Here is a 70809-nt window from a genome sequence, read left to right as displayed (position 1 = left end):
GTAACCAGGAGGTTCCTACCAGTATAAATTCCCCCCCCCCCTCCCCCGTCCCATCGGCCACACTGATTTCTGCGATTGCATAACTTCAAGGGGCATTACTTAACGGAGTGTCGATATCGCGGGTAATCGTCATATCGTGAAGTTCTATATCGTATCGTGGGCAATTATATCGTGAAGTTGCATATCGTATCGTGGCCAATTATATCGTGTAGCTGTATATTGTATCGTGGCCAATTAATACGTGTAGCTGTATATCGTATCGTGGGCAATAATATCGTGGTAGCCTCACCCTCGTCGATTTGTTTTTACCCCGAAGAGAGAACTCGAAAGGGAGCAGGCTGACAGCGAGCCGTGTAAGCACAACAATTGGAGGTGTACGCTACGGGCGACGATCTGTGGGCGACATCAGGACGCAGCCCACGCTGTGTGCGGATCGCAGTCGCGGTGCTAAGGCATCGAACGAACCGACCGGAGGCCGAACAGCAGCAGCAGCAGATGAACTTCATCCCAGCGCTGGCGAATTGCTGGCGAGATGCCTCCCTTCCCCAACCCCACTCCACACCCTCCACTCCTCTCAAAACAATAATACCAATACACCTCGAAACACTTTCAGGTTCACCTCCCCGCCCACCACTCCACCACCCCACGGTTTCTTGGCTCCGAGGAGCCGTGCGCTGGCAAACTGCGCGCTTTGACGAGCATCTGCACGGACGCCGAGTCGCGCTCGCTTCCACGTGGCCTCCGCTTGGCTCCACGCTCCCGTCTCCTACAATTACCGCGGACGTCGCTCGCAGGGAAATGAGAACCACATTGGAGGCACGTGGTGGGGCAGTGGGGGGGGGGGTGCTGGCACGGCGGCCACTGCGGCCCCAACGCGGCCAAGTAAAACATGGCCATTGACATCAGCGCCCCCCCCCCCCCGGCCTTCGCTGCACCTGATGGAAATCAGTCGGCGTGATTGATGAGCCGAAACTCACGGATTCACTCCATTCACTCGCTCACCGCGGGGTCCGTTTGCTCTTCTCTGGCTACTGGCGGGGACGCCGTTAACCGTGAACTTCTTGAATTCCTCCATCGATGTTGACGCTGGCTGTCTCATCCACACACAGCGTAACTACCACCACCACACTGCAGTTCACGACAACACAGCCACTCGCTCACCCGCTCACTCACTCACCCGCTCACTCACCCACCCGCTCACTCACTCACCCGCTCACTCACTCACCCGCTCACTTACTCACCCGCTCACTCACCCACTCACTCACCCACTCACTGGCCCATTTACCACACTGCAGGTCACAAAAACACACCCACTCACTCGATCAGTCACTCGCTCAGTCACCCACTCACTCACCCACTCACTCGCTCAGTCACCCACTCACTCGCTCAGTCACTCACCCACTCACTCGCTCAGTCACCCACTCACTCACCCACTCACTCGCTCAGTCACCCACTCACTAACCCACTTACCACACTGCAGGTCATAATAACACACCCACTCACTTGATCAGTCACTCGTTTAGTCACCCACTCACTCACCCACTCACTCACCCACTCACTCGCTCAGTCACCCACTTACTCGCTCAGTCACTCACTCACTCACTCGCTCAGTCACCCACTCACTAACCCACTTACCACACTGCAGGTCATAATAACACACCCACTCACTTGATCAGTCACTCGTTCAGTCACCCACTCACTCACCCACTCACTCACTCATCCACTTACCACAATGCAGGTCATAACAACACACCCACACACTCACCCAATCATACACTAAAGTCACCCACTCACACAGTAACCCACTCACTCACTCACCCTCACACTGCTCCACCTTCGAATTCCCTCCTCCAATTGTCGTCATCAAGATCTTTCCTCAAGCCCTTACAAAAATAATAACCTCGATCATGCAGGGCTGCGCCTTGAACTTTTATCCTCACCCCCCCCCCCCCCGCCTTTAGAAGCTGTACCTTTGCAAGGTGGCTGGCTGCGTCAAGCGCTACACCGACCCCAGCTCGCTGCGCAAGTATGTGAAGACGGCGCACGTGGGCACGGCGCACAGCACGAGGGGGCAGCGAGGGGTGGCGGGGGTCACGGGGGTCATGGGGGCCGCTCGCCCTCGGCTAAGCCAGCACGCTGCCCCCCCCGCCGCCGCTGCCCCCCCCCCCCCCACCGCTGCCCCTTGCCCACCACCCAGGGAGTCAGCAGGAGGAGGAGGCGCGTCGCCGGGACGCAAGGCGACGAAGGCTGAGGAGGAGAAGTTCGCGGTGAGGCGACTCTGAGTGGCCCATTGCGCAAGGACCACGGGCGAAGTTTGCGGGGGTGGTGGGGGGGGGGGCACAGGGGAACAAAGCCCCCCCACCACACCCCACCCCCCAAACTGAACACCTTTATTAAGTTCTTTTTAGGAGTTTACAATTAAAATCCAAAAATAAATTAATTATGTGCACCCCCTTGTTCCGATATGTTAAGTGATCCACCAACCTTGCCTCCAAAGCACAAGCGATGATTTAAAAAAAAATGATAATAATTATGTATTTATTCAGTTATGTTTAACGCAGTGGCCCAGCGCAGGCCCAAAGCCACACACCGTCACGTGATCAGCAACGGACAGCTCCTTCAAAGGTGTCGTAGATAGAAGTCGGTGCGTTTCTTCGATGTGATCTAACTAAATTGTTCTTTGAGTTGACGTCAGCGCCCCCTGCTGCAGTCTGTGGCAAGCCACGGGGGGGGGGGCGGGCGGGGGGGGCGGGGGGAGTGCCCCCCCCCCCCGACCTTTTATCGACGCAATTCGTCGAGGTGCCAAGTCGCTGATCGTCGCGTGTGGAGCGCTCGCAGACTCGAAGGGAGCTCGAATCTCTCGGAGCGCGCGGCTTCAACCGTCTCTCTGCGAGATGCCAACAGCGCAAAGCAGAGGTCGCAACCGGGTACCCGATACCCGTACCCTACCCGATACCCGGCTACCCGTACCCGGGGGTACCCGTTTGCGACCCTGGTGCGGCCGGGTACGGGTACGGGTAGGCCGTGAGTCACCGGTGAGTAACCGTTTGTCACTCATTTCGGGTAGGCTACGGGTACGGGTAGCGTACGGGTACCCATACCCTGCCGGGTACGGGTACGGGTACCCGTTTGCGACCCTGGTGCGGCCGGGTACGGGTAAGGAATCAAAACCCGTTTGCGACCTCTGGCGGAAAGTGATTGCTGCTCACACCTCCTTTCAATGTCTGTCTCTTCCCCCCCCCCTCCCACCAAAGGGGCCGTCCATAAATGACGTCACTCGATTTTGGACGATTTTTTTTACCCCCCCCCCCCTCGTCACACGGCGTCACAAAAAGTCAGACCCCCCCCTAAAATATGACCTCATAAAGCTCTGCCCCGTCCCCCCACCAAAAAAAATGCTTGAAATCGCTTTAAACTATTGTCATTGTAGTGCGTATTTAATGTGGCGCTGCACTCTGATGTTGTAGGAGAAAACATTTATTAAAAAGTCTATTTAATGAAGTAGAACGTGTTGTCTATATTTATTTAAAGTTGCGCATTTTGATGTGACGTCACATTTCTCACCACCCCCCCCCCCCTCATCACACATCGTCACAAATGTCTGACCTCCCCCATCCCCCAGGTGCGTGACGTCATTTATGGACGGCCCCAAACTATTTCCGTGCCTCCGATGAGCGCGGTTGGCAACGTTGCGGCGTGAAAGACGTTCAACACGCGTGTACACACGCACTTTTTATTTGTTTACCACGTGGCATCAGGAACACGGCCTTCTGGGAGTGATGTATGTCGGAAGATGATGCTCGGTCATTCAAGCAGCCTCTACACCGGCGTCGACAATCATCCTCGCTGCTCAAGCGAGTGGTTTGAGGCAGTGGTGGAAATTCCGCGTGCCCATGGTGGGGGCAAGTCCATCCACCCATAGTAGAATTGACCGCTGTTTGACTCCCCCCACACCCCCCACCGAAGGCACAATGAGCTGGATGTGAACTCAGCATCTCGATTGCGAGCCGCTCGCTCCTAGCGCTCAACCTCCCGGCCAGGTTGATAGATGCAGTCGTGACGATGTCCGAGTTCTTTGTCACGCGGTTTTTTCACTCCTCCTTCTCCTTCACTCACCATAGCTTCACCATAGCTTCACCATAACTTCACCATAACTTCACCATAGCTTCACCATAGCTTCACCATAACTTCACCATAGCTTCACCACAACTTCACCATAGCTTCATCATAACTTCGCCATAGCTTCACCATAGCTTCACCATAATTTCACCATAGCTTCACCATAGCGTCACCATAACTTCACCATAACTTCACCATAACTTCACCATAACTTCACCATAGCTTCACCATAACTTCACCATCGCTTCACCATAACTTTACCATAACTTCACCATAACTTCACCATAACCTCACCATAACTTCACCATAACTTTACCATAACTTCACCATAACTTCACCATAACTTCAGCACGCGGGTCGCCACGGATAGGCAACGGTGGATGGGTGTTCAGGAGCGACCGGGCTTACGCACAACTCACCGCTGACGGCCACGGCCTGGAATCAAACTCAGGTGGCTGGGGGCCACAACGCAACGCGGTAAACCAATGCGCCAGAAACTCAGGTCTTCGTGAATGATACCAACACGCAATTAACTAATTAATGGCCCTGCTAGGTGCATCCCCTCCCCCCCTTGGGGTGGTGGGGGGTGGTGGGGGGTGGGGGGGTGGTGGGGGGTGGTGGAGGGGGGTGGAGGGTGGTGGTGGAGGGTGGTGGGGGGGGGGGCTGACGGAGGAGGTTGTGCAGCTCGCGTTCAAGCCTCGGAGGTAAATCTGAGCAGAAAGACAACAACGACAACAGCAACGACAACAGCAACGACAACAACAACGACAACAACAACGACAACAACAACGACAACAGCAACGAAAAGTCGAGAGCGACCCCCAGGTGGTGGCAACAACGACTCGGGGCGCGTTCTTGTCGCAAGGGTACAGAGCCCGGGGGGAGACACACCGGGGGGGTGTGGGGGGGGTCGCTGGGGTGGAGGGGGCCCGGGGGAGGGGGGAAGCGGGACCGGCTAGACGGAGGCTCTAGACCAGCGGTGGATCGAGCGCGGTTGACGACGACGATGTTCAACATCGCGGCCAGGACGATGCGGTGAAAAATTCGATCCGCGAACGAGTGCCGTAGATTTGTGGAAAATCGGGGGGAGGGGGGGGTGGAGGGGGGAGGGCGTGGGGGGGTGGAGGGGGGGTGTGGAGGGGGGGGGGGTGTGTAGGGGGGGTGTGGAGGGGGAGGGGTGTGGAGGGGGAGGGGTGTGGAGGGGGCGGGGTTTGGAGGGGGGGTGTGGAGGGGGGGTGTGGAGGGGTGTGGAGTGGGGGGTGTGGAGGGGGAGGGGTGTGGAGGGGGGGGTGTGGAGGGGGGGTGTGGAGGGGGAGGGGTGTGGAGGGGGGGTGTGGAGGGGGAGGGGTGTGGAGTGGGGGGTGTGGAGGGGGAGGGGTGTGGAGGGGGAGGGGTGTGGAGGGGGAGGGGTGTGGAGGGGGAGGGGTGTGGAGGGGGGGGGGTGTGGAGGGGGGGGTGGAGGGGTGGGGTGTGCAGTGGGGGGGAGGGTATGGAGGGGGAGGGGTGTGGAGGGGGAGGGGTGTGGAGGGGGGGGTGGAGGGGTGGGGTGTGCAGTGGGGGGGGGGGTGTGGAGGGGGAGGGGTGTGGAGGGTGTGGGTGTTGCGAGCGAGTGTCGGGCGCCCTCCCGTGGCCACTTCAGCAACTGAAGCTCCTCGGTACGGCAGCGTCCACCGTGAGGCAACTCGTCAGGGGAGTTGGGGGATGGGGGGTTCTGGGGGTGGGGGGGGACCTTCGAGACGCGCCCCCCCTCCGTCTGGCTGCCACTCCGCCCTTAAGTCTCCATTAACCGCCCCCCCTTCCCCTCCTGGCCAGGGGAGGGGGGGGGGGTCCCCTGGCTCCTACGCCACCTCTCGGGAGACGACGACGACTGTGGGAGCCATCGCGGTGGTGGGGGGGGGTAGGGGGGCGTCCATAAATGACGTCACGCACCTATGGGGGGGGGGGTCAGACATTTGTAACGATGTGTGACGAGGTGGGGGGAGAGTTGAGAAATGTGACGTTACATAAAAATGCGCAACTTTAAATAAATATATAATTGTTATAACAACACTAATTGTTATAACAACACTCCTACAACATCAGAGTGCAGCGCCACATTAAATACGCACTACAATGACAAATAGTTTAAAGCGATTTGAAGCAAATAAAATTTAATTTAAATAAATCACGACGTTTCGAACGCAACACAAGCGCTCATCGTCAGGTGGAAATGGGGTATAACACACAGCGAGAACACACTGGGGAGGGACACCAGGTCCAGAGCACACAGAGAACGGCAAACTGCACGGAGGCAAATACAGCAGGAAGATGTGAGACGAGAGAACTCAACAAACATTAGAAACATAATGTGATGCAAACCAGTCGGCCAACAACACAGTCTTAGAAGTCTTTTGAAATACGTGGTCAACCAGGTTAGTGTCTAACTGTGTTGTTGGCCGACTGGCATATGTAGTAGCTACAACGACATTAGTAGTAGCAATATGTAGTCGGAGCTACTACTACATATGTATTAGCTACTACATATGTACATATGTAGCTACGACTAGTAGCTACTACTACTACATATGTAGTAGCTACTACTACATATGTAGTAGCTATATATGTTATGTAGTAGTAGCTCCTACGAACAACAACTGTGTTGTTGGCCGACTGGTTTGCAAGGTTTGTTGAGTACTCGTCTCCCATCTTCTTGCTGTATGTAGTAGTAGCTACTACTATTTTTGCAAACATGACTCCTTGTAAACATGACTCCTTGTAAAAAAAAGGTGTCAGTTGTGTTGCCAAATAAAAGGGTAAAAAAACAATTATCATATATTTTTTCTTCTGGCAAATGAGGTTCCAATGGTGTAAATGCTTACCCCGAGCTCTCATACTCTGATGGTGCATTGTCTTTGAGTTGTGCGCCTTTTGGCGTCATCTGGTCCAACACCATGTGAGACTAGGCTCTAAGGAAAGCTGTCTCGGGTGTGGACCAATCAACTTCAAGGACAGTGCATACATTATCAGAGCTATGCTTTTTGTTTGCATTATAACCGCAGGTATTGTGGTCTATGCAAACATGACTCCTTGTAAACAAAAGGTGCCAGTTTTTGTTGCCAGATGAAAGGGTAAAAAAACAATTATCAACAACAACCGTGATTCGCCACTAAGTGGCGGTGACGTCACCACGACGCTTGTGCCAGGCTATGTGCACCTTGAGGCCACGTGAAGTGTCGAACGCTCGCTTGGCAGGAGGTCACGGGGCAGACCCAGTAGGTGCCACGGGTCGACTGACTGAGATGACCGAGATGACTGGCTGATGCACCACCTGTGCCCCCTACTGTGCCAACTTGCTGTGTTTTATCCGCCCGGCACTCCGCTCGTTGTTGTGAGCGTCGCTCCTCCGCCCTCCGTTGTTGCTGGAGGGCGACTGCCTCCAACTGCTCAGTAGCGTCCTTCACGAGCCTCCTCCACAGAGGCCGATCTTGACACCGCTGGTACCAGTCATCGGCAAGTCAACTCAGCTCCACGTCCTCCTGTACCACATCACTCCATCTCTTCTCTAACCCGTGCTGCGCCTGTTTTAGCCCCCTCGATCCGGCCGAACAAAAGCTGTTTTAGGCATGCGGTGGCTGGGCATGCGGGTTACATGACCCAGCCAACGTAGCCTTGCCTGCCGGAGGAGCTCGCCGATGGGACTTTGTCCATATCTTTCAGGGACTTGTGAGCTCCTCACACATTCCAGCCTTGTTAAACCCAGGATGGATCGTAGACAGACAGCCTGAATGTTTCGAACCCGCGCAGATGTTCCAGAAGAGGGCTCCACGTTTCGCAAGCGAAGAGAAGGGAGGGCGTGACTGTGGCCGAGAATTCCCGAAGCTTCGTGCTGAGCGGCAGACCAGGTAGTTTCCACACAGCATTACGCAGCCGATGAAAAGATAATGCCGCTCGACTGATTGGGAGTGAGACCTCTGCTGTCAAACCGGAGCTGGTCATGAGCACAGTGCCCAGGTATGGGAAACTATCCACTCTCTCCACAACTGCCCCATCACCAATGGGGAGCTGAGGGGGTCGAGTGTTTGATGGCACAAAATACCCAGGCAGGTGCTTAGTTATGGTGGGGCTGATGGTAAGACCCCACACTAGCACACACTCACACAGTGACACACACTCACAACGGCACAACAACAACCGCTATTCGCCACTAAGTGGCGGTGACGTCACCAAGACGCTTGTGCCAGGCTATGTGGACCTTGAGGCCACGTGAAGTGTCGAACAGCCGCTGGCAGGAGGTCACGGGCATACCCAGCTGCCACCGGTCAACTGACTGAAATGACTGAGACGACTGGCTGATGCACCACCTGTGTCCCCTACTGTGCCAACTTACTGTGCTTTAGTCACCCGACGATCCGCTCGTTGTTGTGAGCGTCGCTCCTCCACCCTCCGTTGTTGTTGGAGGGCGACTGCCTCCAACTGCCCAGCAGCGTCTTTCACGAGCATCTTCCACAGAAGCCGATCTTGACACTGCTGGTACCAGTCATCGGCAAGTCCACTCAGCTCCACATCCTCCCGTACCACATCACTCCATCTCTTCTCTAGCCCGTGCCGCGCCCGTTTAGCCCCCTCGATCCGGCCGAACACAAAAGCTGTTTAGGCATGCGGTGGCTGGGCATGCGGGCTACATGACCCAGCCAACGCAGCCTTGCCTGCCGGAGGAGCTCACCGATGGGACTTTGCCCAGATCTTTCAAGGATTTGTGAGCTCCTCACACAATCCAGCCTGGTTAAATCCAGGATGGATCGTAGGCAGGCCAGCCTAAATGTTTCCAACCGGCGAAGATGCTCAATTAGGGGGATCCACGTTTCGCAAGCGTAGAGAAGGGAGGGAGTGACCGTGGCCGAGAAGACCTGAAGCTTCGTGCGGAGCGACAGACCAGGTAGCTTCCACACAGCGTTACGCAACCGATAAAAATATATTGCCGCTCGACTAATTCGGAGTGAGACCTCTGCTGTTAAACTGGAGCCGATCATAAGCACACTGCCCAGGTATGGGAAACTCTCCACTCTCTCCACTACTGCCCCATCACCGATTGGGAGTTGTGGGGTGGAGTGTCCGATGGTACAAAATACCCAGGCAGGTGCTTAGTTTTGGTGGGGCTGATGGTAAGGCAGACACACACACAGGCACACACACAGGCACACAGCCACACACACTGCCACACACTGCCACACACAGGCACACACAGGCAGACACAGCCACACACAGGCACACACAGACACACAGGCACACACAGACACACACTGCCACACACACAGGCACACACACGCATACACAGGCACACACAGACACTCTGCCACACACACACAGGCACACACAGGCACACACAGCCACACACACAGCCACACACAGGCACACACACACACAGCCACACACAGACACACACACACAGGCACACACAGCCACACACTGCCACACACTGCCACACACTGCCACACACAGCCACACACACACAGCCACACACTGCCACACACAGCCACACACAGTCACACACAGGCACACACAGTCACACACAGGCACACACACAGCCACACACAGCCACACACAGCCACACACAGGCACACACCGCCACACACTGCCACACACACACCCACACACAGCCACACACACACAGGCACACACAGACACACACACACACCCACACACAGCCACACACACACGCACAGGCACACGGACGCGAGGAGGCACGCTTTGCGTAAACACGAGGTTTATTGAATGAGTTCCGGCGCCGCGTCGGAGCGCGTTGGACACCAACCGCTCCCCCACGTTGCTCCCCTCTCCTGCGTGGTGGAAGTTGGGAGATGTGGGGGGTGGGGGGGGCTGGGCGGGGGGTTCACGTTCCTCGCCGCCACTGACGGCCGCCCGCGCAGACTTCATCGAGGTGACATCGCGCGTGGGAGCGTCCGGATTGTCCGGATCGTGCGTCGTGGGTGGTGGTGGGGGGTGGGGATGCAGAGGTCTCTGCTCGTTTCTCTCTCTCGAGGGCAGTTGTTGTCGTTGTTGTTGTTTGCTGCTCTGTGTTGTTGTTGTTGTTATCGTGGTGGTTTCTCGCCAGGGCCCGTGATGGTCATCTCAGCCCGGCTCTCGCTGTTGTAGACTTTTTTTTTTGCCCAGCGGTGTCCGGGGGAGTTGTATAGAAAAATAATTTAATAATTTGCCGGTGGTGTGTGTGTGCCGAGTGGAGGGGTGGGGGCCAGGGGGAGTCGGGGTGCGGGAGGGGGCGGGGCCCGAGGTCTGAGACGGAGTCGGATTTTCCGCTCGCCGATCCAGCTCTGCGGGGAGAGGGAGGGAGATGGGGCTAGAGAGGGGGGGTTGGGGTAGAGAGGGAGGGAGATGGGGGAGAGAGGGGGGGTGGGGGAGGGGGGGGGGAGAGGGGGGAGAGGGAGATTGGGGAGAGAGGGGGGGGAGGGGGGAGAGGGGGGGGGGTTGGGGTAGAGAGGGAGGGAGATGGGGGGAGAGAGGGGGGGGTTGGGGTAGAGAGGGAGGGAGATGGGGGAGAGAGGGGGGGTGGGGGAGGGGGGGGAGAGGGATATTGGGGAGAGAGGGGGGGGAGGGGGGGGAGAGGGAGATTGGGGAGAGAGGGGGGGGAGGGGGGGGAGAGGGGGGGGGTTGAGGGAGAGAGGGAGGGAGATGGGGGGAGAGAGGGGGGGAGGAGAGGGGGGGGGGAGATGGGGGAGAGAGGGGGGGGGGAGATGGGGGAGGCAGAGAGATGGGGGAGAGAGGGAGGGAGGGTTGGGGGAGGGAGATGGGGGGAGAGAGGGGGGGAGGAGAGGGGGGGGGGAGATGGGGGAGAGAGGGGGGGGGGGGAGATGGGGGAGGCAGAAAGATGGGGGAGAGAGGGAGGGAGGGTTGGGGGAGGGAGACACCGGGCCCATCACAATTATGACGTCACGCCAGCCGATGATGGATAAGTTCACGTCACAGTAAGCAAGCCAGGTGGGTGAGGGATGTGAGGGTGAGCAGCTCCCCGCGCTGTAGCCTCACCTCCTTGAGTCGCTTAACCGGTCAGGATGTGCTTGACGAAGGCTGCGGGGAAAATGAAGACAATTGAGACCATACGCATCGTCATAACCATCAGCATAATTACCACGATCATCATCATCAGCAGCACCACGATCATCATCATCATCAGCACTATGAGCACCAATATCATCATCAGCATCACCATCGTCAGCAGCAGAATCCTTACAAATACGGCCATCATCATCAGCAGCACCACAGTCATCATCATCATCAGCATCACCATCGTCAGTAGCAGAATCCTTACAAATACGACCATCATCAGCAGCACCACAATCATCATAATCATCATCAGCACTATGAGCACCAATATCATCATCATCACCATCGTCAGCAGCAGAATCCTTACAAATACGACCATCATCAGCAGCACCACAATCATCATCATCAGCACTATGAGCACCAATATCATCATCAGCATCGTCATCAGCAGAGCGTGACGCACCCTCGTAGTTGATGTATCCGTCGGCGTTCTCGTGTCCCGCGAGAAGCGTCTCTACCTCCTCCTCGACCATCTTCTCACCTGCACACGAAACATCATCATCGTTAGAATCACCATCATCATTATCATTACATCGCCACCACCACGATCACGCTTTCAGCGTAGCGAGCACGTGGCGCAGCTCAGCACCGTTGGAATCACCATCATCATCATCACCACAACGCAATCACCACCACCATGTTGGAATCACCATCATCATCATCACCACAACGCAATCACCACCACCATGTTGGAATCACCATCATCATCATTATCATCATCATCACCACAACGCAATCACCACCACCATGTTGGAATCACCATCATTATTATCATCATCATCATCACCACATCGCCATCACCACCACCATGTTGGAATCACCACCATCATCATCATCACCACAACGCAATCACCACCACCATTTTGGAATCACCATCATCATTATCATCATCATCACCACAACGCAATCACCACCACCATGTTGGAATCACCATCATTATTATCATCATCATCACCACATCGCCATCACCACCACCATGTTGGAATCACCATCATCATCATTATCACCACATCACCACCACCATGTTGGAATCACCATTATCATCATCATCACCACATCGCCATCACGACCACCATGTTGGAATCACCATCATCATTATTATCATCATCATCACCACCACATCGCAATCACCACCACCACGTTGGAATCACTACCATCATCATCACCACATCGCCATCACCATCACCACCACCATGTTGGAATCACCATCATCATTATCATCATCATCACCACATCGCCATCACCACCACCATGTTGGAATCACCATCATCATCATTATCATCATCACCACATCACCACCACCATGTTGGAATCACCATTATCATCATCATCATCACCACATCGCCATCACCACCACCACCACCATGTTGGAATCACCATCATCATTATTATTATCATCATCACCACCACATCGCAATCACCACCACCACCACGTTGGAATCACTACCATCATCATCACCACATCGCCATCACCATCACCATGTTGGAATCACCATCATCATTATCATCATCATCACCACATCACCACCACCACGATCACGCACCGATCGTAGCGAGCACGTGTCGCAGCTCAGCGACGTTGGAATCACCACCACCACCACCACCATCATCATCATCATCACATCGCCATCGCCACCACCACGATCACGCACCGAGCGTAGCCAGCACGTGGCGCAGCTCAGCGCCGAGCAGCAAGCCGTTGCCCTCCTTGTCGAAGACGCGCAGGCCCTCCACGAAGTCCTCGAAGGTCCCCTTGTCCTTGGCGCTGGCGAGGGTCTGCAGGATGGGCAGGAACTGCTCGAAGTCGAGCGTGTTGTTGGCCAAGTCTGGGGACCGGGGGTGGGGTGAGTGACGGAGACCATCACGTGGTCAATCGGTGACTCAGCGAGAGAGTTCGGCCACTCATAACGCGAGTTCACTCAGTGTGGGTTGGGGTAGGTGTGGGCTGGGGTAGGAGCGGGCTAGGTGTGGGCTGGGGTAGGAGCGGGGTAGGTGTGGGCTGGGGTAGGTGTGGGCTGGGGTAGGTGTGGGTTGGGGTAGGTGTGCGTTGGGGTAGGTGTGGGCTGGGGTAGGTGTGGGTTGGGGGTAGGTGTGGGCTGGGGTAGGTGTGGGTTGGGGTAGGTGTGGGCTGGGGTAGGTGTGGGTTGGGGTAGGTGTGGGCTGGGGTCGGTGTGTGCTGGGGTAGGTGTGGGCTGGGGTAGGTGTGGGTTGGGGTAGGTGTGGGCTGGGGTAGGTGTGGGTTGGGGTAGGTGTGGGTTGGGGTAGGTGTGGGCTGGGGTAGGTGTGGGTTGGGGTAGGGGGCGGTAGGTGTGGGCTGGGGTAGGGGGGGTAGGTGTGGGTTGGGGTAGGTGTGGGCTGGGGTAGGTGTGGGCTGGGGTAGGGGGGGTAGGTGTGGGTTGGGGTAGGTGTGGGCTGGGGTAGGTGTGGGCTGGGGTAGGGGGGGTAGGTGTGGGTTGGGGTAGGTGTGGGTTGGGGTAGGTGTGGGTTGGGGTAGGTGGGGGTTAGGGTAGGTGTGGGCTGGGGTAGGTGTGGGTTGGGGTAGGTGTGGGTTGGGGTAGGTGTGGGTTGGGGTAGGTGGGGGTTGGGGTAGGTGTGGGTTGGGGTAGGTGTGGGCTGGGGTAGGTGTGGGCTGGGATAGGTGTGGGCTGGGGTAGGTGTGGGTTGGGGTAGGTGGGGGTTGGGGTAGGTGTGGGTTGGGGTAGGTGGGGGTTGGGGTAGGTGTGGGTTGGGGTAGGTGTGGGCTGGGGTAGGTGTGGGCTGGGGTAGGGGGGGGGGTAGGTGTGGGTTGGGGTGGGGGGAGGGATAGGTGTGGGTTGGGGTAGGTGTGGGTTGGGGGTAGGTGTGGGTTGGGGTAGGGGGGTAGGTGTGGGTTGGGGTAGGGGGGTAGGTGTGGGTTGAGCTAGGTGTGGGCTGGGGTAGGGGGGGTAGGTGTGGGTTGGGGGTAGGTGTGGGTTGGGGTAGGGGGAGGGGGAGGGGTAGGTGTGGGTTGAGGTAGGTGTGGGTTGGGGTAGATGTGGGTTGGGGTAGGGGGGGGGTAGGTGGGGTTGGGGTAGGGGGGGTAGGTGTGGGTTGGGGCAGGGGGGGGGTAGGTGTGGGTTGGGGTAGGGGAGGGTAGGTGTAGGAGGTAGATGTAAGGGGTAGGTGTGGGTAGGGGGTAGGTGTGGGTTGGGGTAGGGGGTAGGAGGTAGGTGTGGGTTGGGGTAGGTGTAGGGGGGGGGTAGGTGTATGTAGGTGTAGGGGGTACGCTCCGTACCATCAGGCTTGGGGTTCCCGAGGAGTTTGGCGACCTCGGCGTTGGTGGGGTTCTGGCCCAGGGCGCGCATCACGTCGCCGGCCTGGCTCAGCGTGATCTTGTTGTCTCCACGCCTGTCGAAGAGAGTCCACGCCTCCTTGTACTCTACACGCGGGGGGGGGGGGGGGTGAAGGGGGAGGAGACATCGTGAGAAGAGGGGAGAGATAGGCAGAGAGGAGATGGAGGAAGGGATGAGAGAGAGGAAAGACGGGACTGCGAGAAGGGCTGCGTGCAGAACGAGAGAGAGCGAGAGAGTGAGCGAGAGGTGGGGGTTTTACATAAAGCAAAGTAAAAAAAAAAATTACGAAATGATGAACGAAGCAAAGTGCCGACTACACCGAGCATCTTCTTGTTTCCACTGATCGTAAAAAAAAAGAGACGGGAGCGAGAGAGGGGATAGGAGATGGCGGATGGGGAGGAGATGGGGGGAGGGATGAGAGAGAGAGGAGAGACGGGAGCGAGGGAGGGATTGGAGATGGAGGATGGAGAGGAGATGGGGGGTGGGATGACAGAGAGAGAGGAGAGACGGGAGCGAGGGAGGGATAGGAGATGGAGGATGGAGAGGAGATGGGGCGAAGGAGGGAGGGAAGAGAGTGAAATGTGACGGACGAGACGGGGGAGAGAGACACGGAGAGAGAGAGACGGAATGGGGGACAGAGGGCAGAGGAGTCAAAGTGGGAGATGTAGTAGAGAGGAGAGACACGGTGAGAGATGGGGGAGAGTGTGGAGATGTGGAGGGAGTCAAGGACGGGTGGGGGGGGGGTGATGGAGCGATGGAGAGGAGAGCGGCAAAGGAGTTGGCGTGTAGAGGCAGAAGTGAGACGCAACCGAGGTGCCACAGTCGCGGTGTAGACAAAGCCAGTGGGGAGAGAGAGAGAAAATCAAGACGCGAATACGAAAAGGGAAAGAGCGCCCAGCCTAGTCGACAGACAACACTAACAACTGCCCCTAACGCAGCCCCTAACAATCGCGAAGATAGCATACTCTTAGTTCTTTCGGTAAAGTCACGTAGGTAAAAACTGAAATTAAAATGAATAAAAATAAAATATTATAATTATTTTTATTAATTATAATTTCATTTTTTACCTACGCGACTTCACCGAAAGAACTAAGAGTATGAATCCTTGCAGTCACGAAAGCTTCAAAATCTAGAACGCAAAGATATCCCCCGCGTAGCCCACGCGGGCAGTTCAAGTGAAGTGCTGTTCGCGAGACCCATGGGGCCGCTGATGAGTTCACACGTGGCACCGGCTGCTCACTAAAGTCCGAGTCGCATCTGCGCCACTGATGTCGGCCGCGAGCGAGACGGGAACTCTGGTGGCTGGGTCCGGATTGCAGAGCGCTCACAGACGCGCAGCGCAAACTTGAGATCACCGGCCACGATCTAATTCCACTGCTGGATGGAGGCCTCTCTCAATCGTCGCAATGCCCCCCCCCGCCCCAGACAACCTCCTAGGACGCGATCACAACCTTGGCTGTCGCTACGTCCTGAGTCTCGCCCAGCCGCACCGCTTCGTTCGTTCTCCTAAGCCTCCAAGCAGAGGCGTGACGATGTCTAAGCAACTTCGCTCTCTCTCTCTGTCTCTGTCGACTCGATGTTGCTAGCGACTCGCTCAGACCTCCCGCTCTATGCCCCGTGCGGGGGGGGGGGGCTCGTGTTTCACGAAGGCTTCTGATTGCGCGGAGTGAACCGCTCATGTACAGAGGGGGGTTTGGGGTCGGGGGGGGAGGTGGGGGCGAGTGGGGGGAGATAGTGGGGGGGTGGGGGTGGTAGGGGGAGGGGGGTAGTAGGGGGTGGGGACCGGACCCACTTACCTTCCAATTGATCTTTGGAGAACTCGATCTGCAAGAGACCATGGTGCACAGGGATGGATGAACGCGCGCCGGAGTGGACTACTCAGCCCCCCCCGCCGCCGCGTGCCTCTCGCCGACCAAGTGGGGGGCCAGATGAATTTGGGGGGGGGGCGCTGGGCCCCCTCGTAGCAATGTGGAATTTCCGCCAATGTCTCAGGGACTCGGGCCCATTGAAATTCGGTTTGGAATTGTAATTGGTTTCTCCCAATACCCCGCCCCCCTGCCCCCCCCCCCACTCCCAGGGATGGGGGGGGGGGGTGACCCCAGGGCTTGGCGAGAGGCAGGCGGAGGCCACGGGGAACACGACACGACGAGGGGCGGGGCGGGGGGGGGGGAAGGTCGCCACTCACCCTCAAGCTGGTCCGCGGTGAACGACTGTGGGAGCGAGCGGAGAAGTGGTACAGAGAGCACAGACAGAGCCGCACAGACACATCGCCACCGTTACTGTCAACGCATCGTTCCTGAGCGGCGCTCACGAGGAGCCAAAGCCGCTGAAATCGAAATTTTTAAAAAATAAAGTTTTCAAAGTAAAAAAAAATTCTAAAAAAATAACGCAATTTTTTTTTTTCCTAAAGAAATTCAAATTGTGAAAAAACAAAAAAGTGGGGATAAAATCACTCCCCGACGAAAAAAAATCGAGATGAAAAGTGTCCGCTGCGGCGTCGCAGGCACCCACCATGGTCTCGGTTCTTTTTGATTGCCCCTGGGTCTCGGCTCCGATCTGATCCCTCTCTCCTGCTCAGAGTGCCACGGTCGACTGGTGCCACCAGCGCGACGCGCCCGCCTCTTAAAGGGGCGACGCGGGGGGGCTCCGGGGAACAGGTGGGGGCCCTCGGGTGAGAGGCGGAGACAGGGGGGGGGGGGGCGCAAGGGACCCTCCCCCTTCTACTGCGCCCAAGGGCGGTGGCGGGGGGGCGTGCGAGGAAGCCGAGAGAGGTGGGGAGGGGGGTCGAGGAGGGTGGCATCTCCGTGGAAGAAACTTGATCCCTTGAGGCTTTACTTGGGCCTCTGCGTCCGCGCGGGACATTTTTAGTCTCTCGAGGGTCAGCAGAATCGGATAAGGCGCTTGAGGGCAGAGGGCCACGGGAACGGGGTGCATCTCCAAACGCGGCGCTGCCTCGAGCCAACGGTGGAAATTCCACGTGCTCATGGCAGAGCATGGTTATCACCCGCAGAACAACTCCGCAAATGGTGCTGGTTCATTGCGTTGGGTCCGCTCCACTTCGGGCGCGCAGCGGTTTCGAGCGATGCTCACGATGATCGCGTCTGGGCGATGATTGCCTTGGTGTCGATAATGAGGACACGGCCACCCCCTCCCCCCCCCCCCAGGGCCGTGGCGTTCAGGAGCCCTTCGGCCGTGAACTGAGCGCTGCGACGCGAGCTGCAAAGTTCAAAGTAACGGCCACGCCAGAGGCGGCGGCGCAGACTCACGACTCGGAGTCTCACACCACGAGGCTCGCACGCGGTGCCTCGCACGCGGAAATTCTCGCACGTGGAGACTTACACCACAAGTCTCACACGTGGAGACTTACACGTGGAGACTTACACACCACGAGTCTCGCACACGGAGACTCACACGTGGAGACTCACACGTGGAGACTTACACCACGAGTCTCACACGTGGAGACTCACACCACGAGTCTCACACGTGGAGACTCACACCACGAGTCTCACACGTGGAGACTTACACGTTAAGACTTACACCACGAGTCTCACACGTGGAGTCTCACACGTGGAGACTTACACGTGGAGACTTACACCACTAGTCTCACACGTGGAGACTCACACCACGAGGCTCGCACGCTGTGTCCAGGAAGCTGTGTCCGCGATATCGGAACAGGTGGCTCCTGACCTATCCAGGCAGCTGCAAGCCTCGTGTGTGCGTTGCAATCCGCGTATCCGCATTACAGCAACGAGGACATTGGACAAATATCCCAATGTAGCAGGACCCTCCTGCAAAAGAGTCTTGAGACTCGCCGTGGCTTAAATGCATTATCTGTGCTGTCATTTCAGTGTGCATGGACCACAGGAAAGCCACGTGACATGGCGTGCGCTCCATGAGCATTGCGCTCCGTTATTCGTCAGTCCTTTGTGGATGAATGCCTCCACGCGGTGTCGGTGGAGGGCGATCGTTTGACCATACTTCCCCGCGCCGGTCCGGGGCGGGTTGACGAAGCATCGTTGCGAGGATCTAACGACGAGTTCGAACACAATCTCGTTTCCATGGCGTGTCGTGCCAGCGTGGGCTCTGCGCAGAGACGGGCCGGTCTACAGAATCGGCTGACTGCGACGTTTGTCAAATGGTGTCTCGTGCGTTATCCTTGGAAACTTTCTCCCACGGAGTGACCGGTGTGCGTGTAGAGGAGAGTTGGGGGGTGGGGGTGGGGGGAAGTCAATGGGGGGGGATGGGGGGGGGGCGAGAGGTCGCGCTCGAGTCGGGTTTCTGGCGCGACGCGTCGCGTACCCATCTAAGGAAGCGTCGCCTCGAGTCTCAGAGCAAGGGACTTCAGCTGTGAGCCCGAATTAGTGGGGGGTGGGGGGCACCTATTGTGACACTGGGTGCCTGGGAAAGTGACAGAGTCAATTCCCCCCCTCCCCCCCGAACATCCCCCCCCCCCACTTCTATCAGCCCAATCTCGCAGCCTCCCCACGATGCCCTCTCCTGGGGTAGCAACGTCGCGTCGAGTTCACAGCCACACCCCGCAAGACACTCACCCCCCTGCACGCGCTGGTGCATGTAAGTGGCAGGACAGCAAGTAGGTTCCCTCTCCCGTCTAAGCGAGGGGATTGGGGGAGCACGGTGCGATCGCCCGCGTCGTCGGGGGTTTTTTTTTTCTCTGGGCTGCCGCGGTGTTCGTTACACGTGGAGCAAAATAATCAGCTCAACACAACCTCACCACAGCTCACCAACGCCAATAGTGCCACAAACTCACCACCGCAACCGCGAGGCTGGTGACAGGGCCCCGGGCTCCCAGGCGAGACGCTGGCTTTCTCAGCTTGCTCGTAAGCAGCGTTGGCGCTCGTGAAATCCCGAGGAACCCCGAGGACATCCACGGCACGCGTACAAGAACGAGCGCTCAGGAAGCCGCACAAAGCGGGCACGATCCTGCTTGCTGCACTGCCATCTGCCGGACACCGCGGGGCCTACAGCGGGAGTCTCGTAGCAGGTGTCCGATCTCTGCGTGATCCACCTACCCCCCCCCCCCTCCCAGAAAACGCTCGACTACACGAACCGCAGAACCCGCGTGCACCCACCAGGTAAAGGCGCAGCTCTGCAATGTCTCTACAAACGCCACTGCTTGCGGAAGGGCCTACCACTTGAGAGAGCTCTGGAGAGCCCCCCGTGGGAGGGTATTTGGCCTACTCTTCCCTGTTGTCCAGAGGGGAGGGGTGGGGGGGGGGGTCACGGAATTTTAGAACCTTGCACCACCGTGGTTCAATTGCCGCGCTGGGAGATCGAACGGGCGACCAGCGCTTCGTCCCTCTCGCAAACGGGACTGTGACCGCCACTCGTGACTTGCCCCGGCGTTGCTGAGCCATTGCACCGCGGTGCCTCGCAAGCGGAACGGCGCCGAGTCGCGTGCAGTTGCACAGGGGGACGGCGTTTTTTTTTAAGATGAAATGTTTTGCTTTTGCGCGAAATCCTCGGGTGACCTCGCGTCTACCTCTGGTCCATCACCACCACCGCCACCACCACGCGTGCGGCCACTAATCCCAAAAAAAAACGTCAACCACGTTGTCCACAAAACAAACAACGACGTTGTATCAAATTGTTTGGCCAGGTTTGGGCCCTCCGATGCGTGTAGCTCGTTTTTCAGAAGCCACCTGGCCACCACAAATGATAGCTCAACGGCGTGGCGGCTTAACTTGTGGGCGTTTATAGCAACTAAGTACTCGCATCTTCTCGGAAAGACAGCGTTCATTCAGACGCTGTCTTTCCGACAGACCTGTTCTTCACCTGAGGACGGCTGCTTGCGTTGTGGCCGAAACGTCGTGAGAATTATTTTATTATGTTTTATTTTTATTATTTTATTATTTCCCTTCTACGTGACTTTACCGAAATAACCAAGAAGATGAATCCCTGCAGTCACGAAAGCTTTAAATAGAAATCGCTGTCTTTCCGACAGACCTGTTCTTCACCTGAGGACGGCTGTTTACGTTGTGGCCGAAACGTCGTGAGAATTATTTTATTATGTTTTATTTTTTATTATTTTATTATTTCCCTTCTACGTGACTTTACCGAAAGAACCAAGAAGATGAATCCCTGCAGTCACGAAAGCTTTAAATCGAAAAGTACTCGCATCTTTATAAATATGTGGGGAGGGGGGGGGGTGGAAACCGGAGGACTGGGAGAAAATTCCACGCGACCACGGGGAGACAGACGCGCAAGCTCCAAATATACAGCAGCAGCAGGCGTCAGGGTCGGTTTCGAACTCCACGACCTCCTGCATACCAGGCGAGGTCGTTAACATCTCTGCCCCCCTGCGTTCTCTCTCCATTCCTTTAAAGGATGAATTGGACGGAGATCTACTCCGCGTCTGAACAGTCAATTGAATGGACTTGCAAATCTAAAGTTGGCGTCTTTAATCTGCCGGATATTAATCCGCAGGAAATAATAATAAGAAGAAGAACACCGCGCAACTGATACAGCGCTTGGTGGTGATGGGTGGGGTGGGTGGGGGCTGACCTTGCGCTCCCCTCCCGAGGTCAAAGGCCACTCGCTGACGCCAGGAGACCGCGGGCTTTGGGTGGAGTAGGGGGGGTTGGATTTTTTGCACGGGTGCTTTTTTTTGGTTTGTTGTTGAATGATTCTTCTCTATTTTTCGATTTAAAGCTTTCGTGACTGCAGGGATTCATCTTCTTGGTTCTTTCGGTAAAGTCACGTAGAAGGGAAATAATAAGATAATAAAAATAAAACATAATACAATAATATTTTATATTATTTTATTTTATATGATATTACTTTATTATGTTTGATTTTTATTATTTTATTATTTCCCTTCTACGTGACTTTACCGAAAGAACCAAGAAGATGATTCTTCTTTAATTCATATGCCACCCCCCCCCCCTTCAAAAAAGCGTCGCATTTGTAAAATCACACCCGCCAAGATTGCTGTCTCGGAAACTTGGCAGGACCCTCCTGAAAAAAGCCGCTTGAGACTAACGGTGATGCTTCCCTGGGTCCACAAACTCAATAAGTAACACCGCCACTACTAATTATTACTATTGCGTTTGTGTTTCTCAAAGAAACTAAATTCGAAAAGCGCGTTACCTGTGACTACAGTGCCGCGCGTTGCTGCCCGTCCGACGTTGCGGGCCACGGGGCAACTGCTGCTGCAGAACGCTTCAAGTGCCCGAAGCAGCACCGATTGCACAGACGGCAACGTGAATAATCCTCGCCGTGCAACAAAAAAAAACCCTCCAAAAACATACAAAAAAGGCGCACGATCTTGTTGAATCAGCACCGCCACGTGCAAAACATTCCCTCGGAACATCCGAATCCAACGCGTTTCGGAATCGCCCCACCGAAGCGCCACCGCTCCTCGCGTGGCCGCGGGGTTAGAGAAGCTTTCCGCTGACAGTGGCCTGGTGGGCAAAGTCGTCCCTGCAAAGGGGAAGAGGTCCGAACCTCTGGCTCCTCGGTCTCGCCACTGACGGCTCGCACGCGCACCCCGCGCCGTGCGGTGGACCGAGTAGCTCGCCCCGTTCCCCCCCCCCCCCGCGCCCGCCAGCGGAGGGTGACGCTCTCCGCGAGAGAAAGCTGGCTGGCGAGCGATGGCTCTCGCTGTCGCAACAACTAAAAAACGGGGGCGCTGCTCTGTTCGCCCGACACGTGAGGCGGCCAGTAACAAACGGCGCCGTTAGAGTTGGTGGGTGATATGTTTAAGAGTGCAACGCGTTTCTTGAATGGGAGCGAGATTATTATTATTATTTTGAGAGCTTGGCTAATGGAAACGGTGATGGGGAGGGGGGGAGTTCCAATGTGGAGCAGTGTGAGGGAAGAGGCTGACAATGGGTGAGTGAGTGAGTGAGTGGGTGAGTGACAGGATGGTTGAGTGAGTGAGTGATAGGGTGAGTGAGTGAGTGAGTGACAAAGTGAGTGAGTGAGTCGGTGAGTGAGTGAGTGAGTGACAGGGTGGTTGAGTGAGTGCGTGACAGGGTGAGTGAGTGGGTGAGTGGGTGAGTGACAGGGTGGGTGAGTGACAGAGTGAATGAGTGAGTGACAGAGTAAGTGAGTGGGTGACAGGGTGAGTGAGTAGGTGAGTGACAGGATGGGTGAGTGAGTGGGTGGGTGAGTGAGAGGGTGGGCGAGTTTGTTGGCGGTGACCCACGAGCGGTGTGGATGGTACGAGACGATGTCCGATTCCCGCGGCAGGAGCATCCCAACTTGGAAGAAGACTAAGACAACGAAGACGACGATGCTGTGACCCAGAGCAAGGGGATGGCAAAGATGGACCTCAGCGATAAATCGCAGGACTCTCCGAACATTCGCTGACGTTGGCGACCGGGAGGTCAGTGGCAGCGGCGCCGTGCGCGGCCTCAGTAGAGGTCGCAAACGGGTTTTGATTCCTTACCCGTACCCGGCCGCACCAGTGTCGCAAACGGGTACCCGTACCCGGCCGTACCCTACCCGTACCCGGCCGGGTACGGGCTGGGTACGGGTATTGGGTACCCGATTGCGACCTCTGGGATGAAGCCATGTTGCAGGCGCGGGTGGGTTGATTCTAGGCACTTGAATCGTGAGAAGAGACAAGACGTTGGGAAATGAGTGACAAACAGTTACTCACCAGTGACTCACGGCCTACCCGTACCCGGCCGCACCAGGGTCGCAAACGGCTACCCGTACCCGGCCGGGTACGGGTAGCCGGGTATCGGGTAGGGTACGGGTATCGGGTACCCGGTTGCGACCTCTGGGCCTCAGCCACGGCCGACGAGAAACTCGACTCTGACGCCAGGCGGCGCGCGTCACTCGGAGAGAGAAAACCGCGTCGTGGCGACCCCCGGCAGCCTGGACAAAGCGGCGCTTACGAAGGGGATAACTGCAAGGAGTGCGCGGTGGAGATGATGGAGCACGAGTGAGCAGGGGGGGGGGGTCAAGGGGGTGGCAGGGCCCGCGGTTCGTGTCGTCGCTGAGGCCCTGGGATGTCCAGCAGACGTCTGAGACATCCCATCTCAAGGCGACTTTCCAGGTGATTTTGATACGCCTACTGATGCTCCTACTGTTATGGAGGGACTCGTGCTGCCAGCTATGGCTGCAAAGTTTGGTCGTACGTGTTGTGTGTATATCGTTTATTGTTAAATTTGAATCACAGTTCCTACGATCACTGTTAGATTGTTTTTTATAGCTTTATTTTGGTGATTTCGAAAACGTTTTGGTTTAGCCATATTTGTTTGTTGTAGTACAGAGTTGGACTGATAACTTTAATCTAAATTGTCTTAAGGTTGTTATTGTTTGACTTGCATCCCACTGGGATTTCTGCACACAGCGTTGATATACGGTGCTTTTTCTGGAAGACTTTGCTGTATTTTCCCTTAATATGTTCCTTGTTCATGTTTTTGTTTGTTGCGGTTGCACCCGAGTCAAGAGTCGCATGGCTCACAGGGCTACACCAAATAAATGAAACTGAAAACTCAGAGGTGAGATATTTCAACCTAACAGAAACAAAAAATAAATAACCAAAAATTCTCAGCTCGTGAGAAGACGACTCGCGTTTAATTAGGTCGGAGTCGAGACGCTTCTGCGAAATGGTCGCTAAGCGATACAGCCAGGCGGGGTGACGCGGCCAGCCACACGCTAAGCTCGCAGCTTCATTGTTGAGAGAGAGAGAGAGACAGAGAACAAATCAAATGGGGCGAAGCATCAGCGGGAATGATGAAGGACTTCAAGGAATGCAGAGCCACCAGGAATGAAGGAGCACTAGGAAGAGAGCCTGACCACCAGGATTGATGGACCTCCAGTTCTGAAGGACCACCAGTTCTGAAGGACCTCCAATTCTGAAGGACCTCCAGTTCTGAAGGACAACCAGGAATTAAGGACCTCCAGTTCTGAAGAACCTCCAGTTTTGAAGGACATCCAGTTCTGAAGGACCACCAGAAATGAAGGACCTCCAATTCTGAAGGACCTCCAGTTCTGAAAGACAACCAGGAATTAAGGACCTCCAGTTCTGAAGGACCTCCAATTCTGAAGGACCTCCAGTTCTGAAGGACCTCCAATTCTGAAGGACCTCCAGTTCTGAAGGACTACCAGAAATGAAGGACCTCCAATTCTGAAGAACCTCCAGGAATTAAGGACCTCCAGTTCTGAAGGACCTCCAGTTCTGAAGGACAACCAGGAATTAAGGACCTCCAGTTCTGAAGGACCTCCAGTTCTGAAGGACCTCCAGTTCTGAAGGAGCACCAGGAACGAAAGAGGCACCGGGAATTAGGGACATCTGGGAAACAAGTACCACCAGGAAGAGTTCTTGGAAAACGAAGAACCTTCTCAAGGTTGAAGGATCCACCGACAAGGGCGAAGGACCAAGCAAGGAAGGCGATGGATCTTCTGGACGATCGAGGGGCCATCCAATCGGAATGTTGACGGACTCTCCCAGACCGACGCTGGGCCCTCTAGGCAAAGTGAAGGATCACCGTGTGGGTTGAGCGAAGGCCCGGCAGGTGAACGCGAGGCCTGCCACGGGCACTCGTGACTTAAGCGGAGACCCCCTCCTATCGTACGGGGTTGGAGTTGGGGAGGGGGTCACCGCGTGGGCTGGGTTGAGGGGGTCACGGTCAAGGTCACGTGGTTGTACGGAGGGCGAGATAGAGAGAGAGGGGAGATGGGGGGTGTGGGAGTTGAGTGATGATTTGTTTTTATTTTCACCTCTTAACTTCTCCATTAATTAATTAGTTAGCGGCGCGACAGGGGTCCGATCGGTCACACACTCGTGTCGTATGCGTTGACAGCTCACGGGGCTCTCTCACTTCTCCACGGCACCCACAGCGTCGCAGGACCAGATCGAGGCAAACTCTACAAATCCCGGTCCGCACTTTTAGCGATTCTGCTGCGCGATAGCAGCTGGCTCGACAGCAGCTATAGCAGCAGCAGCAGCAGCTCGGATAAGTTCGACACCGCGCCCGTGTCGCGTGTGACTCAGCGTGGCACGAATCAATCAGCTCGTTCATGCATTGCAGCCGCAACGGTCCGGTAAATCGGCGCCTGCGGCGGGAATTACTTTGACACGCCACATCCATCTCGTCTTGTTTACTGTGAATCTGTTCCGAGGGGGGTCATAGAAATATCGGGAACAATGGCATTACTATGACGGACAGGCCCACCTTGTACTCTCGTGGTAGTGCCTTACGCCGGTGTGTCGGGGTCAATGTCTGAGTCTGGACCGGCTCTGAAATCGCTTCGCGAGACCAGGGATTTATAATCACAACAGCACCGACAGTCACAGCAGCAATATCAGCATGCACGAGCCATTGCCACGTGACCGTACAGCAAGCACAGCGCGCATCACGTGTCCGTACAGCATGCACAACCTGTGTCACGTGTCCGTACATCAAGCACACATGTGTCACGTGTCCGACGTCATTGACCCTGGCCGGTGGCTCTCCCAACTCGTTGTACCCTGACGCTAACCCCGTCACGTGACGGAGCTCCGTGTGCCGATTTGGACTAGGAGCAGAGCAGCGGGTCACCCCCTCCCCACATCACTACCTCCTCCCCAAAACTCACCACCCCCTCTGCTACCTTCGGTATAAAGGGACCACACCACCCCTCGAGTGAAAGGTGTTCCCTGCACACGGGCGCACCCGTTCACTTCGTGGCGAGTCTGTGGTGTCGTCGCGCGTTCGTCTAATGTCACACGTAACCCCCCCCCCTCCCCCAGCCTCCTCCCCACACAACAGAATTGTAGGGGCTAATTGCTGGCGAATTGTCACGTCGCTCGAACTGTCGGGGGTTTTACTCTCCAACGCAGCGGTGCGCTGCACCTCGTAACGCGTTGCCACGTTGTGTTCACGCCACGGACGTTTACTCATCGGCTGTGCCGTTTTAGGCGGCGGGTATTTCACGACGCATTAAATGTTCAACGCGATCTCGCCGAAACAGAAATTCTGTATTGTGGATAATGTCGGTCGCGAAAAAAGCCCTATTTACTACGTGTTAATCCAATTAATCTCATCCGAGCAAAGCTGTAAGGCTGTCACGGGGGAACGCCGAGTGTGTCCACGGGTTTTCACCATCGCTGGAGCTCATCAGCGAGCAAAGCCTTCTCCTACAGCCTGCCAAGGCGGGAGCGAGGGAGGCGGAGAAAGCCACGTTGCCTTTTTTTAGTGTGTGAAGGGAATTTACAGAGCGGACTTGCGCGCCTACTATTCCGTGGAGGTTGTCGTCTATTGGTCTGGAGGCAGCGGACAAGGCGTCCAAGGTTCGTAGCCACGGGGCGGCCGTCTCTAAAGCTTTCGTCCCACTGAACTCACTCCCCAAAGACCCCCCCTCCCTCACCCGACCGTCACTACCCTCCCACCTCTCTCCACGCCGCCAAATCTCTCCGCATTGAGCGACATCCTCTCGTGCGCGTGTGTCCGCGTGTCCGTCTCTCTGCCCGCGCGTCTGCCTCTCTGTCCGCGTGTCTGTGTGTCGGCGTGTCTGTGTCTCTGTCCGCGCGTCTGCCTCTCTGTCCGCGTGTCTGTGTGTCGGCGTGTCTGTGTCTCTGCCCGCGCGTCTGCCTCTCTGTTCGCGTGTCTGTGTGTCGGCGTGTCTGTGTCTCTGTCTGCATGTCTGCCTCTCTGTTCGCGTGTCTGTGTGTCGGCGTGTCTCTTTCTCTGTCTGCGTGTCTGCCTCTCTGTCCGCGTGTCTGTGTGTCGGCGTGTCTGTGTCTCTGTCCGCGCGTCTGCCTCTCTGTCCGCGTGTCTGTGTGTCGGCGTGTCTGTGTCTCTGTCCGCGCGTCTGCCTCTCTGTCCGCGTGTCTGTGTGTCGGCGTGTCTGTTTCTCTGTCTGCGTGTCTGCCTCTCTGTCCGCGTGTCTGTGTGTCTGCGTGTCTGCCTCTCTGTCCGCGTGTCTGTGTGTCGGCGTGTCTGTTTCTCTGTCCGCGCGTCTGCCTCTCTGTCCGCGTGTCTGTGTGTCTGCGTGTCCGTCTCTCTGTCCGCTCGTTTGCCTCTCTGTCCGCGCGTCCGTTCGCAAGTCTCTCTTGGCGTGGCTCTGTCATTCCGCGCGTCCGTCTGTCGCCACGCGCGATTGATGCTTCGTTCGGCCCGCGTGGTGAGCGGCACAACAAACACATTGCTCGTCGTCGTTGCAATCGTAACGTGGATCTGCGCGTTGCGTGAGTTTCGAACTCTCCTCGCCGCTCGTGCCGGCAAGCTCCTCCACCCTGACTGTTCGTCGTTTCGTCTCAGAACACCCCGGTCCCAACGTGCACCCTCTGACTACGCGTCCTGCCACCAGCCCGGACACACGTCCCCCCTCGCCCTCCCCCGTGTCCATCCTGTTATTCGCTCCTCGGTCAGTTTATCCCTCGGCTCGTGTGTAGCTCCGCACGCATGTCGTTTCGTTCGTCTGCCCATCGGTATGTCGGTCATTTCGTGCATCCCTTGCATCCATCGTGCCGTCCCCCCGCTCTCCCCGTCCATCCAATCCATTCGCCCGTCTGCCCATCGTCTCTGAGTCCGTCCGCTCGTCCTCTCTCCCCCCGCCACAACCTCCTCCGCGTCAATATTTCAGCCCTTCTTTCTCACCACTCCCCCCCCATCTTCCTCCCTCCCATCCTAAGAACCCGACCCCCCCATCCTCCTCCGCCCCTCTACCTGCACCCCCCCCACCGCCGCCTCTCCAACCCAACCCTCGGTACCTTCACGGTGGAGAAATCGATCTTGGGCGGGGGTGGTGCAGGCGCGGGCTCTGGTGCCGGGGCCGGAGCAGCGGCAGCGGCGGGTGCCGCTGCCTTTGCCGCGGGTTTGGCCGGCTCGGGCTTTTTCACGTCCTTCTTGGGTGCCATGGCCTCTGGTGCTTCTCACAAAATCAACTCTTGCGACACGTTCGAGCGAGACGCGGACACGGCGACGAGGGCGGGATGGGGGGGAAGAGTCCACGGAGGGAGGGACGAACGCGCGGCAGCAGCAACAGCAACAGCACGAACCAACCTAAGCTACCCTGGCCCTTTGCGAGCCGCTCACCTGCGTTTTATAGGTTCGACCAGGGAGGCGCCGGAAATCTCGCGTCTCTATTGGACGGCGCTTTCCAAGGGGATCATAATGTTGGGCTAAATATGGCGAGGACTTGGGGGGGTGGGGGGTCGGGGGGGGGGGTCTGGTGGTGGTGATGGGGGGGCGGGGGAAGGATGTGCGGTGGATGGTGCTGGATGTGTGGGGAGGGGAGTCGCTCGCGCGTGCGGGGTGTGGTGGAGCTCATTGAGTGTGCTCGTGGTGCCAGTATGTATGTGTGTGTGTCTATGTGTGTGTGTGTCTGTGTGTGTGTGTGTCTGTCTGTGCGTGTGTCTGTGTGAGAGACAAGAAGTTCAGCGCATATTGGAGCTCCACGGTCGACATCTCCGGCGGAGATTCACAGCGTCAATATTCGGATCCCATCACGAGACGCGGACATCCACCGCGGTTCGCGAGTGACCGCTTCGTTGCGCCGATGAAGTTTCCGAATGTTTGTTCGCGCGCGCCCTCTGCGCTCTCACGGAGCCACGAGGTCGGCAAGAGAGAGAGAGAGGGAGCAGGGGGGAGCAGGGAGGGGGAGCAGGGAGGGGGAGCAGGGACGGCACCTGGTGCCAACGCGTAGCGAGCGAATGAGATCAGCCCCATCGCAGCGCCCTCCAGAAATAACCTCGGAACGAGCCCCCGCTGGGCACCCCCCCCCCTTCCCCAGACCTCATGCCCCGCAGACCCCGAGCCACCGTCCCTAGAGACTCCATTCTCTCCGGACCCCTTTGCACGGTCCCCTGTCCCTCACTGCGCACTTAAGAGCGCCCGCGGTTCCTGATGTCGATGTCTGCGCAACGAGAGAGTCAACTCGAGCAGGTTGCCGCTCGCCTGCCTCGTGCTCTGCACCTCCTCCTCCTCTCTGTTCCACTCTATCCCATTCTGTCCCACTCTATCCCACTCTCCTATCTCCGCGCCTCTCTGCTGATCTTCTCCCGTCTCTTCTCCGCTCCTGTCCACGCTCATCCTCGCTCCTTCGCGCGCCTCCTCCTCTGTCCCCTCTCCTCCTCCCCCCCCCCCGTATCTCCTCTCCTCCCCCTGCTCTTTTTTTTTACGATCAGTGGAAACAAGAAGATGCTCGGTGTAGTCGGCACTTTGCTTCGTTCATCATTTCGTTGTTTTCTCCTTTGTAAATGAAAGATTTCACGAAAGATTTCACGCTCTGCTCTCCTCCTTCTTACCCCTTCCCTCTCTCTGTACCCCCTCTCTCTGTACCCCCTATCCCTCCTCTATGTTTATGTTACCCCTGTTTTCTATGTGATTTCCTCTCTCCCCACGTATCCCTTCTCCCGGCGCTCCTCCACCACGCCCTGCTCACCACCCGCTCCGTCCGCTCCTCCGTTATCCGTAACTGCCGAACGCGACCGTTGCCCTTCACTTCATTGTTTGACGATGCACTTGGAAGGTCCCATGCGACGGGACGTTTCGTTTTGCAAGGGGGGTAGTGGGGCTGTCTGCGGACACGCAGCGTACGCGCAACGCATCGTAAATCCGTGGACCTCCGCAGGTGGCGTTTGAGTGGCCAAACGCTCACTCGATATTTGAACGGGACGCTGCTATCGGAGACAGGCTTGGATTATACAGATTATATCGGCTTAAGGCACTGCCACTAGGTTACAAGGGACGTCATTCCATAATATGCACAACAACAACAGGCGTCTTCTTGGTTCTTTCGGTAAAGTCACGTAGAAGGGAAATAATAAAATGATAAAAATAAAACATCATAAAATACAATTCTCACGACGTTTCGGCCACAACGCAAGCAGCCGTCCCCAGGTGAAGAACAGGTCTGTCGGAAATACAGCGTCTGAAATGAGCACCCCAAGCTTGGCAGCGTATATTTAAGCTGGGTTGGAGGGGGAAACGTCGTGAGAATTGTATTTTATTATGTTTTATTTTTATCATTTTATTATTTCCCTTCTACGTGACTTTACCGAAAGAACCAAGAAGATGAATCCCTGCAGTCACGAAATCTTTAAATCGAAAAACAACAGCCGTCGTTCGCCACTATGCGGTGGTGATGTCACCACGGCGGTTGTGCCAGACTCTGTGCACCGTGCAGTGTCGAATGCTCCCTGGAAGGAGGTCACGGGACAGACCCAGGTGGTGCCATGGGTTGACTGAATGGCACGACTGGCAGACGCACCGCCTGTGCTCCCCACTACGCCAACTCGCTGCGTTTTAGCCGCCCGGCGCTCCGCTCACTATTGTGAGCGTCGCTCCTCTGCCCTCCGTTGTTGCTGGAGGGCGACTGCCTCCGACTGCCCAGTAGCAACAGCGTCCTTCACGAGCCTCCTCCACCGAGGCCAATCTAGACACCGCTGGTTTGTTAAGGGAACAACTCCTGTTTTTTTGGCTATGGGTTTCGATTTTTCAAAACGGTTACCGACGATGAGTCAATAATTCGAGATTACACCGACTGCATGCGTAGGGTACATAACCACGCCGTGATTGATTGATGATGATAATGATGATGACGAAGAATATACAATCTAATTATTCAAACGTCTGCGGTTTCATCAGACCCCTGGGAAAACAATTCGCGTTCAGCGAGTTTCATTTCAGCGCACTGATTGCCCATTCAGTCCGTTATCATCGCTTACAATTGAATGTGTCTGACATTGAATAGACAAAACGTGTTGACAGCAGTCTCTGACATAGAACGGGAGCAACAGCAAAGGAATGGAATGCGTCTGAGAGCCCGTCCTTCGAGGAGATGGAGCGATACAATTAGTTCATTGCGCAGGTGCCAGTTGGAAAATTGCATCACTGTCAGCGAGCACCTATTAAGGCATTCAAGTCGCAGCACAATACCACACGTTTGCACAGCGCGCCAAGTACTGTACTCATTTTAGGCTGAACCGACCTGAGAGAGGTACAGGACCGGTTCAGGTGTCACTAGCCCACTGATATTAGTCGTGGAACTTGGCTTGTCGGGAATTCATCTCTCGGTGCGCTAACCGCTGCGCCACCGCTCCCCACGTGTCTTGGTCAGGGCGAGGAATCCGTAAATCCAGTCACGATGACATCAATGCCGCGGCGGACCCTTCCAGGAACGTTGGTGGCATGTCCAGGGATGTGGGTGGTGGATGAGAGACGGGGGAGGTGGGTGCGAGATGAGAGATTGTAAGTGGGTGCGAGGTGGGAGATGTGAGGTGGGCGGGAGATGGGCGGGAGGTCAGAGGGAGATGAGAGGTCAGAGGGAGATGGGTGGGAGATGCGAAGTATATGGGAGATGGGAAATTAGAAGTGGGTGGGAGGTGGGAGATTTGACGTGGGTGGGAGATGGTGGGAGGTGTGAGATGGGCAGTGGGTGGGAGTTCAGTGGGAGATGGGTGTGAGATGGGCAGTGGGTGGGAGGTTCGTGGGAGGTGGGAGCCGTGACAAGGTGGGAGACGGAGCAGTGTTGTAGGACTTAGAAGCAGGCGCGGCTACTGTGGGTGTCGTGTGAAGATGCGTCTAATAAGACTCCTCCAACAAATGTTTTTTTTGATACGTTGGATAAAAAACTGCGCACAAGCAACATACATTTCTCTGCTACCACCCAGGACCACCTCAAGGAATCAATCAGTCCATCAGACCATGGGCTTTCCAGAACAATATCACCGAGCCGCGTTTGTGGGCCATCGACCGGGTCTCGGTCAGCCGATGCATGCTTATGAAACAAATGATGTTGCTGCTGCTGCATTACCCAAATGTTCCATTGGCAAGAGCACTCCATACTCTTTGGTTCTTTCGGTAAAGTCATCGCAACACAAGCAACCGTCATCAGGTGCGAAACAAACACAGCAGGAAGACTGCTGACGTAGGAGAAAGAGCTGCTGCACCGCGTCTGCGTCTCGCTATTTGCGAGTTCGCGTGGTTTCTACATTCGACGAGGCGACACAAGCGCTGCTGATGCTGCTGATGCTGATGATGACGCAACCTTTAAATACCGCACGCATAAGACTTCGTGGCATAGTCAGCAGTCGGTAGCCGAGTGCAACTGATACACTGCGTGTCTTATTCTTAGGTTTTTTCGGTAAAGTCACGTAGGTTAAAAAAAAAATTACAATTAATAAAAGTAAAATAAAAAATAAAATAAAAATCACGACGTTTCGGAGGCAACACAAGCATCCGTCTTCTGCGTGTCTTACAACACGACGCTGCTGAGCGCAGACGCGAAGGCCCAACGCGCCAAAGCGGCCAGCAACAAAGAGCACTATCAAAGTCGTAGCAAGAGAATGGAGCAAGTTTATTGTTGTTGAGAACTTGGTGGTGGAGGGAGGAGGGGGGAGGGAAGAGACGTCGGGAGGGAATTCCACCGTGGTGCACCGTGAGCGAACAAGCGGAGAGGTGGTGGGTGAGTCGATGGGTGAGTGAGCGAGCGAGTGAGCGAGTAGGCGGTTGAGTGAGTTTGTATGTCGCGTCACCTGTGGTGTAGTGGTCGAACACAGCGTGGGTCAGTCTACCCAGCAACCACAGGCAACCCATGCGCTCCTCTTTTCAAGTGAATTTCGTCGCCAAAAAATGACGAAAGTTGACGGCCGAGTGATTTTCTGCTCAATGGGCATCGAGGCGGTTCATACTCTTAGTTCTTTCGGTAAAGTCACGTAGGTAAAAAATAACATTTAAATTAATAAAAAATAAAAAAATAAAATCACGACGTTTTCGGAGGCAACACAAGTCTCCGTCATCAGGTGGGACCGTCACAGCCGAATTAGCTGCATCACTTGATGCTGCTGATGATGCTGATGCTGCTGATGACGCAACCTTTAAATACTTGATGCAGCAAATCTGGCTGTGACGGTCCCACCTGATGACGGAGACTTGTGTTGCCTCCGAAACGTCGTGATTTTTATTATTTTATTTTGAGTAATTAAAATATTTTTTTTTTTACCTACGTGACTTTACCGACAGAACTAAGAGTATGAATCATTGCAGTCATGAAAGCTTCAAATCTAGAATCGAGGCGGTTCTCATCTCCCGTTGGTGGAAATTCCACATTCTTATAGGGGGGGGGGGAGTCGAGCCTATACATAGAGCAATAATTGAAATTACAATAGCAAGCCCTACCCAACATTTCCAAAGTGTGGCTTTCACTTTGGCGAGTGCGTGGGGGGCAGTGTGTGTGTGGGGGGGGGGGGGTGTGCATGATACGACGCATCGTGGGGGGCAGAGTAAGCGGGACGGAGGGGGGGCAGAGGGGGGAGAGGGTGTGGGGCAGCAGAGTGCGCGATGGAGTGCGGAGCGAGTTGTAATTATAGACATTGTCTTGAGGCATCACGGAGTCAAATATAGTCCCCGGGGTATCAGGTGGCGCGGTTGCCTTGAGATGCCCGTGTATAGACGGGAACCTGTGCGTGTCCGTCACTGGGGAGGGAGCGGCTCCCTTGGGGGTAGAGGAGGGGGGGGAGCAGAGGGGGGGGGGACGCTGCAGACACTGATATCACAGCACACAAAGATAAAGATCCCCCATATAGCCTTAACAGACTGTAGGGGCAAGTGCTGTTAGCGAGCACCTATGAAGGCCGGAACGGTACACCACGCCCGACCGCCTTTGTCTCCCTGGTGGCGATGTTTACACACCGCACCAGGTACTCATTTGAGGCTGAGTCGACCTAGGGGAGGCCCGGGACGGGTTCAGATAATCGTCACTGGTGTTGGCCGTGAGCGGGAATCGAACCCGTGTCGCAGCGTAGCGCTAACCGCTGCACTACCGCTCCCCACGCATGTCCGTCACTGGGGATGGAGCGATTCCCCTGGGGGTGGAGGAGGGGGGAGCAGAGGGGGTGGGGGGCTGGAGACACAGGATATCACAGCACACACACACACAACCACACACACACACAACCACACACACACAACCACACACACATACAAGGACACACACGCGAAGCGGCTGCGCAAGGCACATTTAAAGTAAGCGAATGCTCCGAGCCAAAGCAGCTCAAGAGCCGACTAGTGCCTCGGGGTTTAAAAAAAATATAGATTTATTTATTTACAAAGCAATCATAACAGTTTCAAGGAATATAAGTAACTTCGATATTTGTTGCTTATATTCTCCACAACGCCGCCACTCATTATTCTGTAAATATAGTTTAGTGTTAAACTAAGACCCGCATCTCACACATCTTGCAGTTCACCAACAAAGGGGTTCCAGCAAAGACTGACTGCTGATGAGACACTGGATATTGAAACCGGTAGTCCAGTTTTGCTCGTGTTGAACCAATGCTGCTGAAACAATAAAAAATAATAAAATAAAACATTATAAAATAATTCTCACGACGTTTCGGCCACAACGCAAGCAGCCGTCATCAGGTGAAGACCAGGTCTGTCGGGGAGAAAGAATCAAGAAGATGAATCCCTGCAGTCACGAAAGCTTCAAATCGAAATTTAATGCTGCTGAACTTATGCACCTCGAGAAGGTTGTGTGGCTGATTGGATGTGCAAAATTTTATGTGACTGGTGAAACCTTGAAAGTTAAGCAGGTTGGAGCCTGGCTCGCGCTTGGATGCATAACAACAGGTGTTATAGGCTGCCGCGGGGCTACGTTGAAATCCATTGCACTGGTACTGCTGCTCCGCCGCTCTTCATCAACTCGCACTGACCAGCGTGGTGAAGTATGGACGAACAACGCCACGGCGTGGAGAGGCTGCATGTAAGTGAGATGCGGTGCCTGGCCTGGCCCTGCCTGACGCTGGCTCCGCCCACTGGTCATGTAGCTCCGCCCACTGGTCATGTAGCTCCGCCCACTGCGCTTGTAGCTCCGCCCCCTCCCCACGTAGCTCCGCCCACTGCGCTTGTAGCTCCGCCCACTGGTCATATAGCTCCGCCCACTGGTCATGTATCTCCACTGGTCTTGCAGCTCCGCCCACTGCTCTTGTAGCTCCGCCCACTGGTCTTGTAGCTCCGCCCACTGGTCATGTAGCTCCGCCCACTGGCCATGTAGCTCCGCCCACTGGTCGTGTAGCTCCGCCCACTGCTCTTGTAGCTCCGCCCACTGGTCATGTAGCTCCGCCCACTGGTCATGTAGCTCCGCACAATGCTATTGTAGCCCCGCCCACTGGTCTTGTAGCTCCGCCCACTGCTCTTGTAGCTCCGCCCACTGGTCATGTAGCTCCGCCCCCTCCCCACGTAGCTCCGCCCACTGGTCATGTAGCTCCGCCCCCTCCCCACGTAGCTCCGCCCACTGGTCATGTAGCTCCGCCCACTGCGCTTGTAGCTCCGCCAACTGCGCTTGTAGCTCCGCCCACTGCTCATGTAGCTCCGCCCACTGCTCATGTACACCCACCTCCTGACCAGGTAGCTCCGCCCACTGACCAGGTAGCTCCGCCCACTGTTCATGTATCTCCTCCCCCCTCCCCAGGTAGCTCCGCCCACTGGCTGGTTAGCCCCGCCTCCTTTACGGAACATTTTTAGTCAGTGGTTCTTAACCCTTTACTGCAACCTTGCAACTCCTTTGGTTCTCAATGGTAAAAAAAAACTATAACGTTAATAAACACATAGGTTTGATGACACAAAGTAGTTGTACTTACGTGCCCGTGCTTAAATAGTATTTTCGACGATTTACCTTCTAAAACTAAATCTGGCTCTGTCTCGCATCCCCAGCTTAAGAACCACTGGTTTAAAGAAACGTGGGACAATGTTCCGATCTTCGCCTCACGGGGGAACAACGAGACGTTGGCATTACGAACCCAACGCGACTGCCCCGGCCAAAACATCACGTTTGGTGCCTTGATCTTTGTATAAGGGGCCGTCCATAAATGACGTCACGCGATTTTGGACGATTTTTGACCCCCCCCCCCCTTTTCGTCACACGGCGTCACAAAAAGTCAGACCCCCCCCCCCCCCATCAAATTTGACGTCACAAAGCTCTGCCCCCCCCAAAAAAAATATAAACATGCTTCAAATCACTTTAAACTATTGTCATTGTAGTGCGTATTTAATGTGGCGCTGCACTCTGATGTTGTAGGAGAAAACATTTATTAAAAAGTCTATTTAATAAAGTAGAACGTGTTGTCTATATTTATTTAAAGTTGCGCATTGTGATGTGACGTCACATTTCTCAAACCCCCCTCCCACCTCGTCACACATCGTCACAAATGTCTGATCCCCCCCCCCCTCCCTAGGTGCGTGACGTCATTTATGGACGGCCCTTCATGGCCGTTACGCAAGTGTTGAGCTGGGTCCCAAAAGCAAAGCAAACACAAGTTACAGCAAAAACGTTTAAAGCGACCAGAACAAAAACACGAACACGCGAGGCTCTGGTGTTTACACCTCGAGGAGTATTCCAGGTGAAATGTAAGAAATTAATAAATATTAACCAATATATCCCTTCCCAGCAATGGCGGCTCCGTCCCCAGTGTCTCCACCTCCATAGCAATGATACCCACGGGGGTAGCTGGGACCTTGACTGAGGGGCCCCTTCAGGAGAGAAGGGGTCCGGGCTGAGGGAACAGGGACCCCTGCAAGACAGAAGGGGGCCCTGTTTGAGGGAACATGGACCCCTGCAGGAGAAAGGGGGCCCTGCCTGAGGGAACATGGACCCCTGCAGGAGAAAGGGGGCCCTGCCTGAGGGAACAGGGACCCCTGTAGGGGAGAAGAGGGGTCCAGGCTGAGGGAACAGGGACCCCTGCAGGGGAGAAGGGGGTCCTGGCTGAGGGAACAGGAGAAAAAGGGGTCCAGGCTGAGGGAAAAGGGACCCCTGCAGGATAGAAAGGGGGTCTTGCCTGAGGGAACAGGGACCCCTGCAGGAGAGAAAGGGGGTCCAGGCTGTGGGAACAGGGACCCCTGCAGGAGAGAAAGGGGGTCCTGGCTGAGGGAACAGGAGAAAAGGGGGTCCCTGGCTGAGGGAACAGGAGAGAAGGGGGTCCAGGCTGAGGGAACAGGGACCCCTGCAGGAGAGAAAGGGGGTCCCTGTTTGGCTCCGGTATTGGTTGCCCTCCTTTTCCCGTTCCGGGTCGCGCCGGGCGCTCATGGCCGCGAATTACGAGGAGAGCGATGCTGGTGAGTTAGCCTGCGGGGGGCGAGGGGGACCCGCGAAGGGGACCCGCGAAGGGGACCCTGGAACCCCCAGGGCCTCACGCTTGAGTCGGGGATCCCCAGGGGTCTGGGGATGCGAGGTTCGGTTGTGCGCGAGTCGGTTTGGAGCTAGGCCGCACTCGGGCCCCCGGCACTTTCCTGCTCGGCTTGGCCGGGGGAGCCGCTCCCTGGGCCGCCGGTGGGGTCCGTGTGGAAGGGGTACGGGACCCCGAGTTAACCGAATTTTCTGGGTGAAATTAGACATTAGTAGGGTTTACCCAGTAAAGGGGGGACTTTATAATGTGTCACACACGACGTGTGTGGTTTAGTTTAGGGAGTTTTACGTCAAACCACTGCTCCACACGCCGTGTCGGTCCCGAGGGGCTCGTTTGACCATCACTTCACCGCGCTTGGCAGTGTAAGCGGGAAGCATAGAAATACAGTACAACCCGTGTGCCTGCTTCAGCTCCCGAGGTGAGGTGGGGCTCTCGCCCCCCCCCCGTGTCCCGTGCGCCCCCCTCGCCCCGTGCCCCCCCCCCGCGTCTCGTCCGCTAGCCCCGTGCCCCCCCCACCTCGCCCCGTGCCCCCCCACCTCGCCCCGTGCCCTCCTAGCTCCGTGCCCTCGCCTCGTGCGCTCGTCCCGTGCCCCCCCCTCGCCCCGTGCCCCCCCCTCGCTCCCCCCCCTCGCCCCGTGCCCCCCCCCCCACGTTCTGTGCCCCCCTCGCTCCCCCCACCTCGTCCTGTGCCCCCCTCGCCCCCCCCCCACCTCGCCCCGTGCCCCCCACCTCGCCCCATGCCCCCCCCACCTCGTTCTGTGCCCCCCGCCTCCCCTTACCTCTTGCCCCCCCTACCTCGCCCCGTGCCCCCCCTACCTCGCCCCGTGCCCCCCCCACCTCGCCCCGTGCCCCCCCCTCCTCGCCCCGTGCCCCCCCCTCCTCGCCCCGTGCCCCCCCTCCTCGCCCCGTGCCCCCCCCTCCTCGCCCCGTGCCCCCCCCCCCCACCTCGCCCCGTGCCCCCCCCCCCCACCTCGCCCCGTGCCCCCCTCGAGACCGACGGTGAAAAGTTCCCTCCGGAATCGCCGCTTGAGGCCTGGGTAGAGGCACTGCCCCGCAAGTGCTGGCGCACGCCGTTGCTGTCTGAAGGGGCCGCCACCAGAGGGAGCTCTAAGGTTGGGGTGGGCGCGAGGAGAGGGGGGTTGGGGGCGTTTGGTTTACTCTTCCACGTTGCCCCCCAGACGTGTGGAGAGTTGTCCTGGAAGTTGGTCAGCTTTGGTTCAAGCGAGCCTGACGCTGCTGCTGCTGCTGAGACCCTGAATGTGGAAACCGGTCCCGAGCCCTGCTGGTGTTGAACCCAACGCCGTTGAAATGATGCACTCCCAGCAGGGGAAGGCCGTGTGGCAGAGGTCGCAACCGGATACCCGATACCCGTACCCTACCCGATACCCGGCTACCCGGCCGGGTACGGGTACCCGTTTGCGACCCCGGTGCGGCCGGGTACGGGTAGGCCGTGAGTCACTGGTGAGTCACCGTTTGTCACTCATTTCCCAACGTCTTGTCTCTTCTCACAATTCAAGTTCCTAGAATCAACCCACCCGCGCCTGCAACATGGCTTTATCCCAGAGGTCGTAATCGGGTGCCCGTACCCGTACCCTACCCGTACCCGGCCGGGTACGGGTATCGGGTAGGGTACTGGTACGTGTACCCTGGTGCGGCCGGGTACGGGTAAGGAATCAAAACCCGTTTGCGACCTCTGCCGTGTGGCCGACGATGGCATGGATTTGTGAGCGAGGCGATTTCGCCCGCTTGTCCGCCTGTTTGCGAAACGTCAGCGCTGGCGTGCTCTCTCTCTCTGTCTCTCCGCAGGGAAGTTTATCCCCGCGTCGCGCCGCGCCGATGGCACGTGGAGGAAACCGCGGAGGGTGAAGGAGGGCTACGTGCCACCGGAGGAGGTTCCCGTGTGAGTTCCAACATCGCTAACCGTCGCTAGCCATCGCTAACCATCGGTAACTACCGCTTAATGTCGCTAACCATCGGTAACTATTGCTGACCATCGCTAGCCATTGTTAATCATCGCTAAGCCATTGCTAACCATCGCGAACCATCGCAAGCCATTGCAAACCATCGCAAACCATTGCTAACCATCGCGAACCATCGCAAGCTATCGCAAACCATCGCAAGCCATCGCGAACCATCGCGAACCATCGCTAGCCATCGCGAACCATCGCGAACCATCGCTAGCCATTGCTAGCCATCGCGAACCATCGCAAGCCATTGCAAACCATCGCTAGCCATTGCTAACCATCGCGAACCATTGCAAGCCATTGCAAACCATCGCTAGCCATTGCTAACCATCGCGAACCATCGCAAGCCATTGCAAACCATCGCTAGCCATTGCTAACCATCGCGAACCATCGCAAGCCATTGCAAACCATCGCAAACCATTGCTAGCCATCGCGAACCATCGCAAGCCATTGCAAACCATCGCAAACCATTGCTAGCCATCGCGAACCATCGCAAGCCATTGCAAACCATCGCTAGCCATTGCAAGCTATCGCAAACCATTTCTAGCCATCGCGAACCATCGCAAGCCATTGCAAACCATCGCTAGCCATTGCTAACCATCGCGAACCATCGCAAGCCATTGCAAACCATCGCAAACCATTGCTAGCCATCGCGAACCATCGCAAGCCATTGCAAACCATCGCTAGCCATTGCAAGCTATCGCAAACCATTTCTAGCCATCGCAAACCATCGCTAGCCATTGCAAACCATCGCTAGCCATTGCAAGCTATCGCAAACCATTTCTAGCCATCGCAAACCATCGCTAGCCATTGCAAGCTATCGCAAACCATTTCTAGCCATCGCAAACCATCGCTAGCCATTGCAAGCTATTGCAAACCATTTCTAGCCATCGCAAACCATCGCTAGCCATTGCAAGCTATCGCAAACCATTTCTAGCCATCGCAAACCATCGCTAGCCATTGCAAGCTATCGCAAGCCATTTCTAGCCATCGCAAACCATCGCTAGCCATTGCAAGCTATCGCAAACCATTTCTAGCCATCGCGAACCATCGCTAGCCATTGCAAACCATCGCTAGCCATTGCAAGCTATCGCAAACCATTTCTAGCCATCGCGAACCATCGCTAGCCATTGCAAACCATCGCTAGCCATTGCAAGCTATCGCAAGCCATTTCTAGCCATCGCAAACCATCGCTAGCCATTGCAAACCATCGCTAGCCATTGCAAGCTATCGCAAACCATTTCTAGCCATCGCAAACCATCGCTAGCCATTGCAAACCATCGCTAGCCATTGCAAGCTATCGCAAACCATTTCTAGCCATCGCGAACCATCGCTAGCCATTGCAAACCATCGCTAGCCATTGCAAGCTATCGCAAGCCATTTCTAGCCATCGCAAACCATCGCAAGCCATTTCTAGCCATCGCAAACCATCGCTAGCCATTGCAAGCTATCGCAAACCATTTCTAGCCATCGCAAACCATCGCTAGCCATTGCAAGCCATCGCAAACCATTTCTAGCCATCGCAAACCATCGCTAGCCATTGCAAGCTATCGCAAGCCATTTCTAGCCATTGAAAACCATCGCTAGCCATTGCAAGCTATCGCAAGCCATTTCTAGCCATTGCAAACCATCGCTAGCCATTGCAAGCTATCGCAAGCCATTTCTAGCCATCGCGAACCATCGCTAGCCATTGCAAACCATCGCAAGCCATTTCTAGCCATCGCGAACCATCGCTAGCCATTGCAAGCTATCGCAAACCATTTCTAGCCATCGCAAACCATCGCTAGCCATTGCAAGCTATCGCGAACCATCGCAAGCCATTGCAAACCATCGCTAGCCATTGCAAGCTATCGCAAACCATTTCTAGCCATCGCGAACCATCGCTAGCCATTGCAAACCATCGCAAGCCATTTCTAGCCATCGCGAACCATCGCTAGCCATTGCAAACCATCGCTAGCCATTGCAAGCTATCGCAAACCATTTCTAGCCATTGCAAACCATCGCTAGCCATTGCAAACCATCGCAAGCCATTTCTAGCCATCGCGAACCATCGCAAGCCATTGCAAACCATCGCTAGCCATTGCAAGCTATCGCAAGCCATTTCTAGCCATCGCGAACCATCGCAAGCCATTGCAAACCATCGCTAGCCATTGCAAGCTATCGCAAGCCATTTCTAGCCATCGCGAACCATCGCAAGCCATTGCAAACCATCGCAAGCCATTTCTAGCCATCGCGAACCATCGCAAGCCATTGCAAACCATCGCTAGCCATTGCAAGCTATCGCAAACCATTGCTAACCATCGCGAACCATCGCAAGTCATTGCAAACCATCGCTAGCCATTGCTAACCATCGCAAACCATTGCTAACCATCACGAACCATAGCAAACCATCGCTAGCCATTGCTAACGTCCCAAACGTCACTATCTGTCGCTAATGATTGGGTTGCATTGCTCTGTAAGAGTTTCGAATGAATTCTGTGTTTCTATTATTGTCAGATGATATATTTGATGGTTCGCCTCCTTCCCATATCCTTTCCTAGCAAATGAAAAAAATAAAATGTCTACGCATTTAATCAGCCGCTTGGTCTTCTGGGAGTTAATGTCAGCAGCATGGGTTCAGAACAAGCAAACTGTGGGCCGTTTTGACATTCAGTGTCTCAACAGAAGTGAGGCTCGCTGAGCCAACGCTGATGAGCTTCGAGCTGTTTATAAACAGGGCCCTTTGCTAGTAGATATGGGTCCAAGTTTGACGCGTGACTATAAAAAACAACACAGAATGATTATCGTGAGCATCATTGTGGGGAAAATAAGTAACAATAAATAATCAGTTCACACGTAGGCTTTCGCCACCATATATTATTGTTATTATATTAGTCATAATAAAGGTTGTAAATGTTGTGGATTTACTCCAATATTCTTGCTGTGGATTTCACACCTGATGATGACAGCTTGTGTTGCAGTCGAAACGTCGTGATAATTTGTATTGTTTTATATGTTTATTATTTTATTATTTCCCTTCTACGTGACTTTACCGAAAGAACCAAGAATATGAATCCCTGCAGTCACGAAAGCTTTAAATCAAAAAGTATCAACCCTCTTTATTTCTCGCTCCGGCTTGGCTCCACGCGGCCATCTCCATGCACCTCTCTCTCCCCGCGACTCCGGCTTTCTTCCTCGCCCCGTCTCTCTCTTCCCGCTTCTCCTCCAGTCGTGTCCCCCGTAGCGTCAGCTGATAGCTACGTGCCGTTTTATCGCAGCCCTGAGTAATTCTATCAGTAAAACCTTGGATTGCGAGCATAATTCGTTCCAGAAACGTGTTTGTAATCCAAAGCACTCGTTATGATCACGTGACGCTCGGCAGACAAAGCGTGATCACGTGCTACCCGTATTGCAAGAACTCGCTCGTTTATCAAATGAAAATGTATATTAAAAATTTGCTCGTCTTGCAAAACGCTCGCAGACCAAGTTACTCGCAATTCAAGCTTTTTCTGTACATGTGTGCTCCTTGGTGTTGTTGAAGGAGTGACTGAATGACCGCACGACTGCGTGGCTGCTTTGTTACTGGCACCGCACAGCTACGAGAACAAATACGTGAAGTTCTACAAGAGCAAGCCCAGCCTGCCGCCGGGCCTCTCTGTCGCTGCCGCCGACGAACTGAAGCAGAAATCGCAGCAGGAGGGCGACCAGTCCAGCGGCGCCGCGCTTTCCAAAACCGCCAAGAAGAACCTTCGGCGCAAAGAGAAGCGCAAGCAGCAGCAGGAGCCCCACGAGGGCGGCGGTGGGCACGATGAGGACGACGTTGCCCACGACAGCGGCGGTGGGGACGATGACACCGCGGCCTTGAGCGAGGCTCTGCACAGGAGCAGCATCGCCGAACGGGTGAGCTCCACCACCACCGCAACCACCACCACTCCTAGTCGCTCCCGCTCGCCGGCTCCACCGTTAAACCACAGAGAGAGCCGAGGTGGCCGGGTGGCTCAGCTGTCACGGCGGTGCTGAACCGGTGCCGCTGAGACGCTGGGTTCGAGTGCGGGTGTCGGCCGCCTGTGGTGAAACCGGGTTCTCAAGCATAGCGAGTGTTGCTCTTAGTTTTTTCGGTAAAGTCACGTAGGTAAAAAATGAAATTAAAATTAATAAAAATAAAATAATAAAAATCACGACGTTTCGGAGGCAACACAAGTCTCCGTCATCAGGTGGGACCGTCACAGCCAGATTTGCTGTATCAAGTGAGGCAGGGATTCCAAGATGCAAGTTCTTAAATACAAGTTAAGGGGGAGGAGAGGGTGGGAGCTTATCAGAATGTGGTAGCCAATGAATGGCTGTGACGGTCCCACCTGATGACGGAGACTTGTGTTGCTTCCGAAACGTCGTGATTTTTATTATTTAATTTTGTATTAATTTTAATTTAATTTTTTACCTACGTGACTTTACCGAAAGCGAGTGGATGGTGACACCCATGGACTCGCATTGGCTGATTTTTAACACGCTTTTTATTATCTCACTCTGTCTGTTGTTGTCCTTGTTGTTGTTTTTGTATCAAATCTTACAACTCAATTTTAGCACACTTCCCAATGTTTTTGTTGTTGTTGTTGTCGTATCCTCAAATCTTATAACTTAATTTTAACCCACTTCCCAATGTGCTATCGACTGTAAACTTGGTATACTTATGTCATACTGATGACAATACTATATTCTATCATAAAAAAAAATTATAGATTTTTTTGAACAAGATATTTTATATGTTATGTTTCGGCTTGGGTCTAATTGTCCACGCTCAACTGACGTTGGCTGTAATTGACCACGGCCCCTTACGTCATGGCAAGCTTCGGGGCCACTTCCTGGAGTCGTGGAGTTCTGCCATTACTTGTACATTTCATTAAAGCGTGTTTAAAAAAGTTTTTTTAAACATTACTTATGACTAACATGAGCTCTCATGTGTAGCAAATTTTCGGTCTCAGTATGGTCACCAGTGACTGCGCGTTTGATTTTGGTTGTGCCACACACACAATGGCTAAATTCCTGCTTTGATATTTAAAACATCCGGTTTGACTGTCGTGTGACCAACATTACTCTCTGCGCGAGGTCGAGCGGTAGAAGTTTGCAGTTTGTTTCCCGCGGGCTGCCCTGGTTAACACCGCGGCGTGGAATTAACCACAACACACTCGGCGCCGCCTCCTTCACTCGCGGTGGATGTTAAAAGGTCCCGTGACGTCTTTCAAAGAGGATCCGGCCATTGTGTTGCCGGCAGAGGTCGCAACCGGGTACCCGATACCCGTACCCTACCCGATACCCGGCTACCCGTACCCGGCCGGGTACGGGTACCCGTTTGCGACCCTGGTGTGGCCGGGTACGGGTAGGCCGTGAGTCACTGGTGAGTAACTGTTTGTCACTCATTTCCCAAAGTCTTGTCTCTTCTCACAATTCAAGTTCCTAGAATCAACCCACCCGCGCCTGCAACATGGCTTCATCCCAGAGGTCGCAATCGGGTATGGGTACGGCCGGGTACGGGTACCGGTTTGCGACCCTGGTGCGGCCGGGTACGGGTAAGGAATCAAAACCCGTTTGCGACCTCTGGTTGCCGGCACCACGGTCTGAATTTTCCCCAAATTAAACTCATTGCGGTCGTCGCTTTTCTCCTTAAACCTAGCAGGGCCCTCTCCCCAACGGGAGTCTTGACACCCAGGGAGGGGTTTTAATTTTTTTGATGCCTCTTCCACGTCCGCGCTTAAAAGGACCTCGTGTGCGTGCCCTCCCTCCCGTCTTCGTCAGGATGCTGGAGACCCGGGCGAGGAGCGCAAAGCGGTGGCGCCCGCCTCCACCGAGGAGCCCCACGCGGCGGGCGCCTCGGATTTGGCGAAACGAATCAAAAATCTGAAGAAGAAATTGAGACAGATCGAGGAACTGGAGCAGAAGATCCAGTGCGGGGAGTTGCTCCAGCCCAGCAAGGAACAGCAGGAAAAGCTGGCCCGGAAGTCCGCGTTGGAACAGGAGCTGGCGTCGCTGGAGTAACTCTGCCAGGCGAGAAGAAAGTCCGGATCCGTTGTCTCTGGAGAGTCGCGTTTTTTTCTTTTTTTTTTACTTTATTTCCCCTTTGTCCGCCACGGTTCTCCCGCTCTCCTCCTGCCGCTCGTCTCGGCGTCGCGTTTCCACCGGCCGGGGGCCCGTCACGTGCTCGGTCGACAGCCCAGGACACGTGCGATTACTCGAGTAAGCCGAATCACGGTCCGATCATCGCTCCACTCGGTCGCATCGCGTCCGCCGCTGGACTGAGGGGCGACGGGCGGCACTTGACGAGGTCGTCGTCGTCGTCGTTGAGCTCGTCGCGCCGTGCGGTTGTGGCTTGGCCGGGGGGGGGGGCGGGGGGGGGGAGATGGCGTGGAGGTTTCCAGCATTTCGGGAGGCAGCGTGTTAGGGGAGGGGGGGGTCAGCCACGGTTTTGGAAATTTCTCGCGTAACCGATCGTGACGAAAGACGCCGATTGCGACCTCGGTCGACCGGTCCACCCACCGGTTGACCGCTGCTGCCGATCGTCCTCGCCGCCCCCCACGGAGCCCCCCCCCCCCTCCCCCCCCCCCCCCCGACCACACAGCCGGCCCACCTCGTCGCGATGCGCTGAATGCTGTCTCGGTCGCCACTGCTCGTCGAGAAATAAAGGGAGGCAGCCACGCCCCCCTGTGTTTTACCTCTGCGGATTCCTACGGCCCTTTCAATTGTAAACACACGGCTGCGCACGCACGCACGCTCCTGCACCTGCACGTACTTGTGCACACACACACACACGCACGCACACGTACACGGAGGGCTCTCAATAGGAGGTAAGCGCCGCCGCCTTGGTGCTCATTTGACCAGGAAGTCACTTGGGCTCTTGGCGGAGCGATGCCGCGAGAATTGGCGCCTGAGCGATGGTCACAAACGCAGACTCGGTGGTGTTGGTAAACAGCACCATTGTTTAATGAGTTTTCTCGTACAGGATCAACATCACCGTCGCCTTCGCCGATTGCCACCGATCTCCGCGGAGCTCACGCGGGACAATGCGTGCAGAGGGGTGAGGTGAAAGGTACACAGGTGGGAGGAGGGGGTCTCCATCCACGGAGAGTGAACTTCAGGGTGACATTTACCCCCACGTTGACCCCCACGTTGACCCCACGTGCTGGAAGAGAGGGGTGGGTGTACCCGCACTTCAACCCAACGTCACGTGTACGACTAACCAGTGCAACCCCCCCCCCCCTCATGTGCACTGCGGAAACGTGATTAATCGTCTGCGCACCTCCCGCAACGCGTTTAACCGGCGCGGAAGAGTGGACCGAACGCATTTAGGGTCTCGCCGTACGGCGGATGCCCTGCCGCGGGCGGTGGCGTGAGCAGGCAATTGCAGGGTCTGCACATTTACACGTGTAGTGACGTCCCAATACATCCGTACAAAGAAACAAACATGCTGATGAGACCCGGAGAAGAATTTTTTTTTTTTTGGATTTTTGACGCTCAAGCAAATGCTGCTTTGAAACGAACGGTTCTCGCAAGGCCTGTTGACCCGACTGGCATCGTAGTCGGAACAGAAAGAGGCCCTTCCTGCCTGCGTTCTGATCGCGTATTGCTCAGCTGCCTGGCCACATATACCTCTTAGTCACAGGCTACCCATACAGCTAGCCGGGGCTTTCACTCTGGAAGAGAAACGCAGTCGGTCACCGGTGGTGAGATCGACCAATTAATTCCTGATGCGTTACAAAAGCAAAACAGACTCCCCGCCGGAAGTAATCATCCTGACGACCCACGGGCATGCGGTGGTGGGGGGTGGGGGGGGGTCAGGTGAGATGGCTCTCGGTGTCGGGGCTGAGACTCGCCTCCTGAAGAGGGCGGTGGGGGAAGAAGGGGGCATTGGTGGGCGCGTGCGGGAGACGGGACACGGGAGATGGGGGAGATGGGCGATGGGGAGAGATTCCGTCACGCCGAGTTAATGAGATGCTTTTCCGCTACCACGGTGACGGCTTAGCGGACTTGCTTCAGCAATCGTGACCCCCTGTAACCTTCGCTAAGTCCAGCACCCCCCCCCCCCCACTACAACACCCCCCCCCCCTCCCCAAGTACAATCTTCTGTGTTGAAATGTAAATTGTGCAAACTGTGGGCGGAAGAAAAATGCGTAAAAGTGTTTGTGGTAGCGAGAGAAGGCCCACTGCGTGTGGTGGTAGTAACGAGGGAAGGCCCACTGGGTGTGGTGGTGGTAGCGAGAGAAGGCCCACTGGGTGTGGTGGTGCTAGCGAGAGAAGGCCCACTGGGTGTGGCGGTGGTAGCGAGGGAAGGCCCACTGGGTGTGGTGGTGGTAGCGAGAGAAGGCCCACTGGGTGTGGTGGTGCTAGCGAGAGAAGGCCCACTGGGTGTGGCGGTGGTAGCGAGGGAAGGCCCACTGGGTGTGGTGGTGGTAGCGAGAGAAGGCCCACTGGGTGTGGTGGTGCTAGCGAGAGAAGGCCCACTGGGTGTGGCGGTGGTAGCGAGGGAAGGCCCACTGGGTGTGGTGGTGCTAGCGAGAGAAGGTCCACTGGGTGTGGTGGTGCTAGCGAGAGAAGGCCCACTGGGTGTGGCGGTGGTAGCGAGGGAAGGCCCACTGGGTGTGGTGGTGCTAGCGAGAGAAGGCCCACTGGGTGTGGTGGTGCTAGCGAGAGAAGGCCCACTGGGTGTGGCGGTGGTAGCGAGGGAAGGCCCACTGGGTGTGGTGGTGGTAGTGAGAGAAGGCCCACTGGGTGTGGTGGTGGTGGTAGCGAGAGAAGGCCCACTGGGTGTGGTGGTAGTGAGAGAAGGCCCACTGGGTGTGGTGGTGGTAGTGAGAGAAGGCCCACTGGGTGTGGTGGTGGTAGTGAGAGAAGGCCCACTGGGTGTGGTGGTGCTAGCGAGAGAAGGCCCACTGGGTGTGGCGGTGCTAGCGAGAGAAGGCCCACTGGGTGTGGTGGTGGTGGTAGCGAGGGAAGGCCCACTGGGTGTGGTGGTGGTAGCGAGAGAAGGCCCACTGGGTGTGGTGGTGGTAGTGAGAGAAGGCCCACTGGGTGTGGTGGTGGTGGTAGCGAGGGAAGGCCCACTGGGTGTGGCGGTGGTAGTGAGAGAAGGCCCACTGGGTGTGGTGGTGGTGGTAGCGAGGGAAGGCCCACTGGGTGTGGCGGTGGTAGTGAGAGAAGGCCCACTGGGTGTGTTGGTGGTAGCGAGTGAAGGCCCACTGGGTGTGGTGGTGGTAGTGAGAGAAGGCCCACTGGGTGTGGCGGTGGTAGCGAGGGAAGGCCCACTGGGTGTGGTGGTGGTAGTGAGAGAAGGCCCACTGGGTGTGGCGGTGGTAGCGAGGGAAGGCCCACTGGGTGTGGTGGTGGTAGTGAGAGAAGGCCCACTGGGTGTGGTGGTGGTGGTAGCGAGTGAAGGCCCATGCTGTGTGCTGTGTTCAGACAAAGTCGCCCTTCTCGCCGAGACCTGACGGACTTAAAGCACCAACGGCCACAACGCCGCCACGTCAGAAGGGGACGAATCTAGTCGGGGGGCGACGTTTCAGGCGACGGCCCTTCCTCATGGCCAAGGGTGAGAACACGTTCGGGCTGCGTGCTTGCGCCCCGATCGGGAGTGAGCTTCTGCTGCTCCAGCCCTGCAGAGCCAGTGATGGAAACTCCACGTTCCTATGGCCGGGGACAACCACCGTGGATCCTGCACACACAACTTCGGCTTCGTGATTTCATCGAGTCGCGCGGCCGCCCCCCGTAGCGTCGTTGGGACGGCTGCCATTGAATCTCTGCGCTCCCTTCACCCCCTTGGAAGAGATGGGATTCACCGACACGTCACCCCGCCACCACCGCCACCACCACCGCCTGCCAGCACCCATCACCATCTGTACTGGGTGCTGGGGTGGACAGAGGTGGGGATAGGGGACGGGGGGGGCGGGTGTGGTGAGGATTTACGGAACCTGCCCCACTGTTTCAAGTGCTACGCGTCTGCGTTATTGTGTGTGGGGGGGTGTGTGTGGGGGGGTGTGGGCGTGTCCGAGCACTGCTCCCCCCTCCTCCCCCCTCCTCCCCCCCTCCCTCCCCACCCCCATAACCGACCCTCTTGACCCCCTTGACCCCCGCCGAGGGGGTGATGGGGTGGGGGGTGGGGTTGCGCGCCCCTCAGCAGCCGTGGCGCACGCACGCGGCGTGGTGCTCGGTGCGCCACCACTCGCCCGCGCCCGGGCAACGGCAGAGGAGGCACTCGCTGACGCGCACGTCACGGCCCCCCGGAATCACCATCGCGCCCGCGAAGCAGTTGGGACCTGGGCGGGCGGAGGGGCATCGTGGTGAGCAGCATCATCATCAGCATCATCAGCAGCAAAATGAGCAACATCATCAGCAGCAGCAGCGTCATCGGCATCATCAGAAACATCAGCAGCAGCATCATCAGCAGCGTCATCGTCATCATCAGAAACATCATCATCAGCATCATCAGCAGCAAAATGAGCAAAATCAGCAACATCAGCAACAGCGTCATTGGCATCATCAGAAACATCAGCATCAGCAGCAGCGTCATCGTCAAAAGCATAATCACAATTATCAGCAGCATTATCAGCATCATCCTCATCAGCAGCGTCATCGTCATCAGCATCATCAGAATCATCATCAGCAGCAAAATCAGCAACATCAGCATCATCAGCAGCAGCGTCATCGGCATCATCAGAAACATCAGCAGCAGCATCAGCATCATCATCAGCAGCAGCGTCATCGTCATCAGCATAATCAGAATCATCAGCAGCATCATCAGCAGCATTATCAGCATCATCATCAGCAGCAGCGTCATCGGCATCAGCATCATCAGAATCATCAGCAACATCATCAGCAGCAAAATCAGCAACATCAGCATCAGCAGCATCATCAGCAGCATTATCAGCATCATCATCATCAGCAGCGTCATCGGCATCAGCATCATCAGAATCATCAGCAACATCATCAGCAGCAAAATGAGCAACATCAGCATCATTAGCAGCAGCGTCATCGGCATCATCAGAAACATCAGCAGCATCATCAGCATCAGCAGCGTCATCGTCATCAGCATAATCAGAATCATCAGCAGCATCATCAGCAGCAGCAGCGTCATCGGCATCAGCATCATCAGAATCATCATCATCAGTATCATCAGCAGCAAGATGAGCAAAATCAGCAACATCAGCAACAGCGTCATCGGCATCATCAGAAACATCAGCAGCATCATCATCAGCAGCAGCGGCATCGTCATCAGCATCATCAGAATCATCAGCAGCAATATCAGCATCATCATCATCAGCAGCGTCATCGGCATCAGCATCATCAGAATAATCAGCAGCATCATCAGCAGCATTATTAGCATCATCATCAGCAGCAGCGTCATCGTCATCAGCATAATCAGAATCATCATCAGCAGCATCATCAGCAGCAAAATCAGCAACATCAGCATCATCAGTAGCAGCGTCATCGGCATCATCAGAAACAGCAGCATCAGCAGCATCAGTATCATCATCGGTATCAGCAGCAGCATCATCAGCAGCATCATCATCGTCATCATCAGTATCGCCATAATCAACATCAGCAGCATCGTCGTCATCAGCATCGTCATCAGCATCATCGTCATCAGCATCGTCATCCGCATCATCATGAGCAGCGTGGTCTTTATTGTGGTCAGCACCATCACCGAGGTCTATGTCATTGTGCTCGTGATTAGCTTCATGCCGTTGAGCGAGGTTGGCTGAGAGGGTTGGTTGAGGGGCGTAGTTGTGGGGGTAGTTGAGGGGAGGGGGGTAGTTGAGGGGTAGTTGAGGGGGAAGTTGAGGGGGGCAGTTGGAGGTAGTTGAGGGGGGGGTAGTTGGGGGGGTAGTTGAGGGGGGTGGGTAGTTGAGGGGGGCAGTTTGAGGTAGTTGAGGGGGGTAGTTGAGGGGGGTAGTTTAGTTGAGGGTAGGTAGTTGAGTGGGGGGTAGTTGAGGGGGGTGGGTAGTTGAGGGGGGCAGTTGGAGGTAGTTGAGGGGGGGTAGTTTAGTTGAGGGTAGGTAGTTGAGGGGGGGTAGTTGAGTGGAGTAGTTGTAGGTAGTTGAGAGGGTGGGTAGTTGAGGGTGGTGGTGGTGTTGGTGTTGGTGGTGGTGTAGCACGCACCGTGCCGGCACATGGGGCAGCATCTCTGCGGCTCGTAGACGGGGTCCACGCAGTCGGGCGCGGGGCACGCGGACAGCGCGCAGTGCACGTCGCCATTGGAGCCGCAACGACACCACTCGCACGGGGACGGCTGTGGGGGGGGTAGGGGGTGTGGTGGTGGGGGGGTGGGGGTGGTGGGGGGGTGGTGGGGGGGTGGTGGGGGGGTGGTGGGGGGGGGTGGTGGTGGTGGGGGGGGTGGTGGTGGGGGGGTGGTGGTGGGGGTGGTGGTGGGGGGTGGTGGGGGTGGTGGTGGGGGGGTGGTGGGGGGGTGGTGGTGGGGGTGATGGTGGGGGGGTGGTGGTGGGGCGGTGGTGGGGGGGCGGTGGTGGGGGGGCGGTGGTGGGGGGGCGGTGGTGGAGAGGGGGTGGTGGTGGAGAGGGGGTGGTGGGGGGGTGGGGAGAGAAGGAAAGGGGTAGAGGAGGAGGCGAGTGGAGGGGGAGACGGCGAAGATGCGATGGGAGAGACAAAGAGAGCGAGAGAGACGCGCTGGTGAACACGACGGAGACGAGAGGCCATGTGCATCGAGTTGAACAACCGGCTTGCTGTGCTGCCTCCTGCAAGGCGGCAGTAGCAGCAGCAGCTCGGTGAGAATCTCACCACGTCTCTTCATCTCTCGACTCCGTCTCTTTTAACGCTCCGATATCGCTGCTACCATGGTCACTGTTTCCCGTGAGCCTCACTCGTCGTCACTCACTTCTGAACCCACTCACTCACCCGCTCGCTCGCTCACCACTCGACTCACCCACCACACTGCAGGTCAACAAAGCACACTCACTCTCTCTCACCCACTCACCCGCTCACCCACTCGCTCGCTCACCCACTCACCTGCTCGCTCGCTCACCCACTCACTCACCTGCTCGCTCGCTCACCCACTCACCCGCTCACCCACCGACTCACCCATCGACTCACCCACCACACTGCAGGTCAACAAAGTACACTCACTCACTCTCACCCACTCACCTGCTCACCCACTCGCTCGATCACCCACTCACCTGCTCGCTCGCTCACCCACTCACCCGCTCACCCGCTCACCCACCGACTCACCCATCGACTCACCCACCACACTGCAGGTCAACAAAGCACACTCACTCTCTTACCCACTCACCCGCTCACCCACTCGCTCGCTCACCCACTCACCTGCTCGCTCGCTCACCCTTCGACTCACCCACCACGCTGCCGGTCAACATAGCAACTCACCATCTCTCACCCACTCACCCGCTCGCTCACTCACCCACCGACTCACCCACCGCCACTCTCTCTCTCTCTGCTTCTTCCCTTACGTTGCTCCACGGTGGAATTCCCTCCCAACGTCTCACCCCCCGCCCTCCCAAGCGCTCACAACAACAATAACCTTGCTCCGTTCGAGAAGAACACCAACAACAAGAGCGCGTTCATAACTCGTCTCATATTACGACGTTGACAGTGATGCCCAGACCCGTCTCGATTGTCACATGCGCGTCTCGCACGCGTGGCCATCTCTCCACGTCAAATCCCTTTGAGTTTGCCTCCACTTTCCTCCGCCTCCAACTCAGAGTCGGGAGCCGAGCGGCTCGCTCCAGGTCCATACACGGGAGGCTGCGGCTTCGTCGGCCCGCTGGGCGCAACGCGCGTGACGAGGGGACCCGTGTGTGTGTGTCTGTGTGTGTGTCTGTGTGTGTGTGTCTGTGTGTGTGTGTCTGTGGGGAGTGGTAGTGTAGCGGTTAGCGCGCTGCGCTATGAACCCGGCGACCCGGGTTCGATTCCCGCTCTGAACTGGTCCTGGGCCTCCCCTAGGTCGACTAAGACTCAAATGAGTACCTGTTTACACATCGCACCAGGTACCCACTGGGGAGACAAAGGCGGTCGGGCGTGGTGCTGGCCACCCACCCCCTCGTGGACCGTTCCGGCCTTCATATGTGCTCGCTAACAGCACTTGCCCTTACAGTCTGTAAGGCTATATGGGGATCTTTGTGTGTGTGTCTGTGTGTGTGTCTGTGCTGAAGCCCGCTCGTCGTGGCTGGCAGCAGCAGCAGCGGCAGCAGCTCCACACTGACGTCTACACCACATACCCGTCAACCCACAGGGGTTTTCCCCGTAGTCTTGTCCAGGGAAATTGAGTTTTCAGGTCCGTACGGCGAACAGCCGATTCAATACGAACAACAAGAATCTGTCTGTGTTTCTCCCTTGCGATTGGACGTTGTAAGATGAATGTTGTGATGTATTAGGGTCACGGGGTGACCAATAATGTATGTCGTGGTGACTGTACTAGTGGTGAGTGTACTAGTGGTGAGTGTAGTGGTGAGTGTACTAGTGGTGAGTGTACTAGTGGTGAGTGGAGTCATGGTGAGTGTAGTGGTGGTGAGTGTAGTAGTGGTGAGTGTAGTAGTGGTGAGTGTAGTGGTGAGTGTAGTGGTGAGTGTAGTAGGGCACTGATAGGGGGGTTGACAGGTTTGCATCTCGCCTCCCGCTGCCGCCGCTGCTGTTGCCATCGAGCGCAAAGAGAAGTCGCACGCACACTGGGAACCCCGCGACGGAAGCGCGCACGTGGCCTCGTCAACATTGAGTGGCCCAGCCACCACCAGCTACCGTCCCTGCAGTTACACCCCTCACCACCACCCACCCCAACCCCCCCACCATCACCACGAACCCCCCCACCACCAACCCCCACCCCAACCCCCCCACCACCACCAACCCCCCCCCCCACCACCACCAACCCCCACCCCAACCCCCCCACCACCACCACCAACCTCCCCCCGCCCCCCCCCCCATTACCACCACCAAACCCCCACCCAACCCCCCCACCACCACCAAACCCTCACCCCAACCCCCCCCACCACCAACCCCCACCCCAACCCCCAAACCACCACCAGCAACCCCCACCCGGGCCCCCCACCCCCACCACCAACCCCCACCCCGACCCCCACCCCCACCACCACCAAACCCCCACCCCGCCCACCACCACCACCAAACCCCCAACCCCACCCCCCCCCACCAACCCCACCCCCCAACCACCCCGCCCCCACTCACCTGAAACTCGTCCAGGAGACGGTATCTCCGCCCGCGGTGCACGCAGAAGTTGCGCACCTCGCGGCACACGGGGCAGCAGCCGCCGTGGCGCACGCGCACGCATCTGCGGGGCAGCCGCGGGCACTGCGGCCGCGGGCACAGCGGGCCCTGCGGCGTGCACACGCAGGGGCAGCGCGAGGTGCCCGCACTGAACTTGTCGCCCACGCGGTACACGTGGCCGCTCGCGTCCATGCACAAGCGGCTGCTCAGCATCGTCGCCTCGACGGCGGCAGCGTCCTCCTCCTCCTCCTGCTCCTGTCCACGACCGCCGCCAACTCGGGCGACGACGACGCTGGAGTTGCGGTCGGTACCCGGCTGCGGGTCGTGTCGGCCTTGGGCAGCGTCGGGGTTCTCCAGGCCGTGGATCTGTCGGTGAAGCTCCAGGATCTCCTCGTGGAGGCTCCACAGCTCCTCCTGGAGCAGCGCGATCTCGTGCAGGCTGGAGGCGGCGTCCACCGGCGGGCGCGGCTCTTCCACGTGGTTGCTGTTCGCGCCTCCACCACCACCACCGGCAGCAGCAGCAGCGTCCCCGACCGCTTTGCCGTGCGCGCCCTTGGGGCCCCTGTGCGCGCCTCTCGCGGGCCACAGCAGCGCGGCCCAGGTCAAGGCCAGGGCCGCGCAGAGCCACGGGGAGGAGGCCCGCGCGGCCGGCATGGGGAGAGCACGCGGCGAGGTGCCCTCCGGGTGCCCTCCGTGCCCACGTCTCGGTCTCCACGCGCCGTCGTTGCTTCTCTGCGGCTCTTCGCGCGCGTGGGCGTTTCGGGGTCGGGTTGGTGGGGGGGGTTGTTGGTGGGGGGGGGGGGTTGGTGGGGGGGGGTGGATAGCTCGAGATGGAGAGAGCGCGAGAGAGAGAGGGAGAGAGAGAGAGGCAGGGAGAGAGGGAGGGGAGAGTGAGGTGCATTGGAGGAGCTGTTGATATTCAGGTCGCATCGCCCGATTTTTTTTCTCCTTTCCTCCCTCCTCAATCCCCCCCCCACCACCCGAACCGCCCCCATCCCCTCCTCCTCCTCGTGCCCGATTCGTCTTCTCGCACTCGCAGACGACGGCGCGGGTGGGAGAAGCGAGCGCCAAGATGCGAGTGAGAAGAATGGAGAAGCTACCGCCGTTTGTCAACGGCTGCTGGATGAAGGCATCCGGTTGGGGGGGGGGGCGGTGACCATACTTCACCACGCAGGGCAGTTGGGTTTGATGAAAGGTGGAGGGGGGGGCTTGCACGACTGATTGAGATCTCACTCGCCACTTACGGTAGCCGTGACTGCGAATGAAACTCGGCTGGGTTCGTAGCGCGCAGTGCGCTAATCACTGCGCCACCGCCCAGCCGCCTACCCCACCCACCCAAAGTTTTTGTTTTGTTTTGTTTTAAATAGAAGTCGATAATAATCGCGGACCGTGGTGAGGGTTCGTGGTGAGGACCCGTGGTGAGGTGTCGTGGTGAGGGGTCGTGGTGAGGGTTCGTGGTGAGGGGTCGTGGTGAGGGGTCGTGGTGAGGGTCCGTGGTGAGGGGTCGTGGTGAGGGTCCGTGGTGAGGGTTCGTGGTGAGGGGTCGTGGTGAGGGTCCGTGGTGAGGGGTCGTGGTGAGGGTCCGTGGTGAGGGGTCGTGGTGAGGGTTCGTGGTGAGGGGTCGTGGTGAGGGTCCGTGGTGAGGGGTCGTGGTGAGGGTCCGTGGTGAGGACTCGTGGTGAGGGGTCGTGGTGAGGGTCCGTGGTGAGGGGTCGTGGTGAGGGTCCGTGGTGAGGACTCGTGGTGAGGGTTCGTGGTGAGGACTCGTGGTGAGGACTCGTGGTGAGGGTTCGTGGTGAGGGGTCGTGGTGAGGACTCGTGGTGAGGGTTCGTGGTGAGGACTCGTGGTGAGGACTCGTGGTGAGGGTTCGTGGTGAGGGTTCGTGGTGAGGGTTCGTGGTGAGGGTTCGTGGTGAGGACTCGTGGTGAGGGTTCGTGGTGAGGGTTCGTGGTGAGGGTCCGTGGTGAGGACTCGTGGTGAGGGGTCGTGGTGAGGGTCCGTGGTGAGGGTTCGTGGTGAGGACTCGTGGTGAGGGTTCGTGGTGAGGGTCCGTGGTGAGGATTCGTGGTGAGGGGTCGTGGTGAGGGGTCGTGGTGAGGACTCGTGGTGAGGGGTCGTGGTGAGGGTCCGTGGTGAGGGTTCGTGGTGAGGACTCGTGGTGAGGGTCCCTGCCTTACAAGAGCGTGCGTCATCAAAGTCATCATCGTCATCATCTTTTTATCAGGGTCGTCACGATGAACCATCAATTAATCATCACGCAATAAACATCATCAATTAACCATCACGCAATAAACATCATCAATTAACCATGGCCATCACCACCATCATCATCATCGTCGTGGAATCCCGTGACAGGTTTGGTGTGCGAGGCGGCGATGCCCCGGGAGGCTTCTGACACGTGGGTTGTGGTGAGTTGTGGGAGGGGTGGGTGGTTTTTGTGGTGAGTTGTGGGAGGGGTGGGTGGTTTTTTGTGGTGAGTTGTGGGAGGGGTGGGTGGGTTGTGGTGAGTTGTGGGAGGGGTGGGTGGTTTTTGTGGTGAGTTGTGGGAGGGGTGGGTGGGTTGTGGTGAGTTGTGGGAGGGGTGGGTGGTTTTTGTGGTGAGTTGTGGGAGGGGTGGGTGGGTTGTGGTGAGTTGTGGGAGGGGTGGGTGGTTTTTGTGGTGAGTTGTGGGAGGGGTGGGTGGGTTGTGGTGAGTTGTGGGAGGGGTGGGTGGTTTTTGTGGTGAGTTGTGGGAGGGGTGGGTGGGTTGTGGTGAGTTGTGGGAGGGGTGGGTGGGTTGTGGTGAGTTGTGGGAGGGGTGGGTGGTTTTTGTGGTGAGTTGTGGGTGGGTTGTGGTGAGTTGTGGTAGGGATTGGTGGGTTGTGGTGGGGGTGGAACGGGGGGGGGGTGGAACGGGGGGGGGGTGGAACGGGGGGGGTGGAACGGGAGGGGGGGGTGGAACGGGGGGGGCGGTAGAACGGGGGGGGTGGAACGGGGGGGGGGGTGGAACGGGGGGGGGGTGGAACGGGGGGGGGGGTGGAACGGGGGGGGTGGAACGGGGGGCGGAGATGGAACGGGGGGGGGTGGAACGGGGGGGGGTGGAACGGGGGGTGGGTGGAACGGGGGGGGGGGTGGAACGGGGGGGGGGGGGGTGGAACGGGGGGGGGGTGGAACGGGGGGGGTGGAACGGGGGGCGGAGATGGAACGGGGGGCGGTAGAACGGGGGGGGTGGAACGGGGGGGGGGGGGTTGTAACGGGGGGGGGGGGGGGTTGTAACGGGGGAAGGGGAACGGGGGGGGGGCTGTGTTGGTATCCCCTGCGCCAGGAGACAGCGCCACCTCCTGGGCTTTTTAGTTTCGCGGCTTTGGGGCCGTCCATAAATGACGTCACGAGATTTTGGACGTCGTCACACGGCGTCACAAAAAGTCAGACCCCCCCCCGTCAAATATGACGTCACAAAGCTCTGCCCACCCCCCCCCCCCCCACAAAAAAAATAAAACATGCTTCAAATCTTTGAAATTATTGTCATTGTAGTGCGTACTCTTTGGTTTTTTCGGTAAAGTCACGTTGGTTAAAAAAATAAAACAAATAAATTAAATCACGACATTTCGGAGGCAACACAAGCTTCCGTCTTCAGGTGAAGTATATAAGGTCGTGCCTCTTGGGACTTCTCCTCACTTGATACAGCAATTTTGCTGTGACGGTTTCACCTGAAGACGGAAGCTTGTGTTGCCTCCGAAACGTCGTGATTTAATTTATTTGTTTTCATTTCTTCACCTACGTGACTTTACCGAAAAAACCAAAGAGTATGAATCCTTGCAGTCACGAAAGCTTCAAATCTAGAATTGTAGTGCGTATTTAATGTGGCGCTGCACTCTGATGTTGTAGGAGAAAACATTGATTAAAAAGTCTATTTAATTAAGTAGAACGTGTTGTCTATATTTATTTAAAATTGCGCATTTTGATGTGAAGTCGCATTTCTGAACCCACCCCCCCCCCCCCCTTGTCACACATCGTCACAAATGTCTTACCCCCCCCCCCCCCCCAGGGGCATATGATGTTATCAAGGGGCCCCTGAATAAAAAAACAACACGTAAATATTAAAACACAATTTTTTTTATTTGCATAGTAAAGTTATTGCATTTTTTTCATTTGCTATACAGCCAGATAATACGACAAATCGCCAACTTTAAACACCCGGTCGTTCATAAAAGTTGAAGGCGGTATAGTACTATAGTAATAGAGCGAGTGTAGAATCTCTGAACCGGAATTGATAGCTTGAAAGCATTTAGCGCGGGGCCCTTGAAAGTGCGGAGCCCGTAGCTACTACATATGTAGTAGTAGCTACTACTACATATGTACTAGTAGTAGCTACTCGTAGTAGTACATATATGTAGTAGTAGCTACTACTACTACATATGTAGTAGTAGCTACTACTACTACATATGTAGTAGTAGCTACTACTACTACATATGTAGTAGTAGTAGCTACTAGTAGTAGTACATATATGTAGTAGTAGCTACTACTACTACACATATGTAGTAGTAGCTACTACTACTACATATGTAGTAGTAGTAGCTACTAGTAGTAGTACATATATGTAGTAGTAGCTACTACTACTACACATATGTAGTAGTAGCTACTACTACTACATATGTAGTAGTAGCTACTACTACTACATATGTAGTAGTAGTAGCTACTAGTAGTAGTACATATATGTAGTAGTAGCTACTACTACTACATATGTGTAGTAGTAGTAGCTACTACTACTACACATATGTAGTAGTAGCTACTACTACTACATATGTAGTAGTAGCTACTACTACTACACATATGTAGTAGTAGCTACTACTACACATATGTAGTAGTAGCTACTACTACATATGATGTAGCTACTTTTGCTACTACGATAATTCGGCACTGAGTGGGGTGGGGGTCTCTGGTGCCATCCGTCAGGAGTGGTCAGGTTCATTGCTCCAGAGGAATCCTGGATGTGGTATGTGACCGGTATGGTGGGCTGGATGCAAGGCCGTAGCCATGGAGTCAACATTGGGGGGGACCAAATCTTCCAGGGGGTCTGGGGGACCCCCCCCAGAAAAAAATATATCTTAATTTGAAGACGAATTTCCTGCCTAAAATATTTTAACACATGGGATGGATTTTTTTTCCCATAATGTCTAATAGTGTATTGTATCACGTTGCTCTGTTCTTTTTTTTTTTATCTTTTCTTGTTTCATTGTATGTAATGGCAGAGATTAGGGATTAATAAAGTACAACCATAACCACAATCATATAAACAGAAATCAATTTTATAGCAATATATTGGGGGGACATTTTGAGCATATTTGAATATTGGGGGGGGGGGGGTGTGTGTCCCCCCAATATATAAAAGACAAAGTTGTGAATGTGTGTGTCTGTTCAAAATGTTTTAGCGTACTTCCCGACATGCAACAAACTGGAAATTTGCCATGTGGGTACTTTCAAGACTGTACACCATGCAAAAGTTATAAAAATACACTTTTTTGGGGGGGGGGGGGGGAGCTCAATAATACATAGATTTTTTGCACGGCAAGTGAGCTGTGACGTCACGTCTGTCACGTGACCCGCGCATGTGGAAGCGTAACGCATCGTAGTGTAGTGGTTAGCGCGCCGCGCTACGAACCCGGCGTCCCGAGTTCGATTCCTGCTCACGGCCACACCACCGGTGACGATTATTTCAACCGGTCCTGGGCCTCCCCTAGGTCGACTCAACCTCAAACGAGTAACTGGTGTGGTGTGTGAGCATCGCCACTGGAGAGACAAAGGCGGCCAGGTGTGGTGAAATCCATGTCCCGGGCGAAGCCGGGTCGTAAAGCTAGTATGTTATAATTACGGCCCATGGCGGTCATTGGGATTGCTTGCCCACATTTTGAACCACGAGTTGGAGAAGGCAGGTGATGGGGGAGCCCATGAGCACCTATCACTCGACAATGATGTACACCGTGGCTGGGAATCAAACGGAATATGCTGTGATCATAACGCAGTATGCTAACCACTGCGCCACCACTCCACAGATATCAAACAATCACCCACTCATCATCATCGTCATCCATCACCCACTCATCATCATCATCAATCAATCACCTACTCATCATCATCATATTTCAATCACCCACTCAATGTCATCCATCAATCACCCACTCATCATCATTATCACTCATCATCATCCATCAATCACCCACTCATCATCATCAATCAATCATCCACTCATCATCATCATCATCCATCAATCATCCACTCATCATCATCATCCATCAGTCACCCACTCATCATAATCTTCCATCAATCACCCACTCATCATCATCATCCATCAATCATCCACTCATCATCATCATCCATCAATCACCCACTCATCATCATCATATTTCAATCACCCACTCAATGTCATCCATCAATCACCCACTCATCATCATTATCACTCATCATCATCCATCAATCACCCACTCATCATCAATCAATCATCCACTCATCATCATCATCCATCAATCATCCACTCATCATCATCATCCATCAGTCACCCACTCATCATCATCTTCCATCAATCACCCACTCATCATCATCATCCATCAATCACCCACTCATCATCATCATCCATCAATCACCCACTCATCATCATCATCATCCATCAATCATCCACTCATAATCATCATCCATCAATCACCCACTCATCATCATCATCCATCAATCATCCACTCATCATCATCATCATCCATAAATCACTCACTCATCATCATCATCCATCAATCATCCACTCATCATCATCATCATCATCCATCAATCATCCCCTAATCATCATCAATCAATCATCCACTCATCATCATCATCCATCAGTCACCCACTCATCATCATCCATCAATCACCCACTCATCATCCTCCATCAATCATCCACTCATCATCATCATCATCCATAAATCACTCACTCCACATCATTAATCAATCACCCACTCATTATCATCGTCTTAATCCATCAATCATCCATTCATCATCATCCATTAATCACCCACTCATTATGATCCATAAATCACTCACTCATCATCATCATCCATCAATCACCCACTCATCATCATCGTCCATCAATCATCCACTCATAATCATCATCATCCATCAATCACCCACTCATCATCATCATCAATGAATCACCCACTCATCATCATCAACCATCGATCACCCCACTCATCATCATCCGTCCGTCACTCCTCTGCTTCTTTCCTCTCACTGCTCCAGTTTGGACTTCCCTTTAATCCGTCTCACCCCCCCCAGTTCCGACAATAACCTCGCTCAGTGCAACAACGAACGCGTCCATCGCTCGTACCCATCACCATTGTGATCGTGCCGTCTCGTTGCTGGCCGCTTGATCTTTGGGCCTTTGGGCCCGAGCGCAGCCGCCGAAATTAAAATAAAAAGCATCATCGCACAATCATTGCCATCGTAATCATCATCATCATCATCTAGATTTGAAGCTTTCGTGACTGCAAGGATTCATATTCTTAGGTTTTTTCGGTAAAGTCACGTAGGTAATTTATTTATTATTTATTTTATTTTTATTAATTTTAATTCTTTTTACCTACGTGACTTTACCGAAAAAACCTAAGAATATGAATATCATCATCATCGTTGATGGGAATCAACAATCTCGAGTACAAATCAGAATATTCACGTTAACACGCAGTAGACTTTCGCCACCAATATTATCCATAATTGAGTTTTTTTCTTGGGGGGGGGGGGCGGGGGGGGGGTAGGATTAGATCGCGTAAATATGGGTCGTTAAATCCGCTCCCACCCGGCACAGCCAATTAGTAAGGTTTATCACGACAACAAACCCATGCGCAATTCGCTACGAGTGAAGCACACCGGTGTGTCGGCGAGGGGGTGACAACCCTCACTAATTGGCTGTGTCGGCTGGTGGCGGGTTTAACGACGCGTTTATATTTACGCGATCACACGCCACCCCCCTCCCCACCCGCAACAAAACAACCCTCGAATGTAGATCACAATATTTCCCACGTGGTGGCGTGCGTGGGCTGTACAAAGTGCAAAGCGAACGCAAAGTTTGTGGGGGTGGGTGGGTGGGTGTGTGATGGAACTGAACACCCCTCACCTCCCCGCCCCTCCGTCCCATCTCGTGGAGCACACGAGACGCGGCTGTGTTATCGATCACGGCTCGCGGCTGAGGTTATTAGTTGCCATTTGTGATTCATTCGCACGAGCATGGACCACGCAAGGTGCGGCGGCGTGCCAGCGTCCGTGGGGAGCGGTAGCGCCGTTGATCGACGCGCTGCGCTCCAAAGCAGCCTGCACCCGGTCCCAGGGCCGGATGGAGCTGTAGCATACGTTGTTATAAAGGGGCGCTGAATGAAACAAAAACACGTAAATATTTAAACACGAAATTTTAACCTTCTTGGTTCTTTCGGTAAAGTCACGTAGAATGGAAATAATAAAATAATAAAAATAAAACATAATAAAATAATTCTCACGACGTTTCGGCCACAACGCAAGCAGCCGTGCTCAGGTGAAGAACAGGTCTGTCGATAAGACATTCAGACTCTGTCTTATCGACAGACCTGTTCTTCACCTAAGGACGGCTGCTTGCATTGTGGCCTAAACGTCGAGAGAATTTTTTTTATTACATTTTATTTTTATTATTTTATTATTTCCATTCTACGTGACTTTACCGAAGGAACCAAGAAGATGAATCCCTGCAGTCACGAAAGCTTTAAAACGAATTTTTAACTTGTATAGTAAAGTAATTGCATTTTTTCATTTGCTATACAGCAAGATAATTCGACAAATCGATAACCGTAAACACCCGGTCGTTCATAAAAGTCGAAGGCGGTATAGTACTATAGTAATAGAGCTAGTGCAGAATCAATGAACCGGAATTGATAGCTTGAAAGCATTTCCGCCGACCCAGCCTTATATAAGTCCAAGCTACGGTCAGGGCCGGATTAAGATTGTGTAGGCCTCCGGGGCTAGAGGTACCGTGAGCCTCGCAGAAATAGTTTCAAAAGGAAAACAAAGTTAAAGGAAAATAAAATTGTGTTTTTACAACAAGGCTAACAACAAATAAAATTCAGCATTCACAAAAGAAAATCACATTTCGATTTAAAGCTTTCGTGACTGCAGGGATTCATCTTCTTGGTTCTTTCGGTAAAGTCACGTAGAAGGGAAGTAATGAAATAATAAAAATAAAACATAATAAAATAATTCTCACGACGTTTCGGCCACAACGCAAGCAGCCGTGCTCAGGTGAAGACCAGGTCTTGTCGGGGAGATAGCGTCTGAAAAACGAAATCAGTTTTCACTTCAATCTCTGGAGGCCCTTCAGCCGGCGGAGGACCCCTGGTCTGCAGCCGCTAAAGACCCCCGCGCCTTAATCCGGCCCTGGCTACGGTGTGCACACATCACCGCAGGGGAGACAAAGGCGGCCGGGCGTGGTGGTAGCCACACCACCCCTCTCCAACAGCGTGCGTGGGCTAACACCGGTGGGGTGGAGGGGAACGTTGTCTTTGTTGCGGTGATGCCAACACTCACACAGGGCACCAAATGTTCCTCATGAAAGACGCCACGCAGACTGTTGGGGCAAGTGTCGTTAGCGAGCACCTATTAATGCCGGGACTACGTTCTAGGGGGCCGCCTTTGTCTCCCCAGTGCTGACGGAGCACCACTCACTCGTTTAAGTCCAAATCGAGCCGAGCCCCGGGGACTCGATCGAGTGGAAGCGGCATAACGGGTTCGGATGCCATCGCTCGCCACCCACGTTGAGCCAGGCGCGTAGAATCCAACTTGGGTCGCGGTTGTTCGGAGCGCAGTGCGCCTAACCGCTGTGCCACCGCTCCCTCTCGTGACAGAGCGACGCCCCAGTATCGGAGTGCCGCCATAGCGGCCACGAGAGGCCGCTATTGCTGCTGTGTCGTCGTTCAGAGAGACGCTGCGGCATCACGGCGGCGGCGGCGTTCGCTGCCAGCTGGGCAGCTGGGGTCGCCACGTGCCGTCACGGGTCACCAGGTGTCATCACGTGTCACCAGGTGTCACCACGTGTCACCACGTGTCATCACGTGTCACCACGTGTCACCACGTGTCATCACGTGTCATCACGTTTGATCACGTGTCACCAGGTGTCACCACGTGTCATCACGTGTCACCACGTGTCACCAGGTGTCATCACGTGTCACCAGGTGTCACCACGTGTCACCACGTGTCACCAGGTGTCACCACGTGTCATCACCTGTCATCACGTGTCATCACGTGTCACCACGTGTCATCACGTGTCAACACGTGTCACCACGTGTCATCACGTGTTATCACGTGTCATCACGTGTCACCACGTGTCACCACGTGTTATCACGTGTCATCACGTGTCACCAGGTGTCACCACGTGTCATCACGTGTCATCACGGGTCACCACGTGTCATCACGTGTCACCACGTGTCACCACGTGTCACCAGGTGTCATCACGTGCCATCACGTGTCACCACGTGTCACCACGTGTCACCAGGTGTCATCACGTGCCATCACGTGTCATCACGTGTCATCACGTGTCACCAGGTGTCATCACGTGTCATCACGTGTCACGAGGTGTCACCACGTGTCATCACGTGTCATCACGTGTCATCACGTGTCACCAGGTGTCATCACTAGTCATCACGTGTCACCAGGTGTCATCACGTGTCATCACGTGCCGCGGGACCAGCGGTGACCCCCCCTCAAATATGACGTCACAAAGCTCTGCCCCCCCCCCAAATAAAACATGCTTCAAATCGCTTTAAACTATTGTCATTGTAGTGCGCATTTAATGTGGCGCTGCACTCTGATGTTGTAGGAGAAAACATTTATTAAAAAGTCTACTTAATTAAATAGAACGTGTTGTCTATATTTATTTAAAGTTGCGCATTTGATGTGACGTCACATGTCTCAAACCCCTACCCCCCTCGTCACACATCGTCACAAATGTCTGAGCCCCCCCCCCCAGGTGCGTGACGTCATTTATGGACGGCCCCAATGAAGGCCGGCACGGCACGCGAGGGTTCGTGGGTTGTCAGGCACCACGCCCGGCCGCCTTTATCTCCCCGGCTGGCCGACACGTACACTCACCTCACTCGGTGCTCATTTAAGGCCGAGTAGACCTAAGGGAGACCCCCAGCGCCGGTTCAGATGCAGCGTTCGTCACCCGTGTTGGCACCTACCCCTGCACTCTCACTCACGCTCGTGGGCGCGCTTGCTTGTGAGCGGCATGTGCCTCCAACTTGATCCGTGTGCCTTTCACCTTTGTTGTTGATTTGCTTGTTAAAACCCCGCTCACGGAGCGAACCCGCAGCGTTTCTTGAATCCTAATGACGGCATCTCGCGCCTCCTCCTCCTCCTGCTGCTGCTGCTCCTTCTGCTGCTGCCGCTGCTGCCCCGAGGTTTGAATTAGCGCATCGCCGGATCCAGCCCCGAAGTGACCTCCAACCCCGCGTCTCCTTCACAGACCGGGGGAGGGGTGCAAGGGGGGAGGGGGGTCATTGTGCCCACCCCACCCCTACCACCCCCCTCCCCCCCCAGCTTTCTTATGTTTTTATTATTTTAGAGTTTTTTTAGAATTTTAGTAGATTTTTTTTATTTTTATTCTTTGTCTTCCCGCTGTGCCGATTTTTTTACGCACCACGGCAAGCGCTCATTTTGAGGCTGAGTCGACCTCGGCGGGGTCCCACGATCCGTTCGGATGAAGACGTGAAGTTTGCGTAACACTCGACACTGACGTTGACCGTGGCCGCAAATCGAAGAACATTTGGGTAGCCGGGATTACGGAGCGCGGTGCGATCACCACTGCGCCACCGCTCCCAACTCACACGGTGACACACGGGCATACAGATAACAACAATAACAACCGCTATTCGCCGCTAAGTGGCGGTGATGTGACCACGCGCTTGTGCCAGGATAGGTGCACGTTAAGGCCACGTGAAGTGTCGAACGCCCGCTGGCAGGAGGTCGTCACGGGACAGACCCAGGTGGTGCCATGGGTCGACTGAGATGACTGGCCGATGCACCACCTGTGCCCCACCCCCTACTGTGCACCCTACTATACAGACAGATACACACACACGTGCAGTACACACACGCACATGCAGTACACACACACACGTACAGCACACGCATGCAATACACACAGTGCAAACACAGACACACACGCGGTACACACACAGATGTAGTACACACACATGCAGTACACACACAAATGCAGCATACACACACAGACACCTGCAGTACACACACATGCAGTACACACACGCACATGCAGTACACACACGTACAGCGCACACATGCAATACACACACACATGCAGTACACATACACACGTACAGCACACGCATGCAATACACACACTGCACACACAGACACACACGCGGTACACTCACACACACATGCAGTACACACACATGCAGTACACACACACATGCAGCATACACACACACACCTGCAGTACACACACTGCACACACACACACATGCAGTACACACACACATGCAATACAAACACTGCACACACACACGCGGTACACTCACACACACACATGCAATACAAACACTGCACACACTCACACACACACGCGCAGTACACACACATTCAGTACACACACACACATGCAATACAAACACTGCACACACACACACACACGCAGTACACACACATTCAGTACACACACACACATGCAATACAAACACTGCACACTCACACACTCACACACGCAGTACACACACATTCAGTACACACACACACATGCAATACAAACACTGCACACTCACACACTCACACACGCAGTACACACACATTCAGTACACACACACACATGCAATACAAACACTGCACACTCACACACAGGCAGACGCAGTACACACACATTCAGTACACACACACACATGCAATACAAACACTGCACACTCACACACACGCAGTACACACACATTCAGTACACACACACACATGCAAAACAAACACTGCACACACACACATACACGCAGTACACACACATTCAGTACACACACACGCAATACAAACATTGCACACTCACATACACACACGCAGTACACACACATTCAGTACACACACACACACGCAATACAAACACTGCACACTCACACACACGCAGTACACACACATTCAGTACACACACACACATGCAATACAAACACTGCACACTCACACACACGCAGTACACACACATTCAGTACACACACACACATGCAATACAAACACTGCACACTCACACACACGCAGTACACACACATTCAGTACACACACACACACGCAATACAAACACTGCACACTCACACACACGCAGTACACACACATTCAGTACACACACACACATGCAATACAAACACTGCACACTCACACACACGCAGACGCAGTACACACACATTCAGTACACACACACACATGCAATACAAACACTGCCACACACACACACACGCAGTACACACACATTCAGTACACACACACACATGCAATACAAACACTGCACACTCACACACACACACACGCAGTACACACACATTCAGTACACACACACACATGCAATACAAACACTGCACACTCACACACACACACGCAGTACACACACATTCAGTACACACACACACGCAGTACACACACATTCAGTACACACACACACACGCAGCACACACACATTCAGTACACACACACACGCAGTACACACACATTCAGTACACACACACACACACACGCAGTACACACACATTCAGTACACACACACACGCAGTACACACACATTCAGTACACACACACACGCAGTACACACACATTCAGTACACACACACACACGCAGTACACACACATTTAGTACACACACACACATGCACACGCAGTACACACACATTCAGTACACACACACGCACACGCAGTACACACACATTCAGTACACACACACACGCAGTACACACACATTCAGTACACACACACACACGCAGTACACACACATTCAGTACACACACACACACACGCAGTACACACACATTCAGTACACACACACGCAGTACACACACATTCAGTACACACACACACACACGCAGTACACACACATTCAGTACACACACACGCAGCACACACACATTCAGTACACACACACATTCAGTACACACATACGCAGTACACACACATTCAGTACACACACACACACGCAGTACACACACATTCAGTACACACACACATTCAGTACACACACACGCAGTACACACACATTCAGTACACACACACACGCAGCACACACACATTCAGTACACACACACGCACACGCAGTACACACACATTCAGTACACACACACACGCAGTACACACACATTCAGTACACACACACACACATTCAGTACACACACATTCAGTACACACACACGCAGTACACACACATTCAGTACACACACACACACATTCAGTACACACACACACATTCAGTACACACACATTCAGTACACACACACGCAGCACACACACATTCAGTACACACACACACGGGGCGTGAATCTCTGTCAAGAGAAGTCATCGCGAGCGCCTCTCTCCTGGAGACGCTCTCGACCCCGCCACCTCGACTCCAATGGAGACGCCGCGGGCTGTGCCAGGCGCGTGTTGGGGGGGCAGCGGGGTCTGCCTGCCCCCCACGCTGCCCTCCACGCTGCTCCCCACGCTGCACCCCACCCTGCCCCTCACGCTGCCCCCCACGCTGACCCCCCGCTGCCCCCCACGCTGCCCCCCCACGCTGCCCCCCACGCTGCCCCCCCCCACGCTGCCCCCCCACGCTGCCCCCCACGCTGCCCCCCCACGCTGCCCCCCACGTTGCCCCCCCGCTGCCCCCCACGCTGCCCCCCACGCTGCACCCCGCGGAGCCCGCAGGCAATTAACATCAAAGGGCCGCGAGGAGGGGGATGAGGAGGATGAGGATCGCGGTTGGCTAGAGGACCTCCGGGTGGGGGTTGGTGGTGGCTCGGCTTGAGAGGAGGGAGCCGGGCTCCTCAGAGCGAGGGGGGGGGGTCTCGTAATGAGGAGACCCCCCAAAGTGGAGGTGGCACATCACAAAACAAGAAGAGCAGAAACTTGGCGGAGGAAGAAGGAGGATCTCTGTCTGTCTCTGTCTCTGTGTGTGTGTCTGTGTGTGACTGTGTGTGTGATTGTGTGTGTGTGACTGTGTGTGTTTGTGACTGTGTGTGTTTAACTGTGTGTGTGACTGTATGTGTGTGTGTGACTGTGTGTGTGACTGTGTGTGTGATTGTGTGTGTAACTGTGTGTGTGTGACTGTATGTGTGTGTAACTTTGTGTGTGTGTGACTGTGTGTGTGTGGCTGTGTGTGTGTGTAACTGCGTGTGTGTTTAACTCTGTGTGTGTGACTGTGTGTGTGTGTGACTGTGTGTGACTGTGTGTGTGTGTGACTGTGTGTGTGATTGTGTGTGTAACTGTGTGTGTGACTGTGTGTGTGTGACTGTGTGTGTGTGTCTGTGTGTGTGTAACTGTGTGTGTGTGTAACCGTGTGTGTGTAACTGTGTGTGTGTACCTGTGTGTGTGTGTAACTGTGCGTGTGTAGATGTGTGTGTGTGTGTAACTGTGTGTGTGTAACTGTGTGAGTGTGTGTGTAACTGTGTGTTAGAACATTCATAGGTGCTCGCTAACAGCACTTGCCCCTACAGTCTGTTAAGGCTATATAGGGGATTTTTGTCTTTGTCTTATAATTGTGTGGGGAGCGGTGGTGTAGCGGTAGGCGCGCTGCGCTACGAACCTGGCGACCCGGGTTCGATTCTCGCTCACGGCCAACACCCAGTGACGGTTATCTGAACCAGTCCTGGGCCTCCCCTAGGTCGACTCAGCCTCAAATGATTACCGTGCAGTGTGCATGCACGACACGGTACACGTGTGTGCTTGTGTGTTGTATACACGACACACTACATGTGTAGTGTGTCATGTATGAATTTTGACTTAAAAACTTTCGTGACTGCAGGGATTCATGTTCCTCGGTTCTTTCGCTAAAGT

At 55.3% G+C, this 70809-nt stretch overlaps 3 protein-coding genes across 8 annotated transcripts; 1 reads left to right on the top strand and 2 right to left on the bottom strand.

The window, feature by feature from the left end:
* Positions 1–9852: 9852 nt before the first annotated feature.
* Positions 9853–28501, bottom strand: LOC144951438 (myosin light polypeptide 6-like). 6 transcript variants are annotated; one of them, XM_078881699.1, is made up of 7 exons: positions 28198–28501; positions 16325–16352; positions 14471–14614; positions 12870–13043; positions 11621–11698; positions 11140–11181; positions 9853–10453 (listed from the first exon to the last, which is right to left on the bottom strand). In XM_078881699.1, exons 1-6 carry the CDS (start codon positions 28342–28344, stop codon positions 11153–11155), a joined length of 600 nt encoding a protein of 199 aa, XP_078737825.1. In that variant the 5' UTR covers positions 28345–28501; the 3' UTR covers positions 9853–10453; positions 11140–11152. The 6 variants fall into 6 exon arrangements, with proteins under 6 accessions (XP_078737825.1, XP_078737824.1, XP_078737829.1 ...); XM_078881698.1 differs by having other exon boundaries at positions 9853–10427; XM_078881703.1 differs by lacking the exons at positions 16325–16352; positions 28198–28501 and adding exons at positions 16714–16738; positions 17040–17116 and having other exon boundaries at positions 9856–10427.
* An 8904-nt stretch (positions 28502–37405) lies between these two features.
* On the top strand, positions 37406–46243 carry PYM1 (PYM1 exon junction complex associated factor). Its single transcript, XM_078881697.1, has 4 exons — positions 37406–37540; positions 39418–39511; positions 43151–43454; positions 45345–46243. The coding sequence occupies exons 1-4, from the start codon at positions 37510–37512 to the stop codon at positions 45582–45584; spliced, it is 669 nt and encodes a 222-aa protein (XP_078737823.1). The 5' UTR covers positions 37406–37509; the 3' UTR covers positions 45585–46243.
* A 3405-nt stretch (positions 46244–49648) lies between these two features.
* On the bottom strand, positions 49649–55514 carry LOC144951338 (von Willebrand factor C domain-containing protein 2-like). Its single transcript, XM_078881541.1, has 3 exons — positions 54741–55514; positions 51696–51825; positions 49649–49852 (listed from the first exon to the last, which is right to left on the bottom strand). The coding sequence occupies exons 1-3, from the start codon at positions 55431–55433 to the stop codon at positions 49710–49712; spliced, it is 966 nt and encodes a 321-aa protein (XP_078737667.1). The 5' UTR covers positions 55434–55514; the 3' UTR covers positions 49649–49709.
* Positions 55515–70809: the final 15295 nt, after the last annotated feature.

This window comes from Lampetra fluviatilis, chromosome 62, assembly GCF_964198595.1.
Source record: "Lampetra fluviatilis chromosome 62, kcLamFluv1.1, whole genome shotgun sequence".
NCBI classification, from domain to species: domain Eukaryota; kingdom Metazoa; phylum Chordata; class Hyperoartia; order Petromyzontiformes; family Petromyzontidae; genus Lampetra; species Lampetra fluviatilis.
Note: the sequence above shows the minus strand (reverse complement) of the source record. Positions and strands in the feature narration are given on the sequence as shown.

What these genes read in the sequence shown, in the direction of transcription:
- PYM1 (XM_078881697.1), top strand. Translation starts at nt 37,510, where the DNA reads ATGGCCGCGAATTACGAGGAGAGCGATGCTG. An exon ending in TTACGAGGAGAGCGATGCTG is followed by an intron (nt 37,541 to 39,417) that starts GTGAGTTAGCCT and finishes GTCTCTCCGCAG; the next exon opens with GGAAGTTTATCCCCGCGTCG. An exon ending in GGAGCAGCATCGCCGAACGG is followed by an intron (nt 43,455 to 45,344) that starts GTGAGCTCCACC and finishes CGTCTTCGTCAG; the next exon opens with GATGCTGGAGACCCGGGCGA.
- LOC144951438 (XM_078881699.1), bottom strand. Translation starts at nt 28,344, where the DNA reads ATGGCACCCAAGAAGGACGTGAAAAAGCCCGAGCCGGCCAAACCCGCG. An exon ending in CGGGAACCCCAAGCCTGATG is followed by an intron (nt 13,044 to 14,470) that starts GTACGGAGCGTA and finishes CCCGGTCCCCAG; the next exon opens with ACTTGGCCAACAACACGCTC. An exon ending in CCACGTGCTGGCTACGCTCG is followed by an intron (nt 11,699 to 12,869) that starts GTGCGTGATCGT and finishes TTTCGTGTGCAG; the next exon opens with GTGAGAAGATGGTCGAGGAG.
- LOC144951338 (XM_078881541.1), bottom strand. Translation starts at nt 55,433, where the DNA reads ATGCCGGCCGCGCGGGCCTCCTCCCCGTGGCTCTGCGCGGCCCTGGCC. An exon ending in GTCTCCTGGACGAGTTTCAG is followed by an intron (nt 51,826 to 54,740) that starts GTGAGTGGGGGC and finishes CCCCCCCCACAG; the next exon opens with CCGTCCCCGTGCGAGTGGTG. An exon ending in CTGCCCCATGTGCCGGCACG is followed by an intron (nt 49,853 to 51,695) that starts GTGCGTGCTACA and finishes CCGCCCGCCCAG; the next exon opens with GTCCCAACTGCTTCGCGGGC.